Source organism: Melanotaenia boesemani, chromosome 13 (assembly GCF_017639745.1).
Source record: "Melanotaenia boesemani isolate fMelBoe1 chromosome 13, fMelBoe1.pri, whole genome shotgun sequence".
NCBI lineage: Eukaryota > Metazoa > Chordata > Actinopteri > Atheriniformes > Melanotaeniidae > Melanotaenia > Melanotaenia boesemani.
Window position 1 is genome coordinate 31,241,702 of NC_055694.1, and position 71,860 is coordinate 31,313,561.

At 40.9% G+C, this 71,860-nt stretch overlaps 3 protein-coding genes across 6 annotated transcripts in view; all 3 read right to left on the bottom strand.

The window, feature by feature from the left end:
- Window positions 1-20,125: 20,125 nt before the first annotated feature.
- On the bottom strand, window positions 20,126-27,230 carry LOC121652141 (MRG/MORF4L binding protein). Of its 2 annotated transcripts, XR_006012562.1 has the most exons (6): window positions 26,998-27,230; window positions 25,883-26,004; window positions 25,727-25,808; window positions 23,678-23,752; window positions 20,374-21,662; window positions 20,126-20,331 (listed from the first exon to the last, which is right to left on the bottom strand). XR_006012562.1 is itself a non-coding variant. In XM_042004739.1 (5 exons), exons 1-5 carry the CDS (start codon window positions 27,137-27,139, stop codon window positions 21,424-21,426), a joined length of 660 nt encoding a protein of 219 aa, XP_041860673.1. In that variant the 5' UTR covers window positions 27,140-27,230; the 3' UTR covers window positions 20,126-21,423. The 2 variants fall into 2 exon arrangements, 1 of the variants encoding a protein (XP_041860673.1); XM_042004739.1 differs by having other exon boundaries at window positions 20,126-21,662.
- Window positions 27,231-28,714: 1,484 nt separating this feature from the next.
- Window positions 28,715-54,061, bottom strand: hm13 (histocompatibility (minor) 13). Of its 3 annotated transcripts, XM_042003030.1 has the most exons (12): window positions 53,668-54,059; window positions 52,132-52,167; window positions 45,732-45,830; window positions 45,541-45,623; window positions 45,374-45,462; window positions 44,687-44,772; window positions 43,950-44,075; window positions 42,354-42,411; window positions 41,024-41,144; window positions 40,820-40,922; window positions 39,238-39,323; window positions 28,715-29,549 (listed from the first exon to the last, which is right to left on the bottom strand). In XM_042003030.1, exons 1-12 carry the CDS (start codon window positions 53,890-53,892, stop codon window positions 29,477-29,479), a joined length of 1,185 nt encoding a protein of 394 aa, XP_041858964.1. In that variant the 5' UTR covers window positions 53,893-54,059; the 3' UTR covers window positions 28,715-29,476. The 3 variants fall into 3 exon arrangements, with proteins under 3 accessions (XP_041858964.1, XP_041858965.1, XP_041858966.1); XM_042003031.1 differs by lacking the exon at window positions 52,132-52,167 and having other exon boundaries at window positions 53,668-54,057; XM_042003032.1 differs by lacking the exons at window positions 28,715-29,549; window positions 52,132-52,167 and adding an exon at window positions 34,525-34,840 and having other exon boundaries at window positions 53,668-54,061.
- Window positions 54,062-59,720: 5,659 nt separating this feature from the next.
- The window catches only part of LOC121651123 (deoxyribonuclease gamma-like), an 18,253-nt gene continuing 6,113 nt past the window's right edge, over window positions 59,721-71,860 (bottom strand). The window contains exons 2-9 of the mRNA XM_042003034.1: window positions 69,146-69,312; window positions 68,825-68,913; window positions 66,638-66,724; window positions 64,569-64,666; window positions 63,893-64,005; window positions 62,859-63,016; window positions 62,691-62,787; window positions 59,721-60,097 (exon numbers count right to left, since the gene is read on the bottom strand). Of these exons, the coding sequence (XP_041858968.1) occupies window positions 59,966-60,097; window positions 62,691-62,787; window positions 62,859-63,016; window positions 63,893-64,005; window positions 64,569-64,666; window positions 66,638-66,724; window positions 68,825-68,913; window positions 69,146-69,304 (933 nt within the window). The 5' untranslated portion in view covers window positions 69,305-69,312 and the 3' untranslated portion in view covers window positions 59,721-59,965. The remainder of the gene's footprint in view (window positions 60,098-62,690; window positions 62,788-62,858; window positions 63,017-63,892; window positions 64,006-64,568; window positions 64,667-66,637; window positions 66,725-68,824; window positions 68,914-69,145; window positions 69,313-71,860) is intronic.

A 71,860-nucleotide genomic window follows, 5' to 3' on the forward strand; every position in this document is an offset into this window, starting at 1 on the left:
GAATAAACGAGGACAGTGAAATCAACAATTAACAGCAGTGACGTGCAGTCAGGAGAGGCGTCATGATAAAAAAAAAGAATAAAAAGGAAAAAAGCACATGAAATAATTAATATTTTCTACTGATCTGTGGTAAAATTGCATTTTCAGTATGACTCTACACAAAAATCGCTTAATTTGAGGAATTCCCGATGAAATACAGGTCAGAAATCCCGGGTGAGCCAGTGGCGAGCTGTGCCTCCTCTGACTGATCCAATACAAACTGGGTTGCATAAAGCTTGCCTGTTTCTGTTCGTCAGCATATCGCCAATATGAACTTTACAGAAATATTTGTTATACATAATGACTCTCCACAATGTCTGTGTAATGTCTTTAATGTGTGTGTGAGAGAATTATTCCTGGTTATCGTACAATAATGTGCAGAGAAAAGTCAGCAGGTGAGGCAGGCAGTACTCTGCCTCACCTCAAGGGGGCATAGTTGCATGCTGTTGGATGAATAGTGAAATAAGATGCTCTTTTCAGTTCTTACAATCGTAAATCTGACTCCAGAGGAGTCAGTGCCTCACCAGCCATGAACCCCACTGTAGCTGCTGAAAAAATGAAGCTCTCGGCTTGCTCTCTTTTTCTGCGTCTCCTCTTTTCCACTCGTCAGGGCTTCCTACAATCCTCAGAACCTCCCACATAGCCAGGCTATGTAAGCCTCGCTTGAATTAGCCTCAAGTAGATGCAGCTGTCCCGATCTGATACCAGCATCAGATATCTGGCCGATGTCAGTTAAAAAACGTGGATCGGAAAGCGTCAAAATTTGAAATCCATTCCAGTTTTTCTTTTAGGCACTTCTTCCTGACTGGGCCACTCTGCATGCATAGCCCACGTGATCAGAAAAGAGTGAGTGTCAAGGACAAGAAAAACTTGCATAATGTCAGCCGTGTTGGAATATTTTTCTCTGAAATCTGAGAAAGTCACAACTGCATAATGCAAAAAGTGTAAATGTTTAGGAGTGGAGGACTGGGCGCTAATTCGGATGTATGGGTAGCAGGAAACAAGATGCTATGTCGGTCAGGAAATACGGACTAATGACAAAGAGGTCAGAGATCGTCTTTCCACAAGCTTCAGTGGCCGGGCACTTGACAACTCAGTGTTGTAACAGTTTCTATGAACAATAATAATAAACAAAATATTGCTCCATCAGTTGTTTGGAATAAACTCCCTTGAACAAATATACCAATTTGGCATACAGGACATCAATAATAATCACCCAACAGACAACATCTAACCATTTGGCAGTAAATTAAGTTACACAGTGAAACAGCACCCTCTACTGGTTAATATACATCTCTCCCAGCATAGCGCTCTCCCACAGCATACTCACTTACCACGCTCCCCTTTCGGAGCAATTAACTGCTTCTCCTGCAGCGGCTCCGTCTGTCACCCGCCGTTCACGTGAACACAATAAACAGAAAATAACTTACTTAGGAAATAACAAACATATTGCTGTTGCCTTTGTGGGGAAACTAGAAAATACAGGAAAAGCAAGTGCATCACGTGTTTACCGCGACGCACGTATAAACTGCAACACATGTAAACAAACAGTACTCTTGTCATTCACTGAACACTCGGAGAATCATAACAAAGGCACACTCGAACGAAGAGGACCCAACTTCTGACTAACTACGAGGGGGGTCAGCGTGAACTAAGCAGGAATGTGAGCACCGTCTGTTAGCGCCGCTGCATGTTCTTGCTGCACGCTCTAGCCAAGTAAAATTTTCCAGAACATTACGTCACTTCCTACCAGCGGCAGGAAGGAAACTAACAGCGTTTCACGTGGTGGCACGGAGGGTAGAAGATTCAACACGACTAACTCATTAAGCACTTGAAAACGCATCATGCAGAGCGACACAGTATTTTCTCCATGCCTGCAAAGCGAAGAAAGAGCCAAATGCTAGCTCAGTCAATCAACCAACATTGTCTGAGTTATTTGCAAGGCATGAAAAACTTCCACAAAATGGTAAACGGGCAGTAGGGATAAGCTGTAAGATTTAAGAGGTGAGTAATTTTGGATTTCAGCATTTGATTGAGCACCTCGAACCTCGCTACGTTATCCCCAGCCGTCATTACGTCATTAGAGGTGAGGTTCGACAAAACTGACATACCTAACATAAACTAAGAATAAAATCAATTATCAGGTCAATATGCATAATCTTTGGCTCAAAACACAACTAAGTATCGATATCGAGCATCTGCCGGTACTCGACCTGTGATATCAGAAGAGAAAAAGTGGGATCGGAACAGCCCTACTCTAAACACCCATGTACCTGTAGATAGGATATCTTTGTGATTATTCTTCCATATTAATGTTGTCCAAAAATGTGCTATAAAAACATTATTGGACGATTCTTTCTGGCAGAAAACATGATGGTTCCTGGAAACAGCTTTATGATAATATCTTAGAAACTTTCATTGGCAGAGGATTTTCATGGGCACAACCCACATACTCAACTCTGCTTCTCATCCCAGGCATTTCCCTTCCAAATCTGGCTCCATTTAAAAGGGAAATAAACAGACTTTATTACCAAAAAAAGCTTTGTTACAATAAACAAAAAATCTGCCAACTCTCATTTGCTTTCTTAGTTTATTAATTAGTTTACTTTAAGTTTCAGATCTTGGCTGTGATATTTAGACAGAGATAATATTCATTCTCATAACTTAAATGATACTAAAAGAATAATTATCAGATGATTAAATCAATTCAGATTATGACAAAAAAGTTAAATTGATGGTTGATTAAAAACATATTTATTATGGAAACCAAAATGAGAACAAGATTCTGCAGAAGAAATAAAAAATGTGATTTTTCCTCTCTGTTCTGAGGCATGGGGGTTTCTCTGCTTTCTTTCTTTGTGCCTGCACACACACATTTACTCATTCATAATCATTAAACAAATGCATTCATTAGTTTTCCCAGATTCTAAGGCAAGCTTTTCTGTGCACAAGCAGAGAAATTAAAGTTGCCTGACTTAGCAGTGATAACATAGTGACATCCCTCACACTGTCAGACAGAGGGCCTCAACTGGAGTTTTGTTTTCTCCAGATTCTCAAGGTTCTTTGATCAGATTCAACGGACTCCTTTAAGAGATCAGATCTTTTCTTTTAGATTTTCATGTTTGGACATCAGACAATTTAAACTTAAACTGAAAGCATGTATTCATCCTGGACATGAGATGCATGCAACAGTTTCACTACACGTACAGCTTTTACAGCGTGTCACTAACAGACCACATTTCTGGCTCAAACTGTACACATACACCACATTTTGACAAATGCACATTTTTTAAGGCAAGGCAAGGCAAATTTATTTGTATAGCACATTTCATGTACAAGACAATTCAAAGTGCTTTACATAAAAAATTTCAGCAGGGTGCAGAAAGCAATAATAATAATAATAATAATAAAAAAAAGATTAAAAGAAATGCAATTAATCAAATAAAACAGATAAAATGCAAGAAATAAAATTTCAGTGTGGGGAAAGACAATAAAATAATAAATTACATTAAAATGATTAAAAGCAAGATAAGTTAAAAAGTTATCGTGCAGATTTCATGCATAGGCGCATGAGAAAAGAAATGTTTTTAACCTGGATTTAAAAATGTCTACATTTGGGGAAAGTTTAATCTCCACTGGCAGTTTGTTCCATTTGTTTGCAGCATAACAGCTAAATGCTGCTTCTCCATGTTTAGTCTGGACTCTGGTCTGGACTAGTTGACCAGAGTCTTTGGATCTAAGAGCTCTGCTAGGTTTATATTCTCTGAACATATCACAGATGTATTCTGGGCCTAAACCATTCTGGGATTTGTAAACAATCAGAAGGTTTTAAAATCTATTCTGTGACTGACTGGAAGCCAGTGTAAAGATTTCAAAACTGGTGTGATGTGTTCAGATCTCTTAGTCCTGGTTAAAACTCTAGCAGCAGCGTTCTGGATGAGCTGCAGATGTTTAATGCTCTTTTTAGGAAGTCCTGTTAAAAGACCATTACAGTAATCCAGCCTACTGGAAATGAATGCATGAATGAGTTTCTCTTGGTCTTTCTGGGAGACTAAACTTTTAATTCTGTTGATGTTTCTGAGCTGGTAAAAAGCTTCTTAGTGACAGCTTTGATGTGGCTGCTGAAAGCCAGGTCTGAGTCTATCAACACTCCAAGGTTACGAACTTGGTTGGTGATTTTAAGAGCCCGAGTCTCCAGGTGTTTACCAATGCTGACCCTCTTCTCTTTGCTACCAAACAGAATAATCTCAGTTTTGTCTTCATTTAATTTTAGAAAATTCTCCTTCATCCAGGTGTTTATTTGCTCCAGACACTGACACAATAAGTCTATTGGACTGCAGTCGTCTGGTGACAGAGACACATAAAGTTGTGTATCATCTGCATAACTTTGATAATTAATGCTATGGTTCTGTAATATTTGACCCAAAGGGAGCATATACAAGTTGAACAGAAGAGGTCCAAGGACTGACCCCTGGGGGACTCCACAAGTCGTGGCCACTCGCTCAGATTCATAGCTGCCGATTGTAACAAAATAACTCCGGCCTTCTAAATAGGACCTGAACCAGTTAAGGACCGCTCCAGAAAGTCCAACCCAGTTTTCCAGCCTGTGCAACAGGATTCTGTGATCTACAGTATCAAACGCAGCACTGAGATCCAACAGAACCAGGACTGATACTTGACCAGAATCAGTATTCAACCTAATGTCATTTAACACTTTGACCAGAGCTGTTTCAGGGCTGTGATGAGGTCGGAAGCCGGACTGAAATTTATCAAGATTTCCACTTTCATTTAAAAAGTCATTAAGCTGGTGAAATACAACTTTCTCAATAATCTTGGAAATAAAAGAGAGGTTAGAGACAGATCTATAGTTGTTCATTATAGAGGCATCTAGAGTCCTTTTCTTTAGGAGTGGCTTAATAGCAGTTATCTTTAGTGACTTGGGAAAAATGCCTGATGCCAGTGAGCTGTTAACTATCAGTAGGAGATCACTTTCTACTGAGGTAAAAACTGTTTTTAAAAAGTCGGATGGTATCATGTCCAGAGTGCATGTTGTTGATTTCAAATGCCAAACTGTTTCTTGTAGGATTTTTAAATCAACCGTTTTAAATTGCGACATAACATCAGAATTATTTCCGGGTTTTAGACACAGACTAATTTTCTTGTGTGACTGTGTGGAATTAATATTTTGCCTAATTGTTTTAATTTTTTGGCTAAAAAAGTTGGCAAATTGGTTAAATTTCTCAGTGGAAAGGAGCTCTGGGCTTATCTGTATATGAGGATTTGTAAGTTTTTCAATCATAGCAAACAGAGTGAGAGAATTGTTGACATTCCTGTTAATCATTTCAGATAATTTTTTTTTCAGATAGATTTGTTTGTACAGCTCAAAGCGAATTTGAAGTTTATTTTTCTGCCATTTTCGCTCAGTTTTTCTGCATTCTCTTTTTAGGCTGGTAACCACAGTGGTGTTTCTCCATGGTGTTTTCTGTTTGATCAAAGTGCTCTTGATTCTTATCGGTGCAACAGCATCCATTACATTCAAGATTTTCAGATTGAAATGATCCAGGAGTCCATCAACGGACTCTGCACTGGTTGTTGGTAACATGGCTATGGCCTCCACAAACTTAGCACTTGTTCTTTCATTAATGTACCTCTTCCTAACTGAGGAGCAGGTTGGTTGGACATTCTGAGTGATCAGTAAATCAAACAAAATACAAAAATGGTCAGACAAGGCCGAGTCAGTGACCACAACAGAAGAAATATCAACACCCTTTGAAATGACCAGGTCCAGAATGTGACCTCGACCAAACATGTCCAATATGGAAGAAAATTCCTTGACATTACCATCCGTTATGTTATCTATGTGAATGTTAAAATCCCCATTTAAGATGAAATGGTTAAAATCAGTAGAGATAACCGACAATAATTCAGAAAATTCATCAATAAAATTTACACAGTGTGCTTTTATGTGCTTATGCCTTTCCTCCACATGTAAATGTAGTATTGGGGCTCTGAAAATATGGTTTCTGGAGCGCTTGGATGGGGGCATTAGGGCAGGTGCTAACCCAGAGTGGGTGGTTGTCCGAGATGTACATACCTATGCCCATACCTGAGGCTCTGTAAACTGCCAAAGACTGCAAGCCTTGGCTCGAATGAGGAGATACACAAAAGAAATAGAGGCCAGAAAAATAAACAGGCTGTTCTCCACTGAACCAGCTAAAATGTACTCCCTTGTGGCATGGTTATACCACACAAGCTAACCACCAAGGCTTGACACTGAGACATATGGGAGAAGGGAGTGTGGCGAGCGAGGGTGGTTATTTGTAAGTTTAGGATTAAGTCAGGGGTGTCCAAAGTCGGTCTATTAGCTGGTCCGGAGCTGAATTAAGTATTGTTGTTAAATGGACTTGTACTTATACAGCACTTTTCCAGTCAGTTTGACCCCTCAAAGCGCTTTACACTACATATCACATTCACCCATTCACACACACACACACACACACACACACACACACACACACACACACACACACACACACACACACACACACACATCAGGAAACAACATGGGGTCTTGCCCAATGACACTTCGACATGTGGTCAGTGGAAGCCTGGAATCAATCCCCCTACCTTCTGGTTGAAAGACGACTGCTCTTCCTCCTGAACTACAGCCGCCCTGTTAGTCTAAACCAGCAACATGAAAAGTCTGACAGCACACTTTGTGGAATTGCAACCAAAGAAATACTAATTCAGGTTACCAGCTAAGGCACTCAGGTTGATTAGCTTAAGCCTGTTACATAGGGAAAGCGAAGCGGAGCATTTTTCTTGTTTTTGAGGCCACAAGAACAAAATGGCGTCATTCTGTTTTCACAGACGTGGTTGGGGATAGCTTGCGGCTTGTTTTCCAAGAAGTATTGTGTAATTGGTCGTACATTTGAGGAAATGTGCCATCGTTGCTGGAAAATCCAAAAATGGGCAAAGTGGCGGAGCTGAGAGGGGGGCTGTGAATGTGAGGGTGGATGATAGACATCTATCAAACTTCGAGCTGCCTGTAGCTAAGAGCTAACTGAGCCAACTCGGATCGAACGTGAGCTAACCGGCTAATGAAGGTAGGTGGGCTACAGCTAAGGCATGCTGTTAGCTGGCTAAAAACTGCGTTTGTGCCACACTCTCCCTTCTTGCCTCAGATATTGGTTACATGTCAGTCAAAAAGACACGCCCGTAATCATCCCGATTTTCAAGATTAAATAACATCCAAACGGATGAGTTAGAAAAAAATTCACTCCCCTCACAGTTGTCATAAAGGTAAACTTGACCTATTAATCCTAAAATGTTTTTTTTTTTTTTTTTGTACCAGGCTTTAAACATGTGTAGTTGGTCTTTGTAACATGGGAGTCTATGAGGATTGATTCTGTTTTGGAGCCAGCCCTGAGTGGATGAGGGGTGAACTGCAATATCTTGCACTTCTGCATAGGCTTCACATTTACCAGGCGGAGGTTGCTGCTTGATTGGGACACAGCTTACATCTTCTGAAATCTAGAAAATGAAGAATTCTTATTTCTGAGTCACTGTTTTATATCTGATTGTGAAAATTTATAAGAATATTTTGATTGTTCTGAAAGCAAAAAAAAAAAAAAAAAAAAAAAAAAAAAAAAAAAAAAAAAAAAAAACTAAAACAAACAAACAAGACAAAAAAACAGCATTGAATATGATTAGAGGGATTATTAAGTGGCAGATATAAACAAATTCTACCAATGGTTGGAGAGAGCTGGAGGGAAGAACAGCACAGAGGTGCTAATCGTGGCAGCACAGGAGCAATAGAGGACCAGATCTACTGCACCACGCAGAACCCTAGGTCTCCTGCACCATGCAGGATCCCGGGTCTACCCCACCATGCAGGATCCCTGGTCTACCGCCCCAGGCATGTCCTATAAATATATGTCCATATAAATATTCATTCATAAGTACAACATCTTGACTTAATATATTAAAGCCAAAGCTAAAAGTGAGATCCATCATTCTGATGAAGCTGACAGGAATAAGTTAATGTCCCAGAGGAAATTTACCAGGAGAATAATTTATCACTTTGTAGGTTGATCACACTCTCCTCTTCAGAGGACGGAGTGTCTCTTCCTTTTATTATTCATGTCCTTTTACTGTCTTCATGTGTTCAGAAAATTGAGTCTACAGATCTGCCTGTCATTCATTCATTCATTCCTTCATTCATTCCTTCATTCATTCATTTCAAAATGAATCTGATGACTAAATTGAAGACTTCAGTCATCAGATTAAACATTAGAGGTTAGGTTCCCACAAACATACACAAATCCACAGATGTGTGTGTGTGTGTTTCACTGCTGACCAGCAGGACTGTGTGTGTGAATACGCCTACTTGTTTAAATAATCCAGTATGAATAAACATGAGATGATTTATGAATAAACATGTCTGAGGCAGCTCTCTGAACACACACACACACAAACACACACACACACTGCTGGGAAACCTCAGCTCCTCATGAGTATTCATGCAGCCACAGCAGCCGTCTTGTCGTTCATTCTCACACTCATTCCTTGTGTTTTCCTCTCCGACTGGACAGCACTTATCCTGCCGAGCCTCCTCTTCTTCTCTGTTTCCTCCTTTACTTCTTTTCCTCCCATCTCTACCTCCTTCAGGAGGCTGTTACCTCCTGTCCTTTTGAGGTTGTCCGTCTTGTTCTGGAACCCGCCTCAGTTCATTTCTTCAGCATTCTGCAGATTTAAATTCAGACCAGTGTGAAAGTCGGTCTGCAGTCCTTCCTGCTGGACGCTCAGCTGATCACCAGAACCACCTCAGAACAGACAGACTGGCTGCTGATGCAGCATTTCTGTAGGAGACAGATGTGGACTGAGCAGAGTGGACAGTCAAACACACTGTGTATATAAAACCATGATGTTGGTAGTCGGTCAGAAAGAGGTCCGACATCATCGTGCTGGAACAACCAGGGACCTCCTGGGAAAAAGTGTCAGCATGATGATAGCGTATGTCTCTCCAAAACTCCATCGTCTACCTCATCAGTGGTACCTTGACACAGATGATGTCCTCCATGGACACTGGTTTTTATAGCTTCCTCTGAATATGACATTTCAGCTGTTTTTGCCAGAAGCAGCTGAAACGTGGACTCATCCGTCCCCCACAGACCCCTGTCTTCATGTCTATCTGAGATGAGCTGATTCTCTGATTCTCCAGAGTTCATATCTGTCTTCCTTCTTGTGTAATCCAGTTCCAGGTTCTGGATACTTGTCCTTTCCACTCTGAGATTTTTCCAGACTTCCAAAATCTTTTCCCAACTTTCTGTTCTGTAGACGCTGGAAGACCAAAGTTCTTTCCAATCAGCCTCTGAGAAATATTTGTTGAACTTATTGAGGATTCCCTGATGGAGTTTGTACCAAAGGGGTGAGGCACGATTCTTCCTTGTTTGGAAAGACTACAACTTTGGTGGATGCTCCTTTTATACCCAATCCTGACACCCTCACCTGTCACCAGTTAACCTGCTGGTTGGAGAATTTTCTAGAAATATGTTTTTGGATATTTTAGAAAATTTTCTATCTTTAACTTTATAACAACCTTTACTGAGTGAGTTGTTGCATCAGATTCCAAATTTCTTTGTATTTTTAAATACAAATACAAATGAAAGTTGACCATGAATGTCAGGAAGAAGCAGCTTTTCAGGGTAGAAATAAAAACAACATGAGAAGTTTAGAGTATAAAGCTGAGCTCCTGCAGAGTTCAGACCTTTATCAAGTGTTTGTTCACAGAGACCTTTTCCTGACCTTTGCTCGTCTGACAGACACACACAACATTTCAAACCTGCCATGTTGCTTCCTGTCACTTTATTTCTGTCTCTAATTTGCTGTGAACCTGACAGACTCGACTGGATTTCCAAAACCCTTACAGGTCTGACATTTCAGATACCCTATGAGACAGACGTATGGAAGCGATTCTGTACCTTATTTTAATTTCAAATGGATTAACAGAAATGATTGTTCATGTTCAGAAAATAGCTGCATTTTTTGACTCATCAATAAAATGAATAATAAATCATACAAACTGCATTTTCATTTTCTTCTCCAACACTGCTCATTTTGTAACTCAATTAAAAAGATAAAGAAAGGGACATTTAAGATTTAATTTTACAAACATAAATAGGTACCAAAATTCTATTTGAAATGTCAAATTTAAAAATTAAAATGCTTTAGCAGAAAGGCTTTTTCATTTCAAGGTCATAGCTGCATTATTTGACTTATAAATAAAATCAATAATAGATCAACCAAACTGCATTTTATTTTCAACTTCAAAACTGCTCTTTTAAAAAGAAAACGTAAAGGACATTGCTTTTTCGTTTTCATGTCTGCCCCACAAAACATGTTGCAAAATTCAATTTGAATTTGCAATCCCAGGCGGCGCAGGACAGTGACGTCAGTGGCCGTTCTTCTTCTTCTTCTTCTAATTCTTAGGCCCCAGTCTGACTGAGCTACGCATCTAATATGGTAAAGGGCGGTGTGCATATCTGACGCTGGAACAAGGGAGAAGAGTAGAGCTTGAAAGTTGTGTTGGTACCTCAGATTGTCAGAAACAGCGAGAAGATCTCCATCATGTCCACATCTGTGCCAGAGCTGCTGAGGGAGGCCGCAGCTGCCATCCAAAGACATGCATGTTAGGTTAATTGGTCACTCTAAATTCTCCCTAGGAGTGAGTGTGTGTGTGTGAATAGTTGTTTGTCTCTTTCTGTGTTGGCCCTGCGGTGGACTGGTGACCTGTCCAAGGTGTACCTGCCTCTCACCTGCTAAAATGCAGGGATGGGCTCCAGCTTACCCACGGCCCATAATGGATAAAGCGGTACAGATGATGTTCCTCAACGTAAAATCATGAAGATTTTGAAGATCCCACCATCTACAGTGTATTATCAAAATATTCAAAGAATTAGGAGGAACCTCTGTGCGCATGGGACAAGGCTGGATGCTGGTGATGATGGGATCCTCAGATGACACTGCATTAAAACCAGACATGATTCTTTAAATAAAATTTAGTATCTAGTTAGATATTAATTAGCCCAAGTATCAATACTTAAATGACCCTTTGGCATCTGCTGGTTCATGGAAAGGACCAGCCTCCTATTCCCATTTTAAATAGGCACTGCAGAAGGCAGCCTATACAGCAGCTACCTGGTGGACCCATTGTTCACAGTGTTGCCAACTTAGCGACTTTGTTGCTTCATTTAGTGAATTTTCAGACCTCTGGTGACTCTTTTTTAAAAAGTGACTAATGACAAATCTGCCAACTTTTTCTGGCGTTATTTGAGACTTTTGGAGACTGGCGTGAAAGAACGTATCGTTTACTCTTGTCAATGAGCAGCCGGTGCCGCTGCGGGCCCTTCCGCCATCTTAAAGTGCAGCATCAGCCACAGCTCCCAGCTGCAGTACAAGCAGATGTTCACCTCTGCTCCATGACTAGACTGAAAAGCCAGATATTAATGCCTTTTGTTGTGGGCAATGTGGAAAACATTTTAAAAAGTTCATATTTACATCCGCCAGGGCAGAGGCTATGTTTTCTGTCTGTCTGTCTCTCTGTTAGCATCATAACTCAAAAAGTAAAAACCAGATTTAGATAAAATATTCAGGAATAATGGGATAAAGGAACGAGTGATTAGATTTTTGGGGGTAATCCGGATCACCATCTGGATCCAGGAATTTTTTTAAGGAATTCTTTACTATTGGGAGATATAGATAATTCTGCCATTACTGCTTCTAACTTAACAGATAATGTCCAGAAGCATTGCAAAAAAAAAAAAAAAAAAAAAACATAAAAAATTTTTTTTATTTATTTATTTATTTATTTACGTGTCATCGTGGTAAACGTTCAAATCCGATAATCCATAATTGTTTGACCCGGATCACGTTGGTATTCTGGATCTGGTGATCCAGAACGTGGGGACTGGGTAATGGGTGGGCTGCTTTGGAGGTTTTCTCAGCAACCTTATGGCTTGGAGCAGGTCTGCACTTTAAGTGCTTTTAGCTTTAAATGTTTTTTAATCAACTAAACCGGATTAAAACACTAGATAATTTTAAGTAGTTTGTTTGTTCTATTGTTTACTTGATCTGTTCTCAAATATGGTGAAGAAAATGGGATTCATTTAAGTAAGTACACCAATTAATAGCTGAAGATTTTTTATGAGTTTTTTTTTCACCACTGTGAACCAGCAGTCTGAGAAGACTGTATCTTTGCATGAACTAATAGAGCTTTAAGATAATGCATCTTTTTTTTACCACATATTTATTTGACCACATATCTTTTTATTGTATTTCGTTGTTTTTATTATTCTGATGTTCTGGCTTTTATTAATTCCTTGCCCTTTAGTATCCAAAATATTACTTAGTATTGGTATCAAGTTTGAAATTTTAGTATCATGACAGCCGTCACTGCATGGACTCAGGAAGATTTCCAGAAGTCACTGTCTGTGAACACAGTTCACTTTGTAATCCGCTACGCAGGTTAAAGCACTATCACGTAAAGAAGAAGCCACATGTGAACAGAATCCAGAAACATCGCCATCATCTCTGGACCAAAGCTCATTTAAAATGGTCTGAGGCAAAGTGGAAACTGTTCTGTAGTCAGATGGATGAAAATGTGAAATTCTTTCTGGAAAGCATGGACAGCGTGTCCTGCAGACTAAAGAGGAGAGGGAGCATCCAGCTTGTTATCAGTGGACAGGTGAAAAGCTGCATCTCTGATGGGATGGGGCTGCATTAGTGCCTATGACGTGAGCAGCTTCCACATCTGTGAAGCTCCATCAATGCTGAAAAGTACATGGAGGTTTTAAAAGCAATAACTGCTCCATCCAGACAACGTCTCTTTCAGGGAAGACCTTGCAGATTTCAGCAAGACGATGCTGAACCACATCCTGCATCCATCACAGCAGCATGGCTTCACAGGAGAAGAGTCCGGCTGCTGAACTGGCCTGCCTGCAGTCCAGACCTTTCACCAATACTAAACATCTGGAGCATCATGGAAGCAGAAATCCAGCAACCAAGATCCAGGACTGTAGAGCAGCTAGAATCCTGCATCAGACCAGAACAGTACAACATTCCTCTCCTAAAACTCCAGCAACTGGTCTCCTCACTTCCCAGATGTTTACAGACAGATGTTAGAAAAAGAGGAGATGCTACACAATGCTGAACATCACCCTGGAACTACTTTTTAAAGATTCACTATCAGCTCATATTTTCCATGAAATGATAAAATGTCTCAGTTTCAACATGTGATATGTTGTTTATGTTCTACTGGGAGTGAAATATGGGTTAATGAGATTAGTAAATCATTATTTCCTCTTTTATTTATATTTCATGGTGTCCTGACTTTTTTAGAATTGAGTTTGTAAAAAAAATGTATAAATGCCGCTGACGCTTCTATGCATCAGAACTAAAAGTTTAATATCAGACAAAATGTGAATCATTCTTCTGGTTTATCATATTTAACTGCTAGTACTTGTACCACTTGTAATGTAGTGATGCTGTTTGAGGTATGATTGTTTCCCAGCGTTTCCAGTTCTGCTGTTTACTTCATCAGCAGGAGGATGTCGCCCTCTTGTGGTCAAACACATTACAGCTTTGTCACTGAAGTGTCGAGTGTCCTCATTTTCACTTCACAGGTAGAGTACATTCAGAGGACTAAAGCCTTCTGAGCTTATTTTAGTAGGAGAAGCTATCTTCCAAGGCCCATGGTGTTATCAGGGGAACATGGTAAACAACTGTAAACAACTGGCATGCACAAATATAAAATTTAACAAAAAGAATTAAAGGAAAAATAACACACACACACACACAAAAAAAACAATGACAACTGAGCGAAGAAAAGGGTAAGTAAATAATTATTTAAATAATCAAGTGCAAAACCCAGTGTTGATAGTAGCGTAACGGAGGACACTGAGCACACGCTGATGCAGGGGGTCAGGATGCGCTCATGATGTGGACCAGGGCTCTGCTCTTCTCAACTGGGCTTTCTTGGCCAGTGATGCAGCGTTGTTGGTCCAGGAGAAATCTCCTGTGACAAGCACACCCAAACTTGTTTCTGCTCACCTCCCCACAGCAGCTGGTCAGAGGAGCTGCTGGGCGTTCACTCCTGAAGTCCACAACAATCTCTTTCAGAGAGACTGGTAGCACTACACCACATGGCCAGGTGGCTCACCTTGCTCCTGTAGTTTCTAGAGAAAACCTGGAAAAAAGAAAGTTCAGTGGAACTTCACAGAGGAATCTTTATGTAATAATAATAATAATAAACCTTTTCTGTTTCTTGTTTGTATTTTACTTTCATGCTTGTTTTATTTCTTTTGTTTCATAATATTAACTTCTTAAACACTTTTTACTGATTTTTAGAAATGAAAAATCTTTCCTATAAATTTTATTCAAAGTACAACTAAATTAATTAGGTGTTCTCACCATGCAGAAGAACACGCCAAACGGGGGGTTAAATTTCCACTAAAACCAACATTTTCCCCATCAGCTCATCAATAAACAGAAATGGTAAAAGAACTTCTCGTTTACTCATGTGGGATTTGTAGCAACTCTCCAGTTCTGCTTTGGCTCTTTGTGGTTTCATGAGAAGCATGATGCAGCCTCCACCGTGCTTCGCTGTGGTCACTGTGTTAACCGCTGATGAGAGCTGCTTTTCATCCGTCAACATGCTGCAACCCAAAAAGAAAAAGAGAGAGGTTGATCTGAAAAATAACCACAGTGATAACATGTGGGTTCAGATGAGCTGTATCTTATTTCTTCTATCCATTCACATGGCTTTTACAGGTTCGCGTACTTCCAGCAAACAGCGTGGTGGTCAAACATCAAAATGTTGTTCAGGAATATGTGAGATGTTATCCGAGTATTTCCAGAGTTTACATGGGAGTTCAACTTTAAATGCTGTAGAAACGTTGATCTTTGTTATGTTATGGATCTGTCTACATTATCCAGGAAAGATTTAATCTTTGAATCAGAGAAACAACCGTCAGTCCATTTCCTGATATCTGGAACTTTCTGCTGCTTCAGACCAGCTTCAACACGGCCAAGCAGATGAAAACATGGAAAATCTTGAAAGTCTAGAAATTCCTGATGTGTGGATGAATAAAAGCAGTTATGATCAATCCTGCATTCAACATAAACAGAAAATGACTTTTTCCTTAAAGAAGCTTCTATGCAATCTTTCACAAAACAAGAATTACAGCTCATAAAAAAGCTTCTGTTTAAAGACTAAACTAAGCAACTTATTATCACATTTCCTATCTAACAAGTTGATATCAGCAATTATTAGTGCAGGCAAAGAGGGCGAGTTCAGGCGAAACATGCACTGGTCCCCTGGGTGCCTGACTTCAGCATCAGGGTAGGCGATGGCCCACATTAGGTGGCTGTCGGGGGGGACCTGCTCCTCATGGGCATTGGGGGGGCCTCTGCCTTGGGGGGAGTGGGTTGCTCTTGGGCTCCTGGGATCCCGCACTCCATGTCCATTCCTGGGGGTCGGTGCCTGGCGGGGTCCTGGCGTCTGTGCTCTGTGGTCGCAGTGCGCTCTAGCTGGGGCCTTCCTCTGCCACCCTCTAGCAGGATGTGTGGTCATCCTAGTGGGGGGTGTTGTAGAAAAATTACCAAGAGTCTGGAACGAGTACAAGTATAAGGTTTATTTACAGGAGAAGTATTGAATACAGAATTACTTGCAAGTAAATGAGAGTGGTCGTCCCGACTCCCGTGAAGTCGAGAGAGACTCTGGGGAGACAAGAGGAAAAACAATAGTTGTACATTTCTGTAGAAAGAATCCTCCGTCCTGAAGACCTTGGGTGGACACACAACTCCAAGAGCTGGCGTCAAAACAACCTCACATAGTTGTGTCTCCACCAAAACCAGTCTGACTAAGGGTCTGTTGAAGGCCCAGATAAAGGCCATCTTACCCTCGTAGTGGAGCATGTACACGAAGAGAATAAACCTTAAAAGTGAATTAAAGCATGATGAGTAAAAATGTACAATGTAAAAAGTGTAATATAGTCACAATTGGGGTAAATACAATTTATAAATGAGTACAGTAAAAGAAGTAATTATAGGTGTGATATATAGGTGTAATAGTATATATAGAGCATAATAAGTCAAATTTCTTCTACTGGGGCTGGCTGGAATACGTGCTCTTGGGGGCGGCTGGTCTCCTGGGTCTTGGGGCCCCATGGACTGGCTCTGATCTTTGTGGTTGCCTGGTTGCATTTGTGCAATCACTGATCACTATTCATTGTTATTTACTAACCTGCACGCTGAGACGGTCGCTGTGTCGTCCTGTGGGTTAACCACCAGCAGCTACAGTCATGTTTCTGTTGTGACAGATTTTTTTTCTACAGCTTGTCTGTCTTCTTATAGGTGCTTCTGATGATTGTCAGTTTTGTTTTGTTTTTTCTTGAAAATGTTGCAGGTGTTTGTTTCCTTACAGGTGTGGCAGCTGGTTGTCTATTTTTATTCTGCTAAGATTAAAAAGTCTTGTTTTTTTTTCTCTTTTTTCTCTCGTCTCTTCACTCTCTTTTTTCCGTCCTTTTGACTCTGAACTCATGTTTAACATCAAGAATGTCACTACGACTTCTTTCTACCACCTGAAGAACACCACCAGAGTTCAACCGTTTCTCTCTCAAGCCGATGCAGAGATCAATGCTTTCATCACCTGCAGGATTGATTATTGCAACGCTCTTCTTTCTGGTCTCCCAATGAAACTTTAGTAGCACTGCAGCTGTTGCAGAACTCTGCAGCACGTCTGCTGACGGGGCCCAGAAAGAGCCATCCTGAAGTCTCTGCATTGGCTTCCAGTCGTTGAGCCCTCTTTTAGTTTTTATGCTCCTCGTTTGTGGAACAGTCGGCCAGAGGACCCGACAGCAGCTGAAACCGTCATAGTTTTTAAAACCGGCTCAGTCTTTTCACCCAGATTTTGAATTAGATGTTTATGAAATTCATTTAATTAAAATGTAATTTACTCTCCTTGTTTGATTTTAGATTATCTTATGCTTATTTATTTTATTATTATTTTGATCCACGTTTTGTTTAATTATGTACCTATTACTTATTACACATTCATTCAGCTTTGTTATTCAGATTTTATTGTTTTGTTGTTTTAACTCTTACATATACTTTTATACAAGCTTTTCCCATTTCTTCTTCTTCTTCTTCTTCATCTTATTGTTATTATTATTATTATTATTATTATTATTATTATTATTGTTATTGTTGTTGTTGTTGTAGGTTTATTTGATCCTTTTTAAATGGAACTTCCCAGTGTTTTCTTTTTCCTTACTGGGATCCTCCACACCAGGGGCTATGTCTGTAGGTTTGCTGTTGCAGTGATCACCCTTGTCTGGGGGGTTGGTGCCGTCCTGCTCTGCATCATTAAGGTTGTGGTGTGGGACCTGGCCAGCCATGATCTGGGTGGATCCTGTAGGGGTGGCCTCTGTGGTCATGGGTGGGGGAGCCCTTGATGAGGACGGATCCCTCAGAGATAGCTTTCTCATAGCAGCATTAAGCCTGATATTGGGGATTGAGGTTTGTCTGTGGGGTTAGTGGTTGGGTTGGTAGGTGGGGGTGCTTTCTGTGTGAGAGAAAATAACTGGATGTGTGTTTTTGTTTTTAATTTGGTTGAGTTATATGCTTAGGTATATGAAAGCTTACCTTTCATTTAGTTTTGTTGTTGATTTTTAGTTGTTATTGTTGTGTAAAGCACTTTGTGTTGCTCTTTTGTATAAAAAGTGCTATATAAATAAAAATTTAAGTGATTGATTTGGTTTAGGTAAAGCCTGATTAGCCCTTGTTTGCCCATGTAGTCGGTGACAACATGTTATTATCAATGTATTCCATGAAGGCCTCCTGTATTGGGGGGCCATTCCTCCCAATCACGCCCCTCCAGGTCTTGCTGTCATTGAAGTCCCCCAGCAGAACGAAGGAGTCCCCATAAGGAGTGCTCTCCAACACCCCCTCCAAGGACTCCAAAAAGGGTGGGTACTCTGAACTGCTGTTTGGTGCATAAGCACAAACAACAGTCAGGACCCGTTCCCACACCTGAAGGCGGAGGGAGGCTACCCTTTTGTCCACCGGGGTAAACCCCAACGTACAGGAGCCAAGTCGGTGGGCAATGAGCATGCCCACACCTGCTTGGCGCCTCTCACCAGGAGCAACTGCAGAATGAAAAAAGGTCCAGCCCCTCTCAAGGACAGTGGTTCCAGATCTCAAGCTGTGCGTTGAGGTGAGTCCAACTATATCTAGACAGATCCGTTCAACCTCACTGACCAGCTCAGGCTCCTTCCCCGCCATAGAGGTGACATTCCATCTCCCTAGAGCTAGCTTCTGCAGCCGAGGATCAGACCGTCAGGGTCCCCGCCTCCCAGCCACCCAGTTCACACTGCACCCCGACCCCTGTGGCCCCTCCTGCAGGTGGTGAGCCCACGGGAGGGGGGGCCCATTGCACCCTTTTGGGCTGAGCCCGACCGAGCCCCATGGACAAAGGCCCGGCCACCAAGTGCTCGCCTCCGTGCCCCACGTCCAGGCCTGGCTCCAGAGGGGGGCCCCGGTGACCCACATCCGGGCAAGGGAAACCCTGGTCATTGCTTTGTTATCATCATAGGGGTGATTTGAGCCGTGCTTCGTCTGGTCCCTCCCCTAGACACCTGTTTGCCATGGGTGACTGTTTGTTGGAGACAGCAATTCCGATTGTTGCTGACTTCTTCCAGCAGCATTTTTCTAGCCTTCCTGAATACATATATTCCTCATTATAAATTTGAGCCATTCCAATTTATTTAAAGGGCTTAACTCATTTAGCATCTCGACTTCTCTAATTAAGGTTAATATTTTATCACAGAACATGTTATGATTTAATAAAAGACTGTTGAATTTCCAGTGGGATATTTTAGGTGTTGGTTGGTTGCTTGATGAGACAGAAAGAGTAATAGCACATAATGGCCAGTAAGAGAAGGTTAAACCTCTTTTAAAACTCATCTTTGACTTTCATCCCAGTATGAGACTCTGTTCCAGTTTTAGTGTGCTGTGGTTTGTTTTATTTATTGGTTTTATTTGTTTTTAATCTGTTGCTTTTAAAATTGCTTGTTTTTAAACTGTTTAAAAACAATGAACAATTATTTTATTATATTATTTATTTCCCTGTTGATTCTTGTATTTTCTGTGTTACTTTGTCCATTTATGTACAGCACTTTGTTTCTACGGTGGTTGTTTTAAAGGGCTTTACAAATAAAACTGAGCTGAGTTGATAACAAAATCCTCCAAATTCACTCATGTCACTCCATTACTAATCCAGCTGCACTGGTGTCACTCCCCCACCTGGTCAGGCCAAGCCTGTCCTGCCATTCCACTGCAATCACTCCCCTGATCATCCACACCTGTCCCTGATCCTCTCACTCTGCCCCATTCACTCCAGTTCTGCACTACATCCAATCTCCGCAGATCAGCCACACCTGTGTACCATTTACTCACCAGTCCTTATATTCCCCAGCACCACGCTCACGCCCTGTCGGACCTTAACCTACGATTCACTCCCTCTCCCTTCCAGGCTCCATGGTTCCCGTATCTCCAGTCAGCTCCGCCATGGTCTGTCTCAGTAAGATCATTTATCTAAGTTCTCTGTAATAAAGATCTGTTAACCTACCATTGTGTCCGAGGGGTCCAACTGGCTTCCCGTTTATCATTTTAAAATTCTGGTTATAACTTATCGAGCCCTATGTTACCAAGCACCTGATTATATCAGAGACCTTCTACAGTCCTGCATTCCCAGCAGGTCCCGGAGATCACGTGATCAAGGTCTGCTGGTTGTTAAAACCAAGACTGTTGAAGACCAAAGCTGGAGATCTACGGACTTTGTGATCTCTTTTAAAAAGCAGCTAAAAATGCATCTTTTTAAACTTGCTTCTACTTAGTTTTGTTTTTATATTCTGTTATTTTGTCTTCCATCGTTAAGCACTTTGTGATTTTTATCTTGAAGGGTGCTATATAAATATTTACTTACTTCAACAGCTTAGTGAGGAATCAAAACAAATGTAGACATTACTGATCTGAGGTCATCTTTAATGTCACAAACAGCCTCAAACATCAGCCCATCATCATCATCAATAAATTAAGACATTACTAAAAAAAGTTAAAGGGAAAACTTTAACTTCATATAACAAAAAGAAAAGAGAATAAATGTCACACATGAATGAACCGACTGAATATTCCAGAAACTGATTTACTGCAGTTTGTTCTAAGACAAGGAAACTTCATCGGAGAAACGTTCAACATTCCTGGTCGGACTTTGACATGAGCCGAGCGTTGGTCTCTGGTCTCCAAAAGCCAACCAGGCAAACGCTTCGTATCTCGTAAAAAACCTGAAAATCACAGAGCTTCTGGACCAAACAGTCATGGCTCTGATCAAACGTGGACTTTGACCTTCTTTTTAAGGACATCAGCTGGAGCTGACAAAGATTTAACGATTTTCTGAACATAAAACCATCTGATTCAGAACTCAACCTGCAGGAAAACAGGAAAAAATAAAAGCTGAAGGTGTCAAACAAAAAGCTGGAATGTTGACGTCTCCGTTCACAAACAGGAATGCGTCCAGCGTTCGTCCGTTGTTCTGCTGCTGCTGACCCATAATGCACTGCACCACTTGTTTAACATCAGAGGAAGCAAGAAAAACTCCAATGGATTCACAAACAACCAGAAATAAGGCTTTTCCCTTTGTTTTGCCTGACAGGTCTAAAACGCAGCGACTGACACCTGGGTTCTGTGATGGGCGGTTTGAGAGTGGTGCTGTTTAGGTTTGGTTTGTAATTGGATATTTGTTACTGAAACATTTAATAAAATAAGCAGATGCAACCAAAACAGGTCTGATGGTGTTAAAGTTGCTTATTTTATCCAAACAGCTTCAGCTGGACTGGGTTATAGGATGGAAGCATGCAGCAGACTGAGAAGCTGATCCTAAATGCTACAGATCTATGAGCAAAATGATGGAAATCATCACGTTCTCCAGGTTCCTGTGTTCATCAGTTTCAACAAGAAACAAAGTAAAAAAAGATTACTGACGTCTCAGGATCCAACAGTATGAGACGACATGCAGGGGGACCAAAGATGTTTAGACTCAGGGTGACTTGTATCAGCCTGACAGGCAAAACTCAGGACTACAGTCGACGATCACACAACACAAACAGGAAGACAAACACAAACTGTGGTCAGCAGCTGCATCCTCATCCAGGCGTCACTTCCTGCTGCTGTCACAGGATGAGTGGCAGGTGTGAGGCAGCCAATCAGAGGAGCCGCAGACGTCACATGACATGGCGGCCGGTATGGTCACCTCCTGCTGTCCAGCCTTCAAGTGCGCCTCCTCTTGGCTCCTCCTGGACTTGCTGGGTTGGAAGAAGATAGCAGCTTCTCAGCTGCTCGGCTCCTCTTCCTCTTCTCTGCCTCCTTGCCTCCGCCGCCTCCTCCTCCTCCACTACCACCTCCTCCTCCCGCTGCTCCTTCACTCCCCACCTTCTCCTTCTCTCGCTCCCTCTCTTTGTCCCGACTGCTGCTCGTTCGCTCCGACATCTTCACAGAGGAGTTACTTCCTGAAAAGAAAGCAGACCTTATGTTTGTTATCTGAGCAGTGAAATGAAGAACAAAGCTTGCTGATCGCCAAAGAAACAGTTTTTAATCCATTTCCTTCGAAACAACGTCCATTTCACGCTTTAAGACGACACATGACTTAAATTTAAAAGTGTGCAATGTTGGGACGGAGTTAATGAAGTTATCGTGTATGAGATGGATCATAAACAAACATGGAAACATTAATTATATTCAGCCATGCTGCTGAAATCTGAGCTAATATTAAATCATAAATGTTTGTTACCAGACTAAAGATCAGTTTCCATCTCAGGTCTGTTTGTCTCTATATTAACCCTTAAACTTCCAAGCCTTTTTTTTTTGCCATTTTTGGTCCACCTGTTTTTTTTTTTTAATATATAAAACTGCAAATGAACTTGAACAAATCATAAATAGTGAGCCTGTGAAAATAAACATCTGGCTTCAGTGCATCAAACTCTCAATGTTAGAAAAACAAATGACATCATTTAGAACAGAACTTTTGAAGATCCAGCTCTATAAAGTTCCTGGGATCCTTACTGATGGATTTCTTCATTTCAGGTGTCATATTGTCTAAATATGCAGCTTTGATCATTGAGTTGAGATATCTTCTTCCACTCTCTGCTTTTCTCATTATTTAGTAAACTTCGAACTTCATTTACTTAGTGTAACACATTTCCAACTCACCTAAAGAAGCTGAATATCCAGAAGAAAACATTATTTATTGTGGAGCGGTGGCAGCTACCAGTTTATCACCAGAACTGACTTTTAAACTTTGTCACACAACGCAGCAAAGTCCTGATAACCCTGAGGGCTCTGAGACTGTTTAGGTTGTTTGAATACTTCGGATTTTGCTTTTTATGTGCTACATAAAGAAAATGTTTACCTGCAGGCATGATGGATGTCTTTTATTCTCCAGCACAATTATTTCACCACTGTTACCAATTTGGGCCCAAAAAATTACAAATAAATCTGAATTGGAAAAAAACTGCAATTTGTTACAATAAAACCATCAAACACCGCTTGTTTTTGTTTAAAAAAATGATAATGTAGAAAGAAATAACACCTGTCCATCCCACTTTTACACTTAAATATTTTTCTCTTATCAAACTCGAACCATCTTATCAGTGGTTTTTTATGGCCCATCAAACTAAACCCAGGAGTTTCAGATTTAGCTACCTGCTCCAGGTGACCTGGTTTTTATGTTAAGCTACTGAAAACGTTGGCGTGAAGAGAAACCCTTCTAGCAGGATCTCACTTTCACGCAGAGTGGAAGGCAGAGACTTTATCCTTGGATCTGTGGACATCCTCACAGCGTTGTAACAGTAAAACTAGGTCCCTTCAAAGCTTCACTGCAAAGCTCACATCTGAAACTTTGGAAATCATCTTTTTGTGTGTGCTTAGGAGGCCAAATAACTCGCAGCTGCTGGAAGCTGAACCGAAGAAACATACAAGTTCTTTCTGGTGTGTGATTAATTTCTGGTTCTGAAGCTGTTTTATAAGACTACAGGAGTAATCTGTTATTATTCTTTATAAGAATAAAGCCTCTTTACACACTAGAATTATTTTATTCCTGTTATAAAAGTAATTCTGTAGATTTTTTCCCTGTCTGAAGCTCTAATAAACGCTGATCCTGACCACTTGCTGGGTGGAGATGTGCAGATAAATAGCGCGTGCTGGGAGGAACACATGAAATCAGACGCTAACAAGCTACAAGGAGGAACAACCACAAGCCAGTTGACTTCCAACTGTCAGTAATCTTTAGCTAGCAAGCTTTAGCTAAACCAGCAGGAAGCGGGAAAACACCACCTATGATAGGAGTTGGATAATATTCTCTAATTAATAAATCAATTTTCCTGCAATGCTTGTATACTGAGACAGAGACAGCCATCTAATTAAATGCCTCTGTGGAGGTTTGAGTGTAGCACAACTAAACCATCCCAAGTGAAACAACATCTCCTAGCGGGTCGGACGGAAGGAAGGAGGACAGGTGGACTCGTACCTTCTTCATGCGTTGCTGGAGGATCTCTCTCCATCCTGAACTCCTCCTTGGTCTCCTCCTCTGAGCCCAGCTTCCCTGCAAGTGCAACAGTTTTCCATCAGTCATTTACTGTACAACCACTTCTGATTGTCTTGTCATTACAGCACCGCAACCAAACTACAGCATGTGCACGGCCCAGGTTGCTCAGCAACATCTATCAAAACAGGAACAGTTTGATTGCTTTTGTTTTTTAAGAATTTGAGTCTTGTGGCCTTTATTTAACAGTAGCTTGACGGAAAAGGGGGTTAGAGAGAGCAGAGAGACATCCTGGGCCAGGACTCCAACCTGGGCTGGTTGCACCAAGGAGCTGTAGCCTCTGTACACGAGACAGCTGCTACACCAGCTGAACTGCAAGAATCTAGACCATGATGGAGTCGTGGTTTGTTTACACCAAACATACGTAGCAACGATGCTGTAAAAACTCCAAAAGTGGTACTTCCAGGAGCAGAAACAAGGCAGGATTTATCAGAAATGGTCTTAATCCTGACTGCTTTCATCCATACACACACAGAGAAGTTCTAGACTTTCCATGTTTTCATCTGCTTGGTTGTGTAGAAGCTGGTCTGAAGCAGCAGATGATTCCAGATATCAGGAAATAAACCGACAGGTGTTTCTCTGATTCAAAGATTAAATCTGTCCTTGACAACGTAGAAGGATCTACGACATCATGTAGTTAAACTTTCTAAGGTATCTAGAGCTGGGGTCTTCAGTGTTTTTCAGGCCAATGAGATGGAGCAGGAACCATCGTAAATCCAAACTTCAGATAATTATCTGGATATTTTCGGGTCTTCCCTCATTTTGCACCCTCGTCAGCTGTTAAATCAGCATCAGATGCCACCTCACCATTTTTACCTGTGGTTTCTGGGGTGGACGATATCACTCTAGTGCTCGTGGAGATTTCTGGTTGAGTTACAAAACTACTCATTTTTGCTCATCCTGTCTATACAATTGGTATTATGATATACTGGCCTCAGTAGTTGGCTGCTGTGGATCAGATCTGCAGTGTTTTATCAGAAATATCTGAGTGGATAGAAAAAGTGTGCACAAAGATTGAGCAAAAGGTGATGTTCTTTTAATATAGACCTGTTAAATCCACACAAGCTAGCAGTGATAAACGATTTCACTCAAAACCATATGCGCGATGAGCCGATACCCCACAATTACAAAGCCAAGTAGAATTACTTCGCATTCAGCTAAAATCATAGACAACAAATTTACTAATAATATGGAGCATAAAATGGTAAGCAGGCTTCTGGTGAAGGACATTTCTGATCATTTGCCAGTTTTTCTTTCTTTCTGTCTTTCTCTCTCTTTTTTATTTAGTCATTCCTATATGAAGTAAATCACGTCTTTTTCATGCATTCACCTTGTTTATTTTATAAAAGTATCTTCTTTTAAAAAAACATTGGAGCACCTTGTGTCTTGGACCTTAGTCAGCTGGTGACTGAATGTGCTCTCAGCCAATCATGGGGAAGCATTTAATATGCAACCTTGTGACTGTCATAGCAGCAATAGGGACGGGTCCTGAAGGGACTGGTTTGGGTCAATCCCCTGTGAATGAACTGGTGTTCAGCTTCTATATGTCATATGTGTGCATTTCTGACTGAAAGATGACATCCTCTGCCTCCAATTTTCATTCACCAGAATATGTTGGATTCAGGTTTACATGGATTTAAATTTGTGGGGAAAAATGGGGGGGTCAAAATATAAAATACTGTCTGATGTAAAGCACTTTGAATTGTCCTGTGGATGAAATGTGCTATACAAATAAACTGCCTTGTCTGGTCAACCTATACTTTCAGGACCCTGCAGTACCTCGGTGGACACATCTGTTGAAGACCTCTGATCTAGAGTTAACTCACATCTAAACTATGGAAATTCTGAGACGCCTCATGCCTTCCCGAAGTACACAAGTCTGCACAAGTCATGATGACTGAATAACAGTAAACAGTGTGTTCATGCTGCAGCGTGGCCACACATACAGGCTGCATCATAGGGCCATGTCCTCACCTTCTTTAACTTCCTGGATGATGTCGACAGGCAGAGAGAAGCTCTTCTCCGTGTTCGGGAATGGCAGGATCTCTGATTCATGCTGGATCACACAAACAGCTCTGTCACACAAACACCTTCAGAAATGACTATTTGTGTGTTTGTGTGTGTCCTCACCAGGGCCTGCATGTCGTACATGGTTCCAAGGTGGTCCCAGATGACGGAGGATGAGACCTGCCGGCCGATGTTCTGACTGAACTTGTCTCTGATGCAGATCATGTGAAAGTGACGGTTCACTCCTATATACACACACACACACACACAGCACACGCACTGTCACACCAACTACACACTGAATCACAAACTTACTTTGAATTACCAGATAATAAAACCCAAGTTAAGAGGAAGTTTCCACTTCCACAGACAATGTCAGCTGTGATCTGCAGCTGAGTTCAGAAACTTCCATCAACCAAGAGACTGATGATGATTCAAGATTCAAAATCTTGTCATTTTGCAAGCATAACAACATTTTGAGGAGTCTCTCGGCGTAGCACACATAAATAAGAAAATAGAACAGGCACACATAAGTAAAAAATATATATCTTTTATATATTGTATATCTTTAAGAACATCTCTATATTTACAGAAAATGAGAGAATTCCCAGCAGACAGTAATAGTTACAGGGTGGATAACTTGCGTCCTGGTGCAAGTCCGGAGGTCTGTGTGTGTGTTCATCTGAGAAGGTGTGAATCTTCAGTGTTTGTGGTTGTGGAAGGCTGGGTGCATGTGCGCAAGTCCCGTGTGAGGAGGATGTAAGTGTTGAACTGCAGGGGGGCTATCGCTGTCACAGCTCCGGGGACGAAGCTGGCTCTGAGTCTTTTGCGATGGAAGCGGTACAAACAGTGCATTGCCTTGGTGGTGGTGATGATCATCATCCACTCGTATTCTGTCACCACTTACACGTTTCCTTCATGTGTGCATTAATGGAGAATCGGTTGTTTTTGTTTCTATTTCAAAATTTATTTAGACAACAATAAAGCACGAAAGATCACAATAAAATATTTGAAAAAGGCAACACGGTCCATTAATCTGCTGTTCTGTGGGGGTTCGTACAGCAAACTTTTCTTCTAAGCATATCCCCTTTTGTAAGAGCAAATAGTTTTGTACATTTCTTAAAGTCTGCAGATACCTCTGAGCTCGGGATGAAACACTGGATTCAACTGAGAAGTCGTTAGCAGTTAGCATGCTAACTCTAGCGGCTAACATGCTAACATTAAAAGGCAGAGCTTACCGACGGGTTTATGTCCAATCATTGCGTGGAACAAACACACCTCCACCTCGTGGCTCCAGACCACCGAGTCCTCCCCTGAAGCCAGTCCCGAGTCTGGAGGCTTCTCGTCAGTCTGGCTCAGCGTCACATCTGCTTCCCCCATCTTAAACAACAAAGTATAAAGTGGGAAGAAATAAAGAACCAACTCCAGGTAGGGGTACTGCTAATCTCCCACTGCACCGGAAACCGGCCGGGAGTGCGTTAACACTTCCGGGTAATGTAACGGTGATTAGATTTCGCAAGTTAACATTTAGTGTAAAAATAAATAAATGAATAAATTTATATATATATATATATATATATATATATATATATATATATATATATATATATATATATAAGGCAGCAATAACTAAGGTTTATAATCATAAAGGTGAAATAATGGAAACTAAATCCTGTTCCTTCTAGTTATGCAAGAGAAAACCTACAAATCACTGCACTGTGCTCCAAATGCAACTTTTTAAAGTAATTTCCTCATGCTTGTCAGTAATCCAGTGATGTCTGAATGTTGCAGCGGCTGATGTTTTGTTTTCATGTTTCATATTTTTTTAAGATACATGATGACATCGTCAATGAAGGAAAAAAAGCCTCAGACTGCAAAAGTTGCATGATTTCTCACAGCATAATTTTCAGACTTTATATCTTCTGATTCCTGATGAAGTGAAACATGACAGACAAGCAGACTGACCCAGATTGATGCTTCTCTATACAGTGATCCAAACACCAAAAAGTTTATTGAAAACAAAATAGTTACAGTCGTGGTTGTCAAACAACCGACTTCACAAATACAATTAGAGAGGAGAGAAAACAACATCTGAGATACATTAGTTAAAATCATGAGGAGCTACTGAACTTCGCTGAGTATAATCTTTGTTTTATTTTTTTTTTTTTACATCAAAATACAAAAACTGTGCATCTTTTAATAAAGCATCAACATCAATAACATTGTAGATAATGTGAGGCTGAATGTCCAGTTCATATGAGAAGTTTTTCTAAAGCATCCAAATGAATATCTTCAAGCTGAGTATCTGAAAAGCAATAATTGAAAACCATGTTTTAGGTTTTTTCTTTTTTTTTTTCTTTTATTTTAAACTCGTCACCAGCAATCAACATGTTTAACAAAAAGATTTTACTCCAACCAAGTTTGTTAAAGTTGTATCATGGGAAATTTCCCAGAAGCAGTCAGGATTTCTATCACCCGCAAGCTGGAAACCGTTATACTGATGAAGATGCCTTTTAAAGTTCTGACATTTAGATTATTTGGCTGCTTCTCCAGTTTGTCAGACCACATAAGGAGGAAAAGTTCCCAAATGTTTAAATATCCAGTTTGTGATGAGAAACACAAAAATAAAAAATTAACAAGTGATTTTTTTAAAACTTGGATCAGATCTGGATGCTTTTTCAAAACCCTCTCTCCAGTCATTCTGGCAGCTTACTGGATGAGGATGGCTGCATGGCTCCTCCCATCACCAATCCACCAATAAGGAGCGAGAATGAGGTCTGGAAAGACATGAGCCAGCAGGACAGTCTCCTCCTCCTCCCTTTGCTTCTCTCCTCATGCTTGTATCACAGGCCAGAACTTTAAAACTGAAAAAGGCCAGACTTCCACCCAAACCTGTCCCAGCAGGTAAACACACCTGTTGCTATGACAACACACAGTAAAAGAGCTGTGTTTTAATTTATTTGTACTTCTTCTCAAAGCCGTGGGACAGTTAAGAGCTGAGGATTTTTAGTAGAATAAGTAACAAATTTGCTTTATTTGGTCACCAGCCGGGACAAAGAACCGGGTCCCACAGAGAGCTGATAACGGCGCAAATTTAAAAAATCTGAAACTTCTTGCTGGGTTTTTCCAACTTTAACTTCTGGCCTCTCACTTAAACATTAAACAAATAAAACAGTAAAATAAAACAGAGCCAAAAGAAAATGATGCGATGAAGCTAAAGGCAGCGTGTGCGGCGGCCTGGCGGCGAATAAACCAGGAAGCAGAAACACCCGGAGACAGACAGACGAGCTGATGAAATGCCATGTGGTTCTGGAGCACCAGGTTCACCTCCAAGACTGAACCCAGCACTCCTTCAAGTGGCTTCCTGGCCTATTGGGCACACAAAGAAGATGGGAAGTGGCGATGCTGTGGCAGATTTTACGTGTAACCCCTCCCCCCAGACCATGGCGGTGTCTTCCTGTGTGAGCGAAGCCAACAGATGTGGAGGAGTCATGGTAGGCACCTTAAATCAGAACCACCACCACTGATAGCACGTTAGCAGTGACACCAGCGGCCATTCCCATGGTTACAGGAGACAAACATGATGGCTACATGAGCCCCGTTTATTCCCCAGCAAAAAAACAGGAAGCTGGCGAGCCATGGGGGGAGGGGCTTCAGTGACATGTGGTGGCAGCAGGTTGGATGAGGGAGGGGAAAGGGGGTGGGCAGCGATAGACGTTATTGGTCCTTCTTCTCCGATTCTGATGAGTCCTCTTTAGCCCCCGCCTCCTCAGGAGAAGACTCCTCGTACCTGCAGAGGGGAGAGTGAAGGAGGAAAAGAGAAAAATCAGCTTTTTCCACATGTAGGAAAAAAGAAAGCAAACTAAATAAATCCCTAATATTTTTATTAATAACCTCAATTCCCAAATCATAGAGACACTGTATTAAATGTAAATCGAACCAGAAAACAATGATCTCCAAATCTCATCAACCCACATTTTATTCCCAATAAAACATATCAGATGTTGAAAGTGAGACATTTTACTATTTCATGGAAAATATGAGCTAATTTCCAATCTGATGGCAGCAACATGTCTTTAAACAGTTGGAACAGCAGGAACAACAAAAGGCTGGAAAAGTAACTGGTACAAATAAAAAACAACTAGAGGAGAATTTGATAACTAATCAGGTTAACTTGCATCAGGTCAGTAACATGACCGGGTTAACAGGAGCATTTCAGAGAGGCAGAGTCTCACATGTAAAGATGGACAGAGGTTCACCAATCTGACAAAAACTGGCTCTAAAAAAAAGTGGAACAACTTTAGAAAAATATTCCTCAATCTAAAATTGTGAGGACTTTGATGATCCCACCATCTACAGTTTATAATATTATCAATAGATTCAGAGAATCAGGAAGAATATTAAGCTCAGAGCACTCTGACACAGAGCTGCTGGAATGGTTGTATTCTGATTTTAGCACTTTGTTTGCTTTCAGCACCGAGTATGTCTTTATATTGTCCGGTGTTCTGTCTGTCCTTTTAATGATGCTGCTCTTTATACCTTTTAAATTGACCATCTGGTAGATAAAGTGTTGAAAAATATTGAAAATTGAATCTGTGTGCATGGGACAAGGCTGGATGCTAGTGGTCTGCATTAAAAACGGACATATTGCAGTGGTGGAGAGCTCTGGCTTTCGAGGGCCACAGTCCTGCAGGTCTAAGATATCCCACTCCAACAGACCTGATCAAATTAATGACTCACTGTGCAGATACTGATAAGCTGTTGGATTTATTTTATTTGAATCAGGTGTGTTGGAGCAGGAACACATCTTAAACCTGCAGGACTGTGGCCCTTGACCAGGATTCTCCACCTTTTCTCTACTGGATATCACTGCATGGGCTCAGGAATTGGTAAATGGCCTGTATTTATTAAGACCTTTTACCCAAAGTGCATACATCACATATACCCATTCACACACATTCACACACTGATGATGGAAGTTGCCAAGGTGCTCAACCATGACCCATCAGGAGCAATTTGGGGTTTGGTGTCCTGCTCAGGCACCTCGAGAATCGAACCGGCAACCCTCAGGCTACAAGGCAAAGTGGAAAACTGTTCTGTGGTCAGATGGATGAAAATGTGAACTAGTTTGTGGAAAGCATGGACGGCGTGTCCTGCAGACTAAAGAGGAGAGGGAGCATCCAGCTTGTTATCAGTGGACAGGTGAAAAGCTGCATCTCTGATGGGATGGGGCTGCATTAGTGTCTATGGCGTGGGCAGCTTCCACATCTGTGAAGCTCCATCAATGCTGAAAAGTACATGAAGGTTTTAGAGCAACATCTGCTCCCATCCAGACAACGTTTCTTTCAGGGAAGACCTTGCAGATTTCAGCAAGACAATGCTGAACCACATCCTGCATCCATCACAGCAGCATGGCTTCACAGGAGAAGAGTCCGGCTGCTGAACTGGCCTGCCTGCAGTCCAGACCTTTCACCAATATACAACATCTGGAGCATCATGAAAGCAAAGATCCAGCAACCAAGATCCAGGACTGTAGAGCAGCTAGAATCCTGATTAGACCAGAATGGGACAACATTCCTCTCCTAAAACTCCAACAACTGGTCTCCTCACTTCCCAGATGTTTACAGACAGATGTTAGAAGAAGAGATGCTACACAATACTAAACATCACCCTGGAACTACTTTTACAGACATGTTGCTGCCATCAGATTGGAAATGAGCTCATATTTTCCATGAAATGGTAAAATGTCTCACTTTCAACATCTGATGTTGTTTATGTTCTACTGGGGATGAAATAAAACCAAATCCAGCTTTATTTATAAAGCACTATTCATGCATAACATCAGCACAGAGTGCTTTACATAATGACAGTTTTTGCATCTTAACACAATCACACACCCGAATTCATCACAAAACAAATCAAAACACACCTGATTTTTTCTCTCTTTGTCTAAAACTAACTATTTCTAACTAAAACATAACAATGTAAACAAACATATGTCTTAGCACCGATGAACCAGGTGAGGAAATGATATCCTAGGGGTCCATCCACATCAAGAGCCCCCCCCACCTACGACCAGAGAGACAGGTGTGATGGGGGGAAAAAAAAAATCCTGAGCCCGATCATTTTCAAGGTGTTCCTCCTTTTTTCCCCACAATAACGTCCTATTGAATCCACAACTTTTCTATACAAATGTTTTTTTTCTAAATTGCTTCCAAGCAAAAAATGTACACACTTAAAGTGTGTGAGAGATTATTTAAAAATAACCGTGTTAACCACTGACCTGTTTGGCAGGGCCAGATTTGTGATTATGGTACAGCAATATATATATAAAAAATATGGTAATAGTATAACTCCATGTTATTACAATATGGTCCTCACACATATAATGCTTTTAATATCCCAAAATAAAGTTTTCCAAGTTGTCATTGACCAAGTGAATACACTACTGTACCCTGTGCTGGAGCAACCATGTTTGTTATCTGTGCTGCTCAAAGGCTTCATTTCTTATGCAGACTCAGGCTGTTTGGGGTCTGACCTGTGATCAGGCTAATTTTCTATAAAGCTGTTCGTGGTAGCACCATCAGATACGATACGGCTGCATGGTTCGACACACTAACAGTTCAGTCTAAATATTTTCTCACAATTAGTTAAAACAGCAATGAAAATAACTGGGTCAAATCATCAGTAACCAGTAGCTGTTCTGCTGTACTGGGATGCCTCAGAACAGTCAAGCCAGCAACGGATGCAAGCCAACGTCAGATGGAGGAACATCCATCACTGATCAATACATCCGATTTGACTTCTATCAAGTCTGAGAAACGCTGAAATTGCAACGTGTCTGACAGTTAAGTTTAACCATCACTCATTTACAGAATTACACATGTGCACCGGGACTGTAGCAGAAGTGATGCACTTCAATGTTGTTCTACAATAAACACTGAAAAATATTGGCTGTTTTTCTTTCCCAAATTTAACATCTGATTGCCACTTAAATTGTAATAATCAGCTAATTACTTACTAAAATCTAGGTCTTAAAAAAGAAAAAAAAAAATCATTTGTGCCCCTGTTTTCCTGGTTAATGCGTCTGCCTGCCCCCCTCATCAAAACTTTTCTAGACCCGCCCCTGCATATAAATCCTTCCTATCACCTGTCAACCACCAGGTTAGAGAAGGGTTCTACTCCAATTTGTATTCAGAACCTGTTCATAATTTCCCACAACCTGCCTATCTAACATCTGCCCAGCATCAATGATTTAGAGGAACATCCTCATGTTTAATCTTGACACTCGTTAGAAATCTGACCCTGATCCAAAATCTGCTGTGTTATGACCAGCAGATTTTACAGCTGTGTCACCAGCAAACCTCAATGTAAAATAAATGCAAACAAGAGGCTATCTAATTAAAACGGGCTACGTATTTGCATCAACATCCTGCTAGGTTCCTCCTCCTCAGCATGAGCTGAATGATAAACTACAAGAGAGACGATGCTAGGGCAGAAAAGCCGATCAGCTGAAAGTCCTGTCATGATTAAAGGAGCAACAGGAGACGGAGGAGAGGCCGTCACGCAGCACAGAGACGCAGAGCGACTGGACTAGCAACGTTTACGCTGAAGTTTTAAAAGAAAAACAGCTAAATAAGTGTGGGTTTTCCTAACCCCTAACCCTGGTGCAGAAAAGCACAGACGTGTCATTGACAACATCAGACGGGAAGCGTTTGGAGAAACAAAAATGGTTAAATGAACCCTGTGGTTGAGTGCAAGAGGTCTCCATTCAGCAGCCAGCAATACTTTTTTTCCTTGTAGACATGTAACCCGCACTTTTTTCTCCCATCACCAATTTCCACATGCCGAAATTCCGGCACAGTGCCGGATTCCCATCACCCCTGCAGAGGGCATCACCATGAGAACCATTCAGATCAGGGCAAACTGGGTCCACACCACAGCCATACGGCTGCAATGCAGGGCCCCAACTACTCAGACAGGGACAATTACCATGCCAACGACCACACAGTCAGAACACGCATAGCTCCCGGTCTGGAGGACCCCCATAAGCAAAGCACTGGATAAAACAGGTGATAAAAAAATAAATAAAAAATACAGTAGTGGTCTGGCACAGGTCAACAACAGAGGCCACACCACTGGACAGGCCATAGGTAATGACCAGGTCCAGGATGTGTCCTCTGGTGTGAGTAGGCTGTGTTACATGCTGTTAGCCCGAAATGCAAGTTAAAATCAGTAGTTATTACAATCTTGCTGTAGTCTCAGTGTATGGTTGATAAAAACAAGGTGGTGGTTTTGGTGATCAATAAAAAGTGATGCATAAAACTGGCAAGCTGCTTAAAACAAATGAGTGATGCTCAAAGAAAGAATAATTATCTAATGGAGTTGTTTTTACTTAGACTGAGCTACAAGCAAATGAGGCAGATACTAACTTTATTAGAACTGGAGTAGCTTGAGCTGTAATGACTGTACTCTGCTCCCAGCTTCATCCTTTTATTTTTAACCGACTCTCAGAAGGTCCAACATCACCTCCAAATGTGACCTGAATGCAACTACAGTGCTACCTGGATTTGTCCATTGATTTATTGACACACCAGCACTCAGGTGTCATCAGGTATGACGTCTAAAGACAAACTCCAGAAAGTGAGAGTAAATCTCAGTGAAGGCTCCCAGCTGATCTCACCAGCTGGAAACACTGAAGATAAATTCAATCATTTAGGAGGAACCAACAGTTCAGAAGTTTGTGAGTCATGAACCAGAACCATTGAGAACTGATTCAGTTTGTGTTGATGAGGTGAAGCTGATGGGTAAACACAGTACGGGGGAGAGGATGGATGGAGGATGGTGACAGTCTTGTTAATGGGCTTTTTACCTGCCCAGGTGACACAGGGAGGTGACAGTAAAGATAGGGGGAAGGGCTTCTACATGGAGGTGGGCTGTAAGCGACGGTGGCGTGGGGAGGAGCTTGTTGCCATGTAGACGGCGTCCATGGAGGTTGCCAGGCTGGCAGGGGAGCCACTCACAGTTGGGAAGGAAGTGAGCCTGGGAGAACCAGGAAGAACTTCCTCTGACGACTCGTAGCTACGACCAGGAAGAAACGGAAGGAAGGAGAGAAGGGAAAGGGATGGGAAAGAAGAGATGAGGAGGAAATTAATATAAAAAGGTAAGAAATGCAGAGGTGAAGATGAGAAACGTTAGAAAAGAGGTTATGAATCCAAGAAGAGAAAGAAAATGGCGAGTTTTCTGATTTTAAAATCTTAAGACAAGTTTCTACAGAATATATTGTGACACACAAGACGAGAGGAGGATGAGGAGGACTGGGAATTAAGAAAGAAGACAGGATGAGGAAAAGGAAAGAGAAAAAGTAAGAGAAGTAGTTCAGGGAAGGTAATGTAGAGGGAAAGCAGAAGAGTGAGAGAGGTTCTTGTCCCCAAGATATGATGATGAAGTGGACATTTAGTCAGGGCTCAGATCTGTGAGGACGAAACTTCGTCAGCCTTGTTTACAAGCGGGGTTCATGTGGAGCAGTCACATACCACACATGTCCATAAAACAAACATCAGCCAGAAGAAGAGAGCTGGACCAGACAGTCTGTGCCCACAAAGTCAGAACCCATCATCCTGCAATCCGTCTGGACCACATGAACAGCCGCCGTTATCCCCACAGGCCAGTAGAAAGTCATTTAACTGTAAGAAAATGTATAATTCATGCAGTGATCATCTCAGTATACAACTATCTTGTTTTAGTCAGCACCTGATAGTCATGTGTCCCTTTCACCACAAGGTGGCGCCAATTTACTAAACAGCTTGTTTTTCCAGGACATCCCGTTGTCAGATTATGAGGCTAAAATGATGAAAAATGAATGAATCAGTAGATAAAGCAGCATGAAGACCGACCAAAAGAAGAAAGCAGAATTTAATACTAACAGATCTTTGTAGAAATAACGCACAGATCAACAGTGACCAAGACTTTTCTCATCTGCATCATTCTCTCAAGTCCTGGCTTTTGGGAAAAAATGTTGGCATCAAAACAAACACACAACAGAAACTATTTCCATATTTACACTTTTTCCTCATTTCCAGTTATTCCTGCTACTATTTACTTCTTACTACTACTTTTCTTCTTTTCACAAACACACAGAACTTTCTGCTCACTGGTTGATCTTTGGCTGTTCCTGATTGGACGTTACCGTCAATCTTAGCTCTCTGATTGGTGGAAAGTTTGACAGGAGGTGGCTTCACCATCATTTCCTGATCTAAGTAGAGGTCTCTTACCAACATAGTGATAATGATCTTTTATGATAAATGTAATAAATAATGGTGAATCATGGATCATTGGGGATTTACCATATAATCTCTGAATAAACACTATATTTTGTGGCTGGATTGTAAACCTCCTGGACAAGATATAAATGCCTGGAAAACTTCCTTAGATCAGCTAAAGGGAAAACTATCCAGTGGTGTTTCAAGCATTAATAGCATCTTTGTCACCAGACGAAGTTGAAGAGCGAATATCAGATCTCATCTCAAAGATGATAGCCAAGCTTGGTTTAAGTTTGGTGGAATTCATTGATCCTGAGTTTACATTTGAATCAAGAAAAACCCTCAGATTGAAGAAATTGTCTGATGATGCTGTTGTTGAGCTGAACACTCAGTTCAGCCTCTGACCACAGATTCCTGGACAGAGCTACAACAGTCAAAGGCAACCATCATGTCATGATTAGATGTCATTAAGAATTCTGTACAAGCTGACGAAGATAATGGAAGATCCTTCACACCCTCTACACAACGCCGTGACGAAACAACAGAGTGTGTTCAGTGGGAGGCTTGTTCAAGTCCGATGCAAGACAGAGAGATACAGAAGATCCTTCCTTCCAGCAGCTATCAGGCTGAAGAACAAAGCCCTTAATTAATTAATGTGATTGTTTTACTAAAAAATTACTACTACTACAATATTGAATTTCCCTTTGGGATTAATAAAGTATTTTTCATTCATTTTCATTCATTCATTCATTCATGATGTACTGAAATGGAAAATACACAGTTGTTCTGGAAACAGTGACAAACAGATGACACCTTTCTGGATGACTGGAGTCACTTTTCTATTTTTATAAACAAGAGTCCGAACACTCAAGGACCGTGTAACTGACTCAGTGAGACCCCAGACGACGCTGGAAATCGTCTCTTAATTATGCTATTAACTGCTCATGTCACCATAAGGTAACATAAAGTAACCATGCAACATGCTACTGAGCAATCATTGCACTGTTTTTAGAGAACACAATCTGTCACCGATCCAGCATAGTCCGGCAGAAATCCTAAATCTACTGAAACTGGAAGAATGAGCTTATCTTCTGTGCTTGTTTAACAGTGAGCACAGCACCAGATCTCCAGATCCATCCTGAATGTCATCATCTCTAACAGGCCTCTTTATGAGCAGAACTGGACATACACAGTCTGTCCGAACAAAAACAAGTCATCACTTGGGTTATTGGAGTAAACAGCTTCCCAGTGGAAAATCTGCATGGATGCTGATGTTTCATTTGTAATTAAAACCTAACTGATGCAGCGAGCAGCTTCTCATTTCTTAAAGAACCATGTGGGAAGACACGAAAAAGATGTTAATGTGTTTTGGAAGGGTCACATTACTGGAATCAAGCAGAGAAAACATCCAAGAAGATACTGAAACTAATCAAACAGAGTATTTACATTTAACAGTGCATTATGAAAAACTGGAAGGATGGTGGGGAACCACTGTCCTCCAGGAAGAATATGGTAAGAAAAACATCTTGATCGGTGATCACATTAACGTTTGGTGAAATCAGATGGTTAAAAAACACCAGTAGAGCCCAGGGTTATGTTTAATGGTAAAAGTAAGAACATTTTCACATGAACAATGTGGAGGAACTCAAGAGACTGAACAGCTGTGTAGCCATCACATGCCTAGTGCCCCCTGTACAAGCCTGCGGGGCAGGTGGTCTGGTCTAGGTTCAGCAAGATTATGTGTAGAGTCCGACTGATTGACTGGCTGATTATAGCCCTTTTCAAAAATAATCATAATCGGCCAGAGTTTTGTGGATTAAACGCCAACATATTCTTGATTTATCATAAAAGAGTAAATGTCAAGTGTTGTAGTCGTGCAGAATGATGTCATTGCACCGTTTGTCCATGAGATGGCGCTCTGACTCCATTCAGTCCTCACCGCTGTGTAACTGCTGCAGCAGCTAGAGCCAGACAGCATTACGCTGCAGTACTACAACAGGTACGTTGTGTAAATAAGAATGACTCAACATGTCTCCAGTTTAACTTTGTTTGCCATGTGTCATCATAGTGACCCGTGCTCCAGCAGCTGCATGTTGAGACACATTTAGGAGGATCAATGTGAAGCAGAGAGGAGGGAATAGTTAAATGATGAAGATTACTCTCCGTCTTCAGCAACTGTCATGATGTCCTGTCACTCTTAGTTTTACTTTGTCAGAAAATACTAGAATGTGACTCAGGCTGTAACAGCAACTCTGTGTTGTTGTGGAGTAACATGAGTTCCAGAATATTTGTGACCATTTTATGTTTAAAACGCTTTAACTCTGTTAAAAACTGAACATCTGAGAAAAGCGTCTCTGGTTTTTATTTTGGTTCCTGAGTCATGACTTCATGGAAAAGATAATAATGGAGTAGAAAAAAAATGATATTGAACATTAAAGGGCATTAGAGGGCTGCATAAATAATATTTTGCCAGTAACTTCACTTATTGTATTGCTTTTATACAGAACACACCTGTGGTCTAAATCTAAAGATAAATTTATTTGTACAACTGGTAACTTTGTTAATGCTCCACAGAAAGAAAAATTCACAATGCAAATTAAAAATAAATAAAATAGAACTTATTTTATTCATATATACTTTTAAAATTTATTTGTAGATTAATCAGTTATTGGATTTTTTTTCTGCTAAATATCGAACTCGGCATTAAAAAAAAATCCTTACCGGTCGGGATCTAATTATGGGCCCAAAGAATGAAGTCAGCTGACTACCTGAATATACTGAATGAGCAGGTTATTCCATCTTCCCTGATGGCACAGACATATTCCACGATGACAATGCAGGATTCATGGGGCTCAGATTGTGAAAAAGTGGTTCAGGGAACAGGAGACATCATTTTCACACATGGACTGGTCCCCACCTGAACCTGAACCCTACTGAGAATCTTTGGGACGCACTGGAGGTCCGACTCTCCCATCATCAATATGAGATCTTGGTCAAAAATGGAAATAAATGTGACATTGCGGCAGCTTATCGAGACAATGCCAGAGAGAATGCTGCTGGAATGAGAGATGAAGGTCCGAGCGTTGGACATCCTCACAGCTGTTTTTAATTTTCTACATGTAAGCAGTGTAAACATGGAGAGCTGGAGCAGGCGGGGGATGTTATGCTGCCCACGTCACATGATGAGCAGGATGTGTGGTTACCATGGTTACTCACCTAAACATCTCTGTGAGCTCTCCCTTGAACAGCGCTACGATGACGGGGAAGCCGACGCAGGCGGGGACCAGGTAAAGCAGAGCGGGCTGTGGACAGGTGATCAGAACCAATAAATATCAATAAATGATTACTGAACTTAGATCAGTTTCTATTTGCTAAATGTGGCTCATTAGACCATTTTTTTTAGTATTTTATAGTATATATTTTTTTACTTATTTTATATATAAAATTAATAAAATAAAAAATATTTTATATAATACATAAATATAAGATATATCTTTTATTGTATTATAGTAAATAACACCTTTAAAAATCTGCTACAGTAGATGAATCAACACGTGGACATTATCTGTGCAAAGATTCATGGGGTCGAAGTGAAACAGAGTAAAGTTAAAAGTTTTAGTAAAGAGGTGTTTTTCAGTGCAGTCTTAGTCCTCCAAAGAGGCATCTGGGACACGTCTGGACAGAAACTGCTCTTAAAAAACTGGGAAATGGGAGTTTTTCAGTGGTTTTATGCTGGTGGACAGACATTTGGAGGCCAGGCAGCAAAGTCGAGGCAGAATTCATGACTTGAAACTGAAATTTGGTTCTTCTTTTGGTTCGGTGAATCCTGGCTGGAGCCTGATCAAACTTGGGTTTTATGATTTCAGTAGAGATACAGTTTGTGAACAGAGGCCGCAATTAACATATCCAGGATATCTCTACGTTACCTGGGTTGATTTACCCAGACATTCGCAACCATGTTACGCGGTACCACGAAGCTGGTTATCAGCTCAGTAATTCAAGCAGAATTTTCCATCCAGATCAGAGCGAGCTCACATAAAAGGGGCGGAGTTAGCAACGTCTGACTAATCACAGACTTTGAGAAACCCTGCAGAGCAGCTACTTCACCATGAGGAGCCAGGAGGAGTTATTCTACAAAAATGCAAAGAATTCAAAGACATCATCCAAGCCATGGCAACAGCCAGGAAGGAATGCTGGCAGGAAATTGCCGACTTAATATTTTACAATCTCAGAAATGTGCACATTAACTAATGGGACATATTGGGGCATCACGCTTATCACTCAGTTTCAGTTTATTCCGGCCCAGACGAGCTTCCTCAGGTCCTTCCTTTCCGTTATATTTTCCATCCAGCTCTTTAGAGGGTCAGCACCCGTGTGAGCGCGTTTGCGTAGGAATATTTATTCCTCACTATGACGGCACAAGGAGTTGTGAGTTCCATAAATCCATGGTCCTGCAGTTCTGCCATGTGCGAGCATTATTATTAACCTCGTCATGTCAGAAGCAACCCTGGTGGAGCTAAACGGACTTGGGAACAAGTCAAGAACAAAAACATTCTTCAAAGTGCTCAGTGTCGAGGCTTTCTGCCTTCATCAGGATGCATCTATTCCTAAAAACTTTCTCTCCTAAGCCTCCTCTCACGATCCGCATCCAACATCAACAGAAAGGGCGGCCATTTTCCAAGAGAGCTGATCGACCAGGAGGTGACGCTTTTATACTTGATCTCCTATCCAGAGCAGGTTAACCATTCAGCATAAGTTGCCATGGTGATACACCTCCGTAAGAAGTGAACCAGCGTACCTGTGCGTGTTTAAAGGTGTGCATGACGAAGATGGTGAGGCCCAGTCCGAAGATGTAGGCCAGGAAACTGGAGTAGAAATACGTCCTGCTGTTCTTCTTCAGGCTGCAGTGAAAAACACAGATCAACACAAACATATAAAGAAGAAGAAGAAGAAGAAGAAGAATCCTCAGTTCGTTAACAGAGGAGAGAGGATGAGGTGTTACCTGACGTCAAAGCGCAGCAGCAGGGCGATGAAGATGCCTGGAATGACGATGTCTCCCAATCCCAGCATGGCAAAGTTACTGGCCTCCAGTCCCCTCTCCAGCAGGTCCTGAGGAAACACCACTGGAAAACAGAAAGATCATCATCATCATCACTAAGAAGAATAATAAAAAAAACTCTGAAACTCCCTTTTTCCATTTTTTGGACAGATGAGGGGTGAGAGGAGTTTGTCTCTTACATAACAGGCACAAGCTTTGAGAGCGATTAGGTTTGTTGTGTCATTAACCTCTGCATCACGATTCCTATTTTTTTTGTCTCCTCTCTGAAATAACATACCCAAAAGTATAAAGAAATATTATAAAGACAGATTATAGATACTACAAGGGCTGTATCTATAATCTTGCTCTCTACAGAAAGCTGAGACATGAGAGATTACTACAGAAGTGTCAGCATTAAGACGTGTTACTTTCACCTGGAACACGATAGAAAATGTAAACGTTTATCTTCTCCTAAAAGAAAACCACATGACTTTCAGTGAAAACCAGGGGACAGCAGCAAAATTCATCTAGGAATGAGTAAAGTAACGTCCGATGAGGAACTGAGGCTAAAAAAGTGAACCTGAGCAGTTTTCCAGGTGTTTTAATAGAGGTGTAACACAGGTAAATATCTCAGGAAGCCATCAGCCGATGATGGTGATGGACACGTCTATCAATGGTCAGGAGGAGGATCCAGGGATAGCCCCCACATTCACCTTAGAAACACCATGAGGATCCAGAAAGAAGTGAAGCCTAAGATAGTCTATGATAGGAAGAGTGAATAGTGTTTCCCATAAGGTCCCCATAATATATGAAGGTCCAGGATTCAAGTAATTATAGCTGTTTACTGGAACATAGTTAATATGGATTCTGTTGCACCCTGCTACCCCAACGAGACCCCCCTCCCCGTCTACAAGGTAAAGTGAATTTAGTTTGATCCGGTTTTTCTATTCAGTGTCATGTCACAACTGAACAGGTGGAATCAACGGCTTAAGACTGATCCAATATTCTTTGTGGGTTTTATTAACATCAACACTTTATCTGATATCTGAACTTTAAGAAAGGGCTCTGCGTCTTCTGGATGGAACGTATCTAATGCTTCCCCCTGTACAGGCAGTGTCTAGTCATAGAGGTTAAACAGTCCAATCCATTACAATCGTCACACTGAATCTGAACAGAGGATCCAGCGTTTACATCATCTCCAGGCCCCGCCCACTTAATGTGGAGCAGTGTGAACCCATATGTGTACAAACTGACATGACGACATTAGAATACAGCAACACTCTCATATACTTACATTTAATTGGGGCTTCAAATGACTTGGCAACCGTTACCATGACGTTGGTCCCAAACACCTGGAGACAGAGGTGGAACAGGTGAGTGACGACCAGGTGCTGTTGGTACCGATCTCCGCTGTTAATCTCTGTTAGTCAACATTAACTAGGCGTTTAATAAACCTGATTAACCATGTGAGTAGTTTTGTTTGTTCTAAGAAAATGAGACTCCTGAGCAGGACTGAGCACATCTGTTAACATCTGTTAACAAAAAAGACAAATAATTCTGACAAATAAATTAATCTAGTGAATATAAACAGCAAATTGATTAAGTCCAGACAGCAGATAAGTTATTTTTGTTTATATAAGGCGACTTAAAACAATTAATGCTCGAAAATTTGTAATTAAATATTTATGAAACCATGTCATAAGTATTGGATGTTAGTGTTTGAATTATTTCAGGATTATGTTAACACCATATTTAGTTGTTTAATCTACACTAACCATCCACTTTATCAGGTCCACCTGATTGGTAACACAAATATCTAATCAGCCAATCACATGGCAGCCACTCAACACATCACGTCTTGTAGACATGGTGAAGACGACATGCTGAAGTTCAAACAGACAATGATGATGTTAGAAGACTGAGGAGAATGAACAGACTGGTTGGAGATGATAGAAAGACAACAGGAAGTCCATTAAGCACTGGTTCCAACCAAGGTCTGCAGAACAGCATCTCTGAACATGTCCAGCCTTGAAGCAGATGGGCTACAGCAGCAGAAGACACACCGGGTGCCTCCTGTCAGCTAATAACAGGAAACTGAGGCTACAATTCACACACACTCACCGACACTGGACAATAGAAGATGGAGAAACGTTGCTGGTCTGATGAGTTTAACTCCACATTCCGGTACTAGGCTCAGAATTTGGTGGGAACATCAAAACATGGATCCATCCTGCCTTGGACCAAAGCTTCAAGATGCTGCTGGTGTAATGGTGTGGAGGATATTTTGGGCCCCTTAGACTCAACGTGACCTGGTTGAACCACCACAGCCTACCTGTGTATTGTTGCTGACCATGTCCATCCATTTATAACCACAGTGGAGCATCTTCTGATGCTACTTCCAGCAGAACATGACGATGAGTTCACTGGACTCCAACGGCCTCCACAGCCACCAGATCTCAGTCCAGTAGAGCAGCTTTGGGATGTGGTGGAACGGGAGATTCTCACCATGGATGCAGCCGACAAACCTGCAGCAGCTGTGTGATGCTGTCATGTTAATATGGAGAAAAACCTCTGAGGAAGGTTTCCAACACCTGAGTTGAATCTATCACACACAGGGTCCAGCTCAGTACTAGAAGGTGGACCTGATGAAGTGGATGGTGAGTGTTTCTTTATCTATTCATCTCTTCATTCCTGATAAAATTGAATTTCTACAAGAACAATAACATCTGTCTTCTTTAGATCAGGCTGTCAGGTCCAGACTGATGATCCGATCTTATTCGTTGACAGTTGATCGGTTTGATGATGAAGGAGCGGTTTAGTTGGATTAGTGGGTTCAGATATATATAACTGAGCTGCAGCAGCTTCACATGACGGCATTAACTTTTCTCACCCAGAAAACGTCGTAAACGAAGAGCCCCCCCAGAAGGATACAGCCGGTGCTGACGTTGTTTAGGTGGAGCAGCTCCACCCCGTTCAGGGCAAACGCCAGGCCAAACAGGTTGTTGGCAATCCAGTGCTGTGATGTCACAAGAAACACACAGGTTACTGCGCCAGGTCCTCATCGTATTTAAAAAAATAAGCTTTTAAACTTATAGCAGTCAGTACTGTAAAATAAAAATCTCTTAATTTTTTAATTGATATGTGAATTTTTAACACACACAATCTATATATATATATATATATATATATATATATATATATATTTTAAAATAAATATTAAATAAATTATAAATAAATAATTATTAAATTCAATAAATAAATAAAATGTTAGAGCAAAAATCTATAAAATAACACAATTTTTTTCAAAACCAACACTTTAAAATAAAAAATTATATTTAGAAATACTTTTCAAAATAAAGATTGAAAATTCAAAGAAAGATAAATATATGAAGGGTTATAGTAAATAATAAAATGACATAGAAAAAGTAAATAAAGGGGATATGAATACAAAGGTGATAAAATAAAACTAATGTTAAACACTAACTGTTGCCTAAATTAATTATTTATATTGTTTTTGCTGTATTTAATGACACACGGTATAGTGTTTGTATTGATTTTGGCCGTTTCAGTCCGTACAAACATCCTGAAAACAGAGGGGGTTTTCTCTACAGCTGGTCCGTGACTCACCTTCTTCAGCAGGTACCAGACTCCCACCACGCTGCTGATCAGCAGACACACCAGGTTCTTGGTGTCAAACTCATAGTTGACAATTTCTGCAGAGAAATGGAGATACGTTCAGAACGCTGTCAGCAGCTGAGTCAGAACTTTCTCATTTTCTTTGACCTGTTGCTAAAAAGTTGAAGCCCTTTAATAGAACGAGTAGGCAAATGATGACTTAAAAGAGGGATGTGATGACGTCAGCACCCGCTGGGAAGATATTTATCCAGCTGAAATTTTATCTCGAGACGCCTATTTAATCTGCCTCCTGTCCGAAATGATGAGAATAAATTATACCCAAAATAAAGGAAAGATATCTTCACAACTACAAATCAAATTTTCAAAATTGTTTTTCATGCCAACAACACAGTGCTTTACATAATAAAAACAATTTGCCATATTAAAATAAAGCTAAAACAAGCCTTAACACACCAAACTAAATAATATAGCAATTTAAAAATCACAAACCTGGTTCTAGTTTCTTTCACATACAATCACACACACACGCACACACGAACTCCAATTCCGAATTTCTGTCTCTCAACTGAATGTCGGTGTAAAAATATCTGGCTTGTGCATAGAAATGATGAGTTCACTCAGCTAGAATCAAACTCAACAACACTGCCAGCACCATGCCAGCTGGACAGATGCTCCCACCTTCTTTGGACTCTCCGGAGCCCTGAGTGAAGAGCAGCTGGAACTGTTTGTTTGGGACGGAGGCTGGAAAGATTCTGCACATCAGAGGGCTGATGGAGAGGACACACCAGATCAGTCCGCTTAACTGTAACTTTGTGTCTAATACTCAGACATGTGAGCTGGTTTACCTCATGGTGTGAGACAGAGCCAGGACACCCAGGACGAAGAAGTAGACCGAGAGCAGCAGGTTGATGTACTCTTGAGAAAAAATCTACACCAAAAACAAAAAGTCAGTCACAAACAAACCTCTCATGGTAAAATGCATCTATGTAGCTCCACATGAGGGCCCTGCAGGAGTGGCCGGGAGACCCCAACTCACCTTGAAGAAGAGGTAGAGTCCAAACAGCGTGCAGCTGGCGATGATGGGGAAGCGAGCGGCGTCCCGACTGGTGATGGTCTCTGGCATGTCGCCGGCATTCTGCGAGAAAACACAAGAACAGAAAGGATGTGGAGGTGATGAAGACTAGACTGGTTTTACTAGTTTCAGTGATACATTAATACAACTCTAAAAGAGCTTGGATGCTGGTAAAATGTAAATAAAAACAGAATGCCAGATTTTCTATTGGTGAAAGGTCTGGACTGCAGGCAGGCCAGTTCAGCAGCTGGACTCTTCTCCTGTGAAGCCATGCTGCTGTGATGGATGCAGGATGTGGTTCAGCATTGTCTTGCTGAAATCTGTAAGGCCTTCCCTGAAAGAGACGTTGTCTGGATGGAGCAGATGTTGCTCTAAAACCTCCATGTACTTTTCAGCATTGATGGAGCTTCACAGATGTGGAAGCTGCCCACGTCATAGACACTAATGCAGCCCCATACCATCAGAGATGCAGCTTTTCACCTGTCCACTGATAACAAGCTGGATGCTCCCTCTCCTCTTTAGTCTGCAGGACACACCGTCCATGCTTTCCAGAAAGAATTTCACATTTTCATCCATCTGACCACAGAACAGTTTCCACTTTGCCTCAGACCATTTTAAATGAGCTTTGGTCCAGAGAAGACGGTGCTGTCTCTGGATCCTGTTCACATGTGGCTTCTTCTTTGCATGATAGAGCTTTATCCTGCTTAGTGGATTACAAAGTGAACTGTGTTCACAGTGATTTCTGGAAGTCTTCCTGAGTCCATGCAGTGACTTCCAGTAGACAATCATGTCTGGTTTTAATGCAGTGCTGCCTGAGGACCCCAAGATCACCAGCATCCAGTTTGACATTCAGGCTTGTCCCATGCATACAGAGATTCATCCTTCTTCTCTGAATCTACTGATAATATTAAACACTGAAGATGGTGTGATCTCCAAAGTCTTGACAATTTTACATTAGGGAACATTTTCCTGAAATCTTTCCAGTTTTGAGACCCAGTTTGTCTCAGATTGGTGAATCTCTACATCATTATATCTGAGAGACTCTGCTTCTCTGAAATGCTCGTTTTATACCCAGTCAGGGCATTGTCAATTAACCTGATTAGATTTTAAATGCTCCTGGAGTTGTTTTGATTTGTACCAATCCCTTTTCCAGCCTTTTGTTGCTTCTGTTTCAGCCTTTTCCAGACATGATGCTGCCATCAAATTCAAAATGAGCTCATGTTTTCTATTCAGTCATTCATTTCATATACCACTTATTCCACCTCATGGTCACAGGGAAACTGGAGCCTGTCCCATCAGTTACCAGGCAAGAGGCAGGGAACACTCTGGAAAGGTTGCCAAGTCCGTCGCAGCTAATACTTCCCATGAAAATGTAAAATGTCTCAGTTTTAATATCTAATATGTTGTTTATGTTGTATTGGGAATAAAATGGTTGATGAGATTTGGAAATCATTGCATTCTGTTTTCATTTACATTTTACACAATGTCCCAACGTTTTGGGAATTTGGGTTATAAAATAAATACATAAACACCATCTTCTTTGAAGTTTAATAACAGTTAAATGAATCTTTATTGTTCTGCTGCTGCCAGGTAAAACATTAATCACACCATCATCTGTGGAGGCTTTGATGCGGACACTTTCACTTCAGCTGTTTACAAGTTTCTGATACCTCCAAAGACTCGTCTTCAGCTATTAAATCAGTGTGAATACAGGCACGCTCACCGAGCACTGTGAACAGAGCAACACTTCGTTAATCCTAAAAAGGGAAATAAATTTGCAGCATATACAATCCACGATAACAACTTGTTACGGAAGAGTCACAAGATGTGTCCCAATTCAGGGTCTACGCTTTTCAAAGTTCAGGTTTGTCAGCCATTTATCCAAATAACAAAAAGTGGATAACCAAAGACATGAAAACTGCCTAGAGCAAAAGAAAATGCTTTTCTACAAGGTGACAAAATCAGGATTAGGGAGCTGAAGGAGGAATTCAGAAGGAAGACCAGGTTAGCTAAAACAAAGTATAAAGACAGGGTGGAGATGAAGTTAACATCAGGAAACACAAAAGCAGCATGGAGGGCTTAAACATCATGATGGGGAGAGCGTCCAACCCTGCCTCTCCAGCAGAACAGCTAAACAACTTCTCCATCCGTTTCAATAACAGCAGCCCCCACCCTTGGCAAGTAGTTAGGAACCTCCATCCTTCAGAGTAAACCCCAATAAAGTTTCTGGCCCTGAAAGGCTCAAAGGCAGGGTGCCTAAAGAATGCTCCACCCAGCTAGGTGTGGTGTTCACCAGGCTGTGTCAGCACCTCCTGGACAGCAGCATCGTCCCTAACTAATGGAAGGAATCAACCATCATTCCAGTCCCCCAAAAAAAAATATACGGCCTACAGACCTAAAGGACCACAGACATCAGTCCTGTAAGAGTGGTGTGTGTCATCTTGTTGGATGAACTGTCTGACAAACTGATTTCATTCCTGTTTGCCTACAAAGCAAAGCGTGGTATGGAGGATGCAAGTCTCATGCTCCTAGACACAGTCACCAGGCAACTCAACACACCCACATACAAGGATTCACTTTTAACACCGTCAACACCAACACCTTGTTGCACCACCTCTCTGACCTTCAGATTGACCCCACAATGATTTTATGGATCAAGAACTTTTTAAAATTTGCAAACTGATTTTAAAATCAATTTGTGTTCTGTCTCCCATTCTTTTCTCTGCCGATACTAATGGCATCACCTGCAATAGAGAAAGGATGAGACTTTTTAAATATGCAGATGACATGATCCTGGTAGCACACGTGACCAACTCTCAGGCAGTGAGACGGTACGAACAGGAGGTCCACAACCTGGTCCTAACTTTTGCTGAAAGCTCATTAGAGCTGAACATCTCAAAAACCAAGGATCTGTGCTGTGGGAGCACACATAAAAATTCTGGGCAGGTGCTCCAGCATCCATGGTCAGGTGGTGGAGCATGTACAGAGCTTCACGTATCATGGGACGGAAGATTGACACCTGCCTGTCCTGTTCGCAACATGCCGAGTCCGTCTACAAAAAGGCTCAACAGCGTCTCCCTCTGCTCAGAAACCTGAGAACTAAAATTAGCAAAGACATTTTAACCCTCGTTTATAAATCACTCCTCGAATCCACCATCACCTGTTACATTTCCTCCTGGTTCAACTTCCTCAGCACTACAACCAAAACCAAACTCCCCGTGTAATAAATCAGGCCAGTAAGAGAACCAGAAGCGCCCGCTTCCCTCTGGCTGAGCTGCACAAGCGCTCAGTGGTGAGGAAAGCCACCCTCCCACCCCTGCACCACTCATAACTGTCATAACGCTACAGAATCCCACTGGCCCAGAAAAACATTCTGTATACAAGAAACCGTTCTTCCCCTAGTAATTACTGGTCTAAATATTACAAAACAGTCAGCACTTTTTAATATGTTTTTCTTTGTTGCTGCGAGTGTGAATTATTGAGAATGTTTGTAAATGTGCTGCAGCTGGATCTTCGTGGCTTCTCTTCTCCTAGAACTTATAGAAAAATGGCGGAGAGTGAGCAACAAAATTTTGTAGAGCATGTTCTTCATTTACCTCGCTTTAGTGGAAAAGTGAAAAAACAAATCCATTAAAAAACATGTTTGTTAAACGTGGCATTAAAATCGTGTGATATTTTGGATTTTTAAGTAGATAATGAAGAGTGTCTGCCGGATGGAAAACAACAGGTAGCCTCAGATAGCTTTTCTTTTAACATTATCCCGTTAAAAAGGTAAAACAGAAGTAACTCAGTCGGTGTTAACGTTCACTAAAGCATTCTATGATATGCAAAACTTTCAGCAGTTTCAGAGGTTTAAGTGATTCAAACACTAGCAATAATTATATTAATAGTAAATATTTTAATAATACTTTGGTATAGTTATTCTAAAATTAATTCATTATAATAATTATTATAAAAGCAGAAAATTTTATAATAATTTCATCATATAATTTTATTATTAAATCATGTGTTATTGCTTTAATCGTTAACTTAACATTGTTAATAACATGACTGACATTAGCATTTGGTTTTCTGTCAATGTCCTACGTTGCTGCTATGGGGAATTCTCGTTGGCTGGGTAAGCGGTCCCGTTTCACAAATGGTAAACGTCTTCGGAGTGTACGGACCACGTAGGAAACTCCACTGATACGTAGTCTGTGCACTCCAAAGTGTGTGGACCCTAAATTGGGACACAGTGATGATTTAATGCTGTGAGCAGGATAACCAGAGGAGGTGAAGTAGCCTCTGGCAGAACACACGTGGTTGTCTGATTGCTGCATTATGTAGAAGCTGCGCATCTTTGTCTGTTATGTGGAAAATTTCTCCAGTTTCAGAGCTCTGATGCCACAACAAATACTGATGTTTAAAAAAAGAACATTTTAATCATATTTGTAGTTTTGTACCATCACAAACCAGCTGTGTATCACCTTGACAACACACCACACACACACAGAGATTCCAGTTTACTATGTGTGTGTTCAGTCCTGAGGTTTGAGCTGATGTGAGAAAGAAGATGAAGAGTCGTCACCTTCATCTATATTCTCCTCCACCTCCTCCCCCGAGACCCAAACTGGGACAGAAGAGAGGAAGATGAAGACGAGGATCTGACACAGCGACTCTGATTATTCCTCTGCATCATCATCTCATCCTTTACAGCAGAGTGTGTGTTTCCTGCTGGTGGAACGAGATCAACACACTAGTTTGAGTCAACATCAGCGCTTAACTGGGGCTGAGAACACCAGATACTTTCTACCAGAACCCAGTCAGAGCAGCTGTTAGTTATATTAAAAACATACACACCACCTGTTCATGCAGCCAAGAAACAACAAACAGCACACCTAGTAAGTTAGTGACTGTTCCACATCAGCAACCACACACAGTCCAGGTTCACAAGCTCAGCACCAGATCAAACTCAAACCAACCTTGAACCTTTTGAAAACATCCATTTTAATCACAAATATTAGAAAGGATAGTATTCGTACACACTACACTCTGAAACCGTTCCAGTCCTATTAAAAGCTTTTCAAAACACAGAAACTGCACTTTCACACGTTTAATGATCTTTAAATAGCTACAGAATCAGGAGACTGTCAGTTCTTTGCCTTTAGACCTCCCAGCAGCATTTTACACAGCTGATCACAGAATCCTGATTTCCCACCGGGAGCACTGTGGCATCAAAGGTTCAGTTCCACAAGGGCTCACGTCTTACCGTCTGTAAACAGTTTCTCTTCAAGCCTCTGAGAATGTTACCTCTTCAGCTCTTCTTACATGTGAGATGCCCCAAGGCTCTATTCTTGGACTAATTTTATTTTCCATTTACACGCTACCCTTAGACTCTATACTAGGAAAATATGGCATCTTTTTTTCATTTATATGCAGATGACTCTCAGATCTACCACCAGGTTAATTAAAACCACCATTTTGACTTTTACTTAAACTGGATTACCATAACTCTTACATGTAGGTGTCAGTCCTGGTCCATGAACATCTCCATGACTGGCTTTCAAGTCCGTATGAGAGTTTGTTTTCCTTTTTTTAATTCTGTCTTTTATTGCTTTTATTAGTGTTACTTTTTTTACATGATTACTTTCAATGTACAGCAGTCTGGCCAATGGCAACTTGTTTTTAAATGTGCTCTTTAAATAAAATTGAACTTGATTATGCATCATTTTGTTTTCTGACCTGATGGTTCATGTTTTCACTCTTTTTTTTTTACATTAACTGATGTTTAAAACTCATTCAACAAGTTTGGATGCTGTGATAATAATCTGCTCCATTTGCCTCAGTTTGTTTTTGTTTCTTTTTAAATGCTTCCTCCCGTGTCCCAAACACCACAGATTTCTGTCATGAGCCGTTTTCCAGCTTCACATTCCCAACAACAAACTTCCCAATGGAACTTGCGTACACGCATGGTTGTCGTTACTACTGATCTGTCCAACGAGCAGCCAGCACTGGTTCCTGAGAGGAACTGCTCCTTCGACCCAGGTGGTGCATCATTATGTGATGGGACGGGGGGGAGTATATAGAGGATAGAACCATCAGGCAGCATGGAAGAAGATTCATCTGCAGTCTTCAGTTCGAGGGAAATTTTCAAAAACAACAATACAAGTTTTTTTTTCCTAAAGTAGCTAAATCTTCACCTGACAGGCGGCTGGTTTCTTGTTGGCCAACCTGTCAACATCTGCTGGATAAACTAAGAGCAGCCGCGTCAGTTCATGCAGAAAGCTGCAGTCAGCTGATTGGTGGAGTAGGCAGTCTCCTCCACACACCTATGGTGTCGATGATGTGTTGGTGCTGTGAACAGGCAGTGTGCTCTGATACTCACTCTGAACCCAGAATCGTAATCATTTTCTCCAAGCTCCTACAGACAGACAGACAGGATGGATGGATGGACAGATGTGCACAGACAGGAAGAAAGAGGGATCAGATCGGTCACAAAGAAGACGACTGGAAGTAGGACCCAAAATCAACAATCATCCATCTGGGAGTCAGATGGAGGAAACACGTCATCATAATCATCATCATCATCAAGGATTGAAGCGGTTGATCTTGTTGATCTGATTCTTATGAAAACAGCTTTAACCACCGCGGATTAAAAAAAAAAAATTCTTTCCCATCAAACCAACTGACATATTTACATGACTCATTTGTACTCTGATTGGATCAAAAGTGCTCCGTGTTAACAGCTACTGACCAGAACAACACTCAGCATAACCCATCCCTGTCGATCAAAATGAATTTGCGATCCGAATGCACTTGATCGGATCAGAATCTTTCAACTGGATCGTTCACACAAAGCGTTTTTATTCCAGTCTGGCTTTTCATCTGAATATTTGTGTCCATGTAAACATGGTTACTGATCATGCTTCATTACTTTGATGATCTTTTTATCTAAAAACATCCAACACAAATCAACAACAGACATCTTTAAAGAACAGAACGCTGTGAATCACCTGTGAGGAGACATCTGGGGAAGCCTGGCAGCTAACTTGTGAATATCTTTCTCTCTGTAGGATGATGGACTCCAGATAGTTTGGACATGACCTTATAACTCTTCCCAGACTGATGGATAGTAAAAGTTGCCTCTCTAAGATCATTGCTGATGTCTTTCCTCCTTGGCATTGTGTTACCCTCTAATTACGTGTGGAGGCAGTAGTTTTTCTACATAATGCTTCTGTATCCATTATAATCCCCAGCTGCTGCAGTGGATGTGGAAGCCAACTAAAGCAACTGCGCATGTGTGAGGAAAAAACCCCCAAAAAGCCTACCTTAAGTACACGTATGTCTTTAGCCGCCACACACACCAGGCGCTGCTTCACCGTCCTCAGGTCGGCTTCATATAACCTGGATGTTATTTTAACAACGATGCTGTGTGTGTGTTTGTTTGTGTGACCCTCAGAATGACGTGTGCCCAGATAAAAGTCTGACAGCGGGTAAACAACGCGGACAGAAGAGTAAACAAACATCTGGGACACTTTCATCACCTGACCATGACAGGACAAACGTCCAACAACACCCAACACAGGTGGAAAAAACGTTTGTTTTCAAACACTTTAAGCCCCACAAACACACCTGAACACAGTGCAACAAGTGGACAGTTACACGTTAAAGGGCCAAACCGTTACAGTACGAACAGCTGTAACGTCTGTTCCTACCGCCTCCAAATTATTTTAACGAGTTTTAACACACACGATGCTGTATTTAACTCAGACACTTGCGTTTATCAGATATTTTGCTTATAAATATTGTTTAAGACTCGCTCCGAGTCATTTAACGAGCCGTTAGCTGAGCTAGCTAACCGGTGGAGGCTAACGGCAGCCGGCTGCAGAGAACTCCTCAAATCCCGGTCTGATTAAGTTACCTTGGATTTGGAGCAATTCACAGACCGCAGGGCACCGAAAAAGATGGGCAGGAGAGCCATGAACACCAGGCTGCCGTACGCCAGGGCCGTGCCCTCTGTAGTGGCCACGAATTTAGCCGTGGCATTAAGCGCCTCGGTCCCGTTGGAGTCCGTGGCGTTCAAGGCGTCCAGGACAGCGGCGGCGGCCTCAGAAGCCGAGGCCGGTACTTGTTCAGCCTCAGACATGCTTGGTCAGAAAGGGGCGTCAGGGCACTGCTGAGGCTGTAATGTAGACTGGCAGGCGGATGGAAAAGAAAGCTGAAGCTGTTTGGTGCTCATTCATCTACCAGATGCTGCTGGAGTCTCGATAGGGCCACGTTTCCTAAAGCACTGGTCATAGAGGTTCTTACGGAAAGAGGTCTCACTCCGGTGTGTTTCCGAGAACTGCGAACAATTTAGATAATCCTGTACAGAATGAAGGAAATGCCACAAAAACGAGATATATCACTAACTGACTGAATGAATGAATGCCAAACATTTAGTGATTACTTTACAAAACTTTACATTTACTTCTAGCTGATTTATTATTTATATCCTTTTTGGTATAAATTTATCTCACACACATGTACAGAGAGTTCCTGTTTTCAAATTAATTTTGTTATTATAACAAAAGAAAAAACCGACAACATAAAAAAACTTCAAATACTTGATATGTTAATTTGTGGTACCTAAACACAACTCAATTTCCTTATAATTTCCACAGTAACAGTCTTTAAACTAAAGTTACTTGAGTTATTTTATTTACAGGCTGTCTCCTCCAGTCGTGTACTTTATTCCCCTCTTTTTTATCCGAAAGTTGATATACTTTTCTGAATCCTGAAAGTAGTTTTTGTCTTGTCTTTTGCTTATAGTAGATTCTGTCACTTGCTTCGTTTTTATTTTCTTAATCATCCATTAAGAAGCATAACTGACTCTAACAACAAAAGCTGATCAAAAGGGTACAAAATACGTTATAAAACATCAAGCAGAATCAAAGAAACGCTTCTCTGTTGAAGCTACAGAAATAGGCTGATACTTTTGTCCACGTGACACCTCTCAACAAAAAATATTCAGTAGACGATCTTTGCTGTGAGGAAGTAACTCGTCTTCTTCGTTGGTAGGACGGACTTTTGAGACAGACGTCAGCTGCAGCGCCTCCACACACAGAGGAGGACTGACAAGAAAGAAAGAAAGAAAGAAAGAAAGAAAGAAAGAAAGAAACTAAAAATGAAGCACCAAAGAATCTTCACAGACTGAACACAACACCTTCTTTTCAGCTCAAATATGATCAAAACCTCCCTTTTCATTGTGAGTTTGTAAAACTCAAACACTGCTATAAGTCAAGCTGCAAATCAACATTTAAAACTTTTTGGCCTTTTTCTTGAAGCAAAAGTATATGGGTCAAAACTGACCTGTAACACTATGCTACTAAAGTTAGTAATATTAAAAAGAAAAAGTAAATTAAAGAAATTTATTTAAGAAATGTGTTCTAAAACCCCTCAGTAATAGTCAGGCAACACAACACATTTTATTTATTTATGTGATTGTCTTGAGGTTCATTTTACCATCTTTTGTTATTGAAACTGAGAGGCATACTGACAAAAAAATGTCCAGAGGCCCACATCAAAAACATAAAATTATGATTTTCATGAATAAGGAAGCCTAACAAGATAACCAAGAGATAATAAAATAAATTGTGTGATAGATAATTGTTTTATGTGTATTTTACAGCTGATTTAAGACACAAGTCAAAACCGACCCATCAACATAAGACATGGTAACAGAAAACTAACAAGAGGAAGGTTAAATGTCCACAGAATGTCTTCGGATCCCACCTTGCTAACACAGTTCTTCCTGGTTTTCCAAGCAGCTAATTTGGACTTCCCTGAAATAAAATTTAGTGGTGCACATACAGATTTTTCTTTAGTATTTTGGACCATAAATGAAGGGAGTCAGGGTGAACTGCTTTCCAGATCTGTTAAAGATCAACTTTAGGAAGCTGAACAGACTAGCAAGACGCGAACATTGAACAAACAGATGCTGTTTCCTGTTTTTAACAAAAAATCCTTTTTCACGAGTACCTATCGGCTGAACTTGGTTTGTAGGGTTTTCCATTAAAGTTTTCCAGGGCAGAGTAGATACTATTTTAGCACAAACTTGAACCCTGCCATCTTAAAAAAAAAACAAAAATAACATAGCGACCACGTGATTTTGTTTGTGAACTGCCAGTAGAAGAAGGAGGCCATTTTATTATGTCTGTAGTCATCTACGTAGTAAATGTCTGCACAGACACCATCACTGTGGCCCAAACAACGAAATGCAGACGTTTCTCTTCTTGGTGGCTGGCGTTTGTATCCAGAGGGTAAGAGATGGAGGGACAAGAGTTGAAAGAGAAATATTACAATAAAAATTAAGACAAAATATTTACAGCATTAAATTTACAGCAGACATTTTCATGTCTACTGTCTATTAATGTTATTCTATTAGTAGACACTGACAAAGGACAAGTGTACGCTGTTGCGATTATATACAGACTGATGTAGTTAAAGAGCATGTTGGTGGAAACACGTGTGTCCGTTTTGACAGACTGCTGTTGAACAGCCTGATGCCTGATGGGTTGCAGGATCTCCTGAAGTGCTTCTTCTTGTGCTGAGGATGCTGCTGAAGAAGCTTCTGAGAGCCCCCCTAGTCTCATGTAGAGGGTGGAAGTTGTTACCAGGTCAGCTTAGCCAGCATCCTCCTTTTCCCTACGCCCTCTACAGAGTCCAGGGGACGGTCCAGGACAGAGCTGGCCCTGCTGACCAGCCTGTTCAGTCCGTTTCTGTCCCTCTCAGTGCTCCCACAGACCCAGACGCTGCATAAAACACTGCAGAGGCCACCATAGTGTCGCAGAACGTCCTCAGCAGTGTCCTGCAGAAACCCAAGGACCTCAGTCTCCTCAGCAGATGGAGCAGACTTTGACCCCTCCTGTAGAGTCTCTCAGTATACTGACCACCCCAGTTTGTTATTGAGGTGAACACCCAGGTATTTATATTCCTCAAACACCTCATGGTCGACTTCCTGGATGCTCACTGGTGTGATCTGATGGGGCTTCCTGCTGGAGACAACTACTACCTTCTTTGTCTTGCTGGCGTTTATCTGGAGGAAGTTCTGTTCACACCAGTCAAAGAGGTCTACCAGAAGGTCTCTGAGCTGATGGACACTCACTGGTACCAAAAACTTCAAAACAATGTAGAGAGAAACTCTTAAAAACTAAAAAAAAAAAAAAAAAGAAAAAAAAAAAGACTAGCGGACCATTAAACAGGGTTGAGTGCCACAAGGTTGTGATTTTGGCTCAAAATGGCCGCCATTCTACATACTAAATACCAGATAGTGAGAGCACATGGATGCGCAGACAAAAGCTCCCAAGACAAATGTAAAAATAAAACAAATGCTAACAAACTGTTTTACGAACTTTATTTTTCTAATAAAAGAAGAAAAAAAAATTAAATTTTCTGTTAAATGTCACATTCGACATGTCACACATCGGCCCAAGCACGAGAGGGACAACCTCTGCCTGACTAATAAATCGGTGATCTTAAAGATAACCGTGCACCTGTCAGTCCTGTTGTTCTTATATATGGACACAAGTCCTGACTCATCATAGGCCAGGAGTGCTCTAACGACTCAGTGTTTTATTCTGAGCAAAGTGTGAAATGGGGTGTGAGAGGTAAGACAAACCAAAGCAGCGGCTATAAAGGAACTTTTTCTCACCAGTGGGTGAAATAAAATGTGGCCTTAGGTGTGACAAAACTACAAACAAAATCAGTTTCATATACATATTATACTAGTGCATTGGTTTTAGAAAGTATTTGTACATATTTCATTATTAAATCAATACGTAAACATATTTCATATTTTTATTTCTGTACACAATCATTTTCTCACTGTAGATATAGACCAGAAAACAGTTTATGAGCATTTGTCTCTTTTTTTGTGTTTTTTATCTTGTGAGCATTTATCATGGAGCTGAGGACGTCATTAGATTAGAATTTCTTCTTGAAATAACAAAAACTTATTAATTAATAATATTTTTGTATTTTTTACCATGTAACACAATACCAGAAGATAAATTAACAAAATGTAGTGATAGAAGGAAGCCACGGGTCGTCTGTGGCGTCATTTCTTGATATTAGTGCTCGCATGGATCGTACCATAGTTTTTATGGAGGGACGATAGGGATCGTTTGGTATCAGGGTTAAGGAGTTACTCAGGTACAGAACTAAACAATGTTATTAATAATTCTCAATTTATTTAAAAAAAAAAAAAAGTTTGAACTTTTATGTAGTTTTATTTGTTATTTGCCCTTCATTGAAGGCCACAAAGGAAATTTGAAAATATGTGACATCAACTAAAAAATGATATTTCTGCAAAAAAAGACAAAATATTAATCAATGTGTTTTATACTGTGTTAAAGGAGACATTTAAATGTTTAAAGAAAACAGTTTAAATATTGATTTTAGCGATTTAATGGGTAAAATACAACGAAAAAGTTTAGATAAAATTAAATTGTACTAATTTCATGGAATTACTCAAAAGCTCTGATTGTAAAGGTCAACAGACATCTCACACTAACCACGTTTCAAGCTTTTAAAGGAACAGTGTGTAGCTTATTTGGTTTTTGTTACCAAAAATCAAGTACTGCTTTCATAAATACATATTTTTACCAAAGTCTGATCACTACAAGAACACAAAGCGTTCTCGTAGCTCAGAACGAGTTGTTTATAAATACATAGCAGGCAGCGCACCCACCTGGAGGCTACCATGTTGCACCGCCATCTTTGAATATGGTTGTCGAAAGGGGACAAACTTGTTAGCCTTATGCGTTTTACCTGCAAGTCAGAACACGGCAGAAATGGCTACTTATTTAGCCTACAGAAGAACAGCTCCGCTGCAGCAGTTTTCAGTTGTTGTTACTCTTCACAGAAGTCATACCAGTAGGAGACCGTGCGCTTCTTTCAGTCGTATTTTCCGAGAGCTTTTCCTCGTGTTTCATAATTTATTTCAGCTGATTTGTCAATGGGAGTGGGGGTAGTTGTCCTCCTTCTAGTCAGACAAAATAGACCAAAGTAATACCAGTTTCTTGTTGTGATTTAATCACTAGAACGGCAAACATTCTGACTCAAAATATCTCTTAGATAATAATTATTTTGAATCAATACGTTGCCCACCTCCCTTGATAAATCAACTTAAATACACGGTATTAAACACAGAGTAATGTTACAGCACAGGATCTTCCTCTTGCAGTGCCGACAGGTCCACTGCCTCTACTTTGACTCCCTCTACCTCTCCCTCTTTCTCTTCCTTCATCAGATGATCTCTGAGTCTGCAAGTCCCAAAAAATTATTTCACACAATAACATTAGCTATTAGCAGTAGCTTGGTACCAAATACATGAAAGGCATGCCTGTAACTTATAAGCATAACAAAAAAAAACAAAAAAACAGAATTATGTATCGTTCTGTGCCTCATCACCTGACGGGAAACTCAAACTTCACATTTATGACCCTCCGTGGCATCCATAGTTGTAATAACGCTCTTAAATGGTGAGGTTCCAGTAGAGCGCTACTCGGTTGCTTGTAATATACTAGTGCACCACTAGATGGGAGTAATTCTTACACACAGGGTCTTTAAAGTTCAAGATGAAAACTTTATTTAGCATTAAAACACAAAATCATGACAAGTTTTCAAATTTCCTGACAAATTCCAACTATTTATACCAGGTTCTGTTCAGAAACAAACAAACCTGACGTGGAAGACGAGAGAAGAAAAAAAGGAAATAGTAACAGAAAAAGATTTACCTTTAAAGAAAAAGCTAAAAACGTGTTTAATTAAAAATCAACCTGAGGCATTGGTTTTCTTTCATTCTGCACAACGTTTAGTTTCCACCGCAGAGCCCGAGTCCGTCGGAGGTTTGGAGGTGTCAGCAGAAACAGCAGCTGAGTCGGTGGTTTAATTCCCTGACTGTAGCTGCTTAGTGACATACTGGATCCAACATTTGTAAAAATAATATTTCTTTTTTTTTTTTTTTTGGCAGAAATGCAGATATTTTATTCTCAACCCACCTGAAGGTCAGAACAAGTTGTAAAGTCCAGAGTGATCCGTTTTTACCTGGAAATTCATCCGTACCTGTTTAAACCAGACGAAGCTGCCTTTAAACATACTGGCTCATGGTTTGTGTTAAAAGAGACCAGACTGATGAGAGCAGATAAACAGGAAGTGACTGAATTTAAACCAGATCATCACAGATCCGGCAGGAAGGACCAGACGATCACAGAGACACCGAGGAGGCTCAGAAGGGGCGTGGCCTGAAGGTGTAGGGCGGAGCCTTTTAGTCTCACCTCCACTGGAAAATGGTCACTGAGCTCCAACACCTGCAGACAGAAGCAACCAGATTAAAACAGATTGGGATGCACTGGAAACAAAACACTTTTATTTCACTGGAGACGGAACGAAACACCAGCCTCGTTTCATTTGGTGATAAACATCCAGTTTTACATTTTAGTCCCACAACAGATGTGGAAATTCAGGAAGAGTGATGATCCCTTAAAAATGATGATTTGGTCCAGAAGCAGCGTCCATGAAAGTCTCTGAGGACCAAAGATGTTCAGAGGATCCAGTTCGTCTCGAAAAGTTAGAAAATCATCAAACAGTTTAAAAACAAAGTTCTTAAAGAAAGACTGAAGCATTTCCATATCCCTCCTCTACAGTCAGAGCATCATGAAACCATTCAATCAGTCTGGAGGAATTTCAGGAGGCCTGTACGACGAAGCTGGATTTCTCTTATTGAGGTAACTTCGGGGTTAACCTGGGGTTTTCAGTCCTATGGGTCACTTCTTACCAGGTGTATCACCATGGTACCTAATGCTGAACAGCTAACCTGCTCTCTTGGAAAATGGCCGCCCATTCTGTCAATGTTGGTGTGCTCATGAGAGGAGGCTTAGGAGAGAAAGTTTTTAGGAATAGATGCAGCCTTCTGATGAAGGCAGAAAGCCTCGACACTGAGCGCTTTGAAGAATGTTTTTGACCTTGACTTGTTTCCAAGTCCGTTTAGCTCCACCAGCACACAAACGCGCTCACACGGGTGCTGAGCCTCCAAACAGCTGGATGGAAAATATGACGGAAAGGAAGGAATTGAGGAAGCTCTGCCAGCAACGTCTAGGCCGGAATAAGCTGAAACTGAGTGATCAGTGATGTTCGTTTATAGTCCCATGAATTAATTTAGTCATGAATTTAAAAATTAACAGTCGGCAATTTTCTGCCAGCATTTCTTCCTGGCTGTTGCTGTGGCAACAGTGTTGATTTTAGCCTGGATGTTGCGTTTACATTCTTCATATTCACTGAGGAATAATGGCCTGCTCCTCCATGGTGAAGTAGCTGCCCTGTACGGTTTCTCCATGTCTGCGATTGCAAACTCCGCCCCTTTCATGTGAGCGAACTCTGATCTGGATGGAAGACCCTGGTTGAATTACTGAGCTGATAACCAGTTTCGTCGTACAGATCCTGAATGTCTGGGTAAATTAACCCAGGTAACAGAGAGATATCCGGGAATGTTAATCACGCTTCATCGTGCAGACCTCAGGTTTAATCTGGACACAGTGATCTCTGATCCCTTAGACAGACCTGCATCATCCATCACCAGCAGGTTGAACCACATGAACAAGAATCACCATGGAAACCAGAGTTACAGACTTCACTGTTTAACTGGATTAACAAATAATAGTGTTGTGTTGAACAGAGAACTAATGTTAGTGGTAACGTTACTGGTTAGTTTCGAAGTTATTTTCTCAGACAGAAACTCTGTTGCTGTTTCGCTATGAGAGCCTGTGTGTTTTGTTATTAAATAAAGAAGAAAAAGAAAATCCTGATTCACTCTCAGTCTATTCTCTTTCTTTTTCCTAATTTATTTATTTGAAAAGGGACAAAAGTACAAGTTTCCAAGAGGAAAAACGTAAATGTGCTACAGAGTTAAGGCGGGTTTATACGCTGGCATCTGCATCACCGCTGTAGGCGCCACGTAGCTCCACAAAGACACCTCTTTCAGACCGATGTGCACCCCTGCTAAGCAGACGGTCAGCAGAAGTCTCACTTATGACTGGTCAATTACGATTTACGAGTTTCCGGATTTCTGGATTCTCTTGCTGAATTTGTGTGGTAACCACCATTTTAAAAACAACACCCATTGGATCAAGCTAATGAGAGGCTGACTGAATTATTTCTTAATTTTCTTCCACAAGCTAATAAAGACACTGAAACATACATATTGTTGTTTGTAAAACAGAAAATACGTAGTGGAAGTGAAATGAACCATCAAAAGAACTCCGACCTGGTGAGTTCACCGAGCGATACCACCCCTGCTGCCACCTTCAGATTAGGAGAAAAAACTGCAACCCAACACCAAAACGACTCACACCCCCTACGCTCGAGTGCGAGAGCAAACTCACCAGCGTCAGCAATGCTGTAGCCGACCGCACGCAGACCCCATGAGAGTATAAATTTGCCGTTAGTGTAGCAGCTAATTTTGTATATTGTGATCAGGTTGTCCTAAGCATGTCACTGAGCATGTGCAGCTCACTCAGCTTCTCTCAAGTTTTGTTGAACGACAATAAAATTAATCTTAAATTTTTCTTCAGATGTTAATAAAATCCCTACAATCTGTTAGTGCCAGACGTAACTCCAACCAACTAATTCACTCAGCAAGTGATGCGGTGACATCATTTATTACTTTTAAAAGCATTAATCCTGTAAATGTAATTACTTTCTTTAAAAAGGAACGATACTAAAACTGTTGTTGAAAATAATCTGCAGTTGTAGAACGATGGAAACTTGGTTTTGTTTAAAAAAAAAAAAATAAGATTGATATGAAATAAATTTAAGTAAAAACAAAATAAAAAATAACACTTAAAGTGGACCACAGTGTGATCAGACTTTGTGGTGAAGACAAGTGAAGCAGGATGGTGGTCTTACCCTTTTCATGCTCGTCTTAAATCTTCTGCCAAAGTTGAAGACTCTTCCAGAGAATGGCACAATCTCTTTCAGGAAGGATTGTCCATGGACCACAATCCTATAAGAAAATAAATACATGAAAATAAAACTGGATATTTTCTCCCTCTCCATTGAGCCATTTTAACACACCTGTCATATGCACAGTTGGTCTCATCGGTGACGGTGGTGTCCTCTCTGTCTCCGATCAGCCAGGAGAAATTGGGGTCTGTATAAAGTCGGATGTTTTTCCGGTCTTGTCGGGTCACGTATGCGCAGCTGGCGTGGAAATCACCCAGGAACATCACGTTCTGCACACCACAGACACACATATTTCTGTCAGATCAACTGAACTGAATCTTTGATGCACAGAGATGATTCAGAGCATCTCTGTTTCTTTTGGCTCAAAGAGCCGGTCATCCTGTCCACACATGAACGACATCGGCGGATTAATCCAAAAATCTTTACTCTGGAGGAAGTTTTCCTAAAGGTTTGGTTTTAGAGCCTAAAATCCAGTTTACATGTGGACAGAAGCGCCAACATAGAGAAAAATCTGCATTTGTCAGACTACCTGTGTACATGGACAGCCACAAGGATGTGACGAGGAAGGATCAATTACACTAAACCCCGTTTCCACCACCGGGTGCGAGGCGGGTCGGGACGCTGGTAATGGTACCCCAATAACCAACCTGTCCTACACTTTTTGGATCCTTCCATTGGGGTACCAATCTAACCCATCTGACCCAAAAGGGTGGAGCTTGACACACTGCAATTCATTGATTGGTTGAAAAAAATAACTTCCCGTGCGACCTGGCGTAAAAACAAAAAGCCTCTCAGGTAAGGTTACAGTTGGCTGTTGGTACGCTACAAGATTAGTTTAAAAACCATATCTGTACTCTAAACGTCCCGATCTGCACCCGTTGATGGAAACAAGGCTTGGATGAGATACCTACTGTCCTAAAGTCTCAAAAGTCAGCCTGAAGAATGAGCAAAGGAACGGCCAAGCGGTTGTCAGTACTTTACCTACAAGTTTTTCAGACTAAACACCACAAGGTAGGCTGCAGGTAGGCTGCAGGTAGGCTCATTACTTCCTCCAATAAAAAAGCAGCTTTGGACTTAAAGAAAAGTTTCTTAGTAAGAAAACATGTAAAGGTAAATTATTTGGGGAATAGGCTGAAACTCCTTACAGTGTTATTCCACTTTGTGCTGACTTCCTCAAAGACATCGTAGAGCCAGTCGATCTCCTGGACAGCCTTTGCCGGGTCAGTGTGGAGAGGAACCAAAATAAACTCATTGATATCTGGAGGGCAGAAAGGAGGAAAGTAAAGCAGAAGAGCAGGGAAAACACTGCAAAAAGAGCTATCTTAATATTAGGAAAAAACATTTAACTGCAGATGATTCACACTACAATCAAGTGAAATAATGGTAAGATGTTCTAAAATATGGAAAACATTTAGCCTTTAGACAAATGAGAAATGTCTTAAAACAAGTAAAGAACAACAATAATGACCACTGGGTCAGATTTATATAGAGCTTTACATTAAGTCCATTATTCATGCTCGTGGTGGTAAATCCTATGTGTAGCCACAGCTCCTGGGGTAGGCTGATAGAAACGTGGCAGCATCACATCTATCCTACATATACATACACATTCAGGACAGATTGACTGGAAGGAAGCAGGAGGCAAACTGCTTACTTTCCTGTTACTGGACAACCTGCTCTACCACTGCCACCCTGTGCTGTGTAAAGTGGTATTGCAACAAGTTTTCATGATCTCAAACAGTGTCTCAGTGATACGATTTAACATAATATGAGTCTAAGTATAAAAGATCATCGGTGTTTGTCCTGCTTTCATCCACTGACTTGTGTTGCTGCTTTGGAACTGGACGACAAATGGCTCTCTGACGAAGGAGTTCTTCTTCGTATACTGATGTTGACCCGTCATGTTTACTGTGTTTGTCCTGTTCAGAGAGGAAGGGAGATTTACTTCAGTTGGTTAGTGTCTTTCTCTGTTAGCTGACCAGATGTTGTGGCCAAATTAAAACTCATGGGGCTTTTATCGCCCCACGTCAGAGGGAAATATCTGTATTGATTATTGGCCAAATGAGTTGTAATATATAGGCATATGGGATATAGGCCAAAAGTCCAATATTGTCCATTCCTAATTGAGTGAGTGAAATGTTCTCAAACTTGCTAGTAAACTAGGTTTGTTACGAGAGGATTCCACAAGGGGGCGCTTTAGAGAACTCAGATCAGACAGAGTTGCCAATCCATAGGGTGTCAATAGAAAAGGTTAGCATTTGGCAATGATACATAACATGCAGATCATTTCAGATTTGGCCAACAAGCTTGTCTTTAAAACTTTCCGTACTTTTGCCTGCTGTTGACCCTGTCACCTTATATTTGGTCAAACTGGTCCCTACACTGCCCTTACCGGTTACTCACATACTGAGTTGAGCTCGTTTTAATTTGAGTTAATGTTTTACCGTCATCCACTAGGATGTCTTAGCAATCTTAGCAAGGAGGACATAGAATGGACTCCTATGAGGAATGTAATCTATGATAGTCATTGCTTGTTTACAACAAACACGTAAAGCAATGCTATAAAAACGGCAGAAGTGGTACTTCCAGGAGTAAACGCAATGCAAGATTTATCATGAAGGGTCTTATCTCAACTGTTTTCATCCACCAAAAGTTCCTGGGAAGTTTGGTTGTTTTGGTTGTGCAGAAGCTGGTCTGATGCATCAGATAGTTCCAGATATCAAGAACTGAACCGATGGGTGTTTCTCTGATTTAAAGATCAAATATTTCCTGGATAATGTAGAAGGATCTATATCAGGGGAATTAAACTAAAATTTAAGGACGTACAGTTGGAGAAAAACTTTTGGAGCCAAGTCTGATTTTATAAACACCTGGGGTAAAACCTTAACTAAAAACTGTCCCCTCCTCATGTTGTTAAAGGACAGATGTGCATCTGCCTCATGGATAAGACGGCTTTTCGAGAGGCTGCATGATGATCCCTGCAATACACTCTCTTTTATAGTGTTTATTGTGTATATTTGACATATTTCCTATTTATTCATGGACATTGTCACTGTTGCTCTGTCAAGTGAAGTTGTGTGCTCATTGTGGGTAGGGGACCGCTAGTTTGGACGGCTGAGGCAACCAAGGAACCAGGACTGTTTACACGACTAGTTCATGAAAAAAAAGAAAAAAATGCACAGTTGTGTTCACATTTCCTGTTCTGCATCCATGGGTTATTGCCTGATTGTGGACAGCTGTAAGACAATCAGGAGTGCTTCATTAGAGGAACAGGGCAAGCTCAAATAAGCAACTACACACAAGAAAAAAAGCCAAAAAACCCGCGACTGACTATATTTGGAAGCAACTTCACAGAAAAAAAAGCCCAAAGTTGCTTCTAACAGGTGGATCCGGACCGCGGTCGGCTTGTTTGTGACCTCTGATCTATGACATCACGTCAGTTACGTTTTCTGAGATATCTAGAGATGAACTCGGATCTGAACTGTGGAAAAACTCACATGACGTCTCACATATTCATTGGATAACATTAACCATTCTGTCTTGTTTGACCACCACATTGTTCGGTGGAGGTATGTGAGGCTGCAAAAGTCACATGATTGAATACAAGCAATAACCTGTTATTTGGAATCTGATAAAGGCTAAATATCACTTCTGCAACAGTTTGGGCTAAACTTTGGTAAGTGACTGGCTCTTAAGTATTTATCAACCATCTCGGCCACAATAACAGTGTTTACTTTTCATTTTTAACATGTTCATGACATTAAAAGTCTGTTCCCTGCAGGGATTGTATTTACTTCTTTTCCCATCCAAATGTGTCAGTTGTGCTAAAAGTTAGTCAGTTTCTGTTTTTGTGACCCAAACGAGGACCTTCAGAGCTGCAACCCTCTTACCTGTAGATGAACACATACTGCTGCATGTCATCGGGAGATTTTCCCAGACTCTTACTGGACACTGACTGGTACTGATATTCGTCATACCTTAACACAGAGAGCAACAGGGTAAATTATTAAAACACAGCAGAGAAATGGTACCAGTGCACTGCTGTAAAAACATCCCCCTGATCTGAGGAATATAAAAACTACACAAGCACACCAAAACCTGCTTAAATGTTTAATATTCCTGCTACCTTTTTCTCTCATAATCAAGTCATGACGTTCTCATTTCTACAAGCTAGCAGTTCATGTATGTGGAAGGTAAAGTGTTGTTCTTCATCCTATATGTTTATTGATAGCTTACATTTACAGAGCATTTTATAAGGAACATCAGTGGTGGGTCTTTCGTTGATCCCAGTTCATCTGGAGATGTTGTAAATTATTTACTATGAGGTATTATTCACTCATTTACAATGAGGCGTATACAACTATTTACAAGTCACAGACAGTCTCACATCTGCTGCATGTGTCCAAGGTTTTGTTTTTATTGCAGCTTCTCTGCACCTGGAACTGCTGTAGGTGGTCCACCTTGTTCCACCTGCCCTGGTGCCTGTTTTTCCTCCATAAACTTCGCTCAAAGTTCCTCTGCCAGCTGCTACAGAAACTTTATTTCAGCTATTTGGGTGACATTGCACTTCTCGAAGAAGACCAAAATCCAATACCTCCGCATACCACGCTTTACAGAAACGCAAAATCTTGTGCACTCAAAATGAGTTGCTGTAAACCTGTCCTATGTGGAAATTTTACACTCTTAATTGTATTTGTCATTTTATTAGGCATTTTATACAATGCCGGCATTTAATATTCTGATGCTAACATATATTACTAAATAAATATTGCTTGTAGCAGAGTTATGTTGCTGATCTTTTCTTCTACTAGGCATCTTCTCTGATTGGTCCTCATTATTTCATTTCAAGGTTCAATAAAGAAATCCAGAACCAGCAGACCAGAGTTGTGGTCTGGAAGGAAAATCAGCCTTCCTGGGAAAGTCTATGCTAGGGGGCAGGAGAGAAAAGCACCGCAGACAGTCAAACATCAAACCATCAGAAAGATCTGTGTGGTTTTCATCATGGTTGAGTGCTAAACCGTCTTTTTAACCTCACAATAACACTACAGTTTGTGGGAGCTTGCCTGAGCAGTCTAAGTGGACTGTGTCCATTGTGGAGTACATTTGGAGCAGCGGATGGTTACCAGACCCTTTGCAACTCCACTGTGGTCATTTTACAACTGGAATCAGAACTCTAAAGATCAAACTCACTTCTGGTCATTGTTGAGCTGCCCTTTCTTGCAACTTTTGTAAATAAACTTTTTTGCAGATGATATGATCCTATTTAAATGGAAACCTCCAGCAGGTACTATGAATGTTGTGTTTTGTAAATGTGTGAAGAAACCAGGAACTAGCACATACAAATCTAAAGCCACGGTCTTCAGAAAAGAATTGCCGACTCCAGTTTGTGAGTGAGTTGATGCCACAAGAGGAGGGGTTTCATAATCTTGGGGCTATATTCTCAGATACTTGCAGATAGATTTGTGCCACTTATACCAGACTGTAGTGGTGAAGAGAGAGTTGGGCAGAAAGGCAAAACTATTCATTCACCAGTCCAGCGGTCTGCAACCTCTGGACCTTCCACAATGGCTCTTAATACATAGCTTAAAATGATAAAGAACTAACTAATGTTTTAAAATAAAGACATAATAATAAATGCAGGGTTTGTCTACATCAAATGTCTACATCCTAAATCCGTCTATGTTCTTTTTGCAGAAGTTTTGATTTTCTTTATTTTAAAACCTAAAAATAGAAATAAAAATGTGGTTCTTCAAAAATGACAACAAATTTCCTATAGTAGATATTTATAAAAAATTCTAAGTTGTCTTTTTTCAAAAGGTCTCGTAACATTTGCTGCTCAAAACAAGTTTTATTTAGCTGGGCTGAGAGAAAAATGGCCCTTAGGATTGTAAAGATTGCAGACCCCTGCACCAGTCGATCCACATTCCAACCCTGACCTGAGCCATTCATGAGAAAGGAGCTCAGAGTAGAGTTATTTCACACACTGTCCCAAAGGTTTTGGGATTGGAGTTGGATTCAGATGTTTCTGAACCTGAATGGGACACAGGAACATTATTTTCATTCCTGCACAAAATTACCTGTTGAGTGTTTCGACCACAGTTTTGATGGCTGTGCTATCTGGATCCACAACATGCTGCAGAAGACAGATATCACAGCGAGATACAACCTACACACAGAGAGAAATATAAACTGTCAAAGCTGCCATATGTGTTCTATTTTCTTTACTATATTCAGTTTTTCTCATCTACAGGCAGAAATCAAACATATTTATTTTGCACCGTAATGGGGGGGCAGGGCGGGGGGGGGGGCTTAAGAATTTAATCAGATCCTGAAATAACAGTAGCAAACAACAAGAAATGGTCTGTGTGTGTGTGTATGTGTGTGTGTGTGTGTCGTGCCTTTGTCAGGGTATGTAACACCAGGTAGTTGTTTGCTTTGCTTGGGTTAAAGTTCTGCACATTGTAGGCGCAGATCCTAAATCCTGCTGCTCTGCTGATGAAGAGGCTGAGGACAGAAAGGAGGAGGAGGATGGGAAGATGGGAAGAGCACCACTTCATGGCTGGATCTGTGGAGATAATGAAAAGCAGAAAAAATAAATAAATACAGCAATGTAGTGAGGAACATTTTGGCTTCCAGATGAGAGCTCTTAAAAAGCCTGAAAATTAATCTGCACAGTTTTTGCAGGTGACTACTTCCCGTGTCAGTCCTGGGAAGAACCCACTTCAATAAGCTGATGACAAAAAACATTTGTCTCCAAAAGCAGTGATGTTCAGAAGGGAAGCAACCATTTCTATAAGAAATCAAGAATTCTTCAAAGAACAGCTCTGCTATCATCCCAAACACCCCAAAATACTGTCCCAAAGTCACCCTGACTTCACTCTTCTGTACATTTTCTATTTGTACTCTGTGTTCAGATGCTAAACCCTAAATGGACTGAAAGCACCTTGTAACTTTTGAACCTTAATGTGTGTTTCTGATTCATTTTGATGGCACAGAGACATTTATTATGTACATTGCTGGAGCTGACGAGGCTGAGAAACCACACTTCTGCTTCTGGGCTGTCATCTTAGAGCAGCATTTAGCTTTATGCGTAACAACTGGATAGCAATGCCCGGCCAAGTGAATGGATTCTTTAAAGAATCCCAAGAGGTTTTATCAAAGAAAGCCAAGAAAAAAAAAGAGAGTAAGTGACAGAGCACAGGATAAGACAAGAGATCAGACTGACTTTTAATGGCTGAAGAGAGCTCAGAAAAGAGATCGTTGCTGCCCCGTAAATGGACCAAATTATGCATGTAAATGATGCAAAAGACAGATGAAATGCTCCATATTCATCTTTTGCATAGAGCATATTTGGGCCTTAATTCAGCATCCGCTGTCTCTTCTCTTATATCTCTCTAAACAGTAAAAGTTTTCTCTTCCTTCGATAATTTCTTTTGCATTTCTTTGATGAATCTGCTACGATGCACAAAACATTCAGTGTGTTGATAATCAGTTGCTAGCATGTGATGCTATGTGTAAAGTGAAACTCCTGTAATGTTTTGCACAGTATGGTTTCTCAGCCTCGGAATTAGACAGTTTGCACACAGTTTGTGGCATTGCATCTGTAAACTGATGTTTGCAAAAGAACTTGAATTTATCTTTCCAAATACAAACTATTTTTACACTCATGCTACACATTTCCAAATTCAAATTTCTCCATTTTTTCACAGGCAGGTAAATCTTGATTTACAAACTGTGAATTGAATTGAAAACATTCACTTATAACCGCAAAATCCTTATGACTCTGCATTAAGCCCATAGCAGTAGAGAACTGAAGCTTGAATGTTGCTTACTTTTAAGAAAGTTTGGATTAAATCTCTTATTGAATGTAGTCAAAGATAATAACACGTCAGTGTGCCCAGAAAGAGTCTCCAACATGTTACAGTAAAGCATGTTTAACTTTGCCTGCATTACTAGACATTAATATCTGACTGTAAACCAGGACCGATCAGCCAGCGGCAGCTTCACGTGCATGCGTTTCAACTCCAGTCTGGATGCAGAGGTCGGCGTCTGCTGCAGAAAGTCTCTGGATTTGTTGTTAGTCATTTAAAAAACTAAATAAACGAAAAGTTACTTGAGGCGTCTAAATACTAACACGCTACAATTACAATGAGTTGGCACACATAAAGGTTGCCAGCTTTTTCTTTACTTGCACAGGTGCACGTGCCTTAAATATTAGGTGCACCACTCCGATTTTACATGCACAAACTTGGATATGATATTTTGAGCCCTGTTAATAAAACTTAAAGACCTGTATGAAGCGTTGATGTGGTTTTACACAGTTTTCATGTTGTGAACAGAATGCGTTAAAATTACGATCATTGTTATAATCATGATTATTTCTCTGAAAATAATCGTACCAGTAAAATCTTCACCAGGTGAGACGTGTTAATAGTCCGGGAGAGGTCAGAGGAAATGTGGATGCAAGGGAAGGTAGTGCTGTCCACACGCTCCATCGCCTCTCCGTGTCTGCAGAGAGGAGCGTGCTCAGTGTTCTGAACTTCCGGTAGTCTTTTACTTCCAAAATTTGGGTGTTTCACTTCAAACATTAACTCTAAGTCTGGGCAGGACAGAAACATAATGGGCTGCAGTGTGTGAAGGTAGTGGCAACATGTGACTGCAGAGCCGAGAGGTTTAACTGGTGTGTGCATGTTCAGACTTGAGTGGCTGCAGGTGAAACGACAATAAAGATGACAGAAACTGTTTATTCTCAATGGATCTTTTTTCAGTTTTTTATTTAGAAAGAGACAAATGAATAATAAAATTAATAATAAATTAAAAAAGGGATAAACGCTCATTAATGAGCAAAAGTACAAACCCATAAATGTAAATGTGCTACAGAGTTAATCTAGCAGCTCATTTGCATCTGTCCGTTGGCAAGTCACAACCAAACATAAGGTACAAACAATAAAGGTAAAGGGCAAACCACCCAGTATATATAGTTTATATTTAAAATCCTGTTAGTCTGTTTTCTGCTCTCTGATCTTCATACTGATTTAGATTCAGTGGAAAAACATCAAGTACAGATCTGAACTTTAAGAATAGAGTGACTCAGTTAAACACTTCATCATTTG

Coding starts and splice junctions, on each gene's coding strand:
- hm13 (XM_042003032.1), bottom strand. CDS start 53,892: ATGTCTGAGGCTGAACAAGTACCGGCCTCGGCTTCTGAGGCCGCCGCC. Junction 45,463..45,540: donor GCTCTGTCTCACACCATGAG/GTAAACCAGCTC, acceptor CCTCTCCATCAG/CCCTCTGATGTGCAGAATCT. Junction 44,076..44,686: donor TCTGGTACCTGCTGAAGAAG/GTGAGTCACGGA, acceptor GTGACATCACAG/CACTGGATTGCCAACAACCT.
- LOC121652141 (XM_042004739.1), bottom strand. CDS start 27,139: ATGGGGGAAGCAGATGTGACGCTGAGCCAGACTGACGAGAAGCCTCCA. Junction 26,005..26,997: donor GATTGGACATAAACCCGTCG/GTAAGCTCTGCC, acceptor GTGTGTATATAG/GAGTGAACCGTCACTTTCAC. Junction 21,663..23,677: donor TCCAGCAACGCATGAAGAAG/GTACGAGTCCAC, acceptor CTTTCTTTTCAG/GAAGTAACTCCTCTGTGAAG.